Source organism: Aquarana catesbeiana, linkage group LG05 (assembly GCF_042186555.1).
Source record: "Aquarana catesbeiana isolate 2022-GZ linkage group LG05, ASM4218655v1, whole genome shotgun sequence".
NCBI classification, from domain to species: Eukaryota; Metazoa; Chordata; class Amphibia; order Anura; family Ranidae; genus Aquarana; species Aquarana catesbeiana.
This window is the reverse complement of record NC_133328.1, coordinates 580,892,382-580,964,470: the sequence shown is the minus strand read 5'-3', so window position 1 is coordinate 580,964,470 and position 72,089 is coordinate 580,892,382. Positions and strand designations below refer to the sequence as shown.

At 42.4% G+C, this 72,089-nt stretch overlaps 10 pseudogenes; all 10 read right to left on the bottom strand.

Moving 5' to 3' along the window:
- Window positions 1-20,367: 20,367 nt before the first annotated feature.
- Window positions 20,368-20,432, bottom strand: LOC141146490 (U4 spliceosomal RNA; annotated as a pseudogene).
- A 619-nt stretch (window positions 20,433-21,051) lies between these two features.
- Window positions 21,052-21,116, bottom strand: LOC141146506 (U4 spliceosomal RNA; annotated as a pseudogene).
- Window positions 21,117-23,404: 2,288 nt separating this feature from the next.
- Window positions 23,405-23,469, bottom strand: LOC141146494 (U4 spliceosomal RNA; annotated as a pseudogene).
- Window positions 23,470-35,308: 11,839 nt separating this feature from the next.
- LOC141146493 (U4 spliceosomal RNA) lies at window positions 35,309-35,373 on the bottom strand (annotated as a pseudogene).
- Window positions 35,374-35,995: 622 nt separating this feature from the next.
- Window positions 35,996-36,060, bottom strand: LOC141146502 (U4 spliceosomal RNA; annotated as a pseudogene).
- A 621-nt stretch (window positions 36,061-36,681) lies between these two features.
- Window positions 36,682-36,746, bottom strand: LOC141146501 (U4 spliceosomal RNA; annotated as a pseudogene).
- A 405-nt stretch (window positions 36,747-37,151) lies between these two features.
- On the bottom strand, window positions 37,152-37,372 carry LOC141146403 (U2 spliceosomal RNA; annotated as a pseudogene).
- Window positions 37,373-44,140: 6,768 nt separating this feature from the next.
- On the bottom strand, window positions 44,141-44,264 carry LOC141146504 (U4 spliceosomal RNA; annotated as a pseudogene).
- A 560-nt stretch (window positions 44,265-44,824) lies between these two features.
- On the bottom strand, window positions 44,825-44,889 carry LOC141146500 (U4 spliceosomal RNA; annotated as a pseudogene).
- Window positions 44,890-47,567: 2,678 nt separating this feature from the next.
- On the bottom strand, window positions 47,568-47,632 carry LOC141146499 (U4 spliceosomal RNA; annotated as a pseudogene).
- Window positions 47,633-72,089: the final 24,457 nt, after the last annotated feature.

Below are 72,089 nucleotides of genomic sequence, written 5' to 3'. Positions count from 1 at the left end.
TGAAAAAAACTAAGCCACATGTCGTCCTCTTACAGAAGACACACCTAGATGGCAGTAGGGTTCTAACATTACGAAAACCATGCATTCAAAGGGCCTTGCATTCTACCTACTCTTCCTTTGCCAGAGGAGTGCCGATCCTAATTAGTAGAGCCCTCCCTTGCTCAATCCATCAGGTGCTCTCTGACCCGGGGGGACGATATGTGGCAGTGGTGATGGATATATATTCTCCAAAAATTATTGTTAGTTAATGTATATGTACCCCCTCCTTTTCAAATTCAATTATTGTACGACTTAATGGTTAGGATAGCACCTTTTGCTCATCTCCCCATGGTTCCGATGGGGGACTTCAATGCGGTCCTAGATTCGGCGTTGGACTCCTCTAATCCAAATACAGTGGGCTCCTTTGATTTAAATAACTGGTCTGCGGTGGCGGGTCTGAAGGAGCTGTGGTGTTGGAAGCACCCGACAGCTACAAGCTTGTCTCATGTATCGACGGCGCATAGATCATCAGCCAGGATAGATCTTGCATTTGGAAATGAGTCTCTCTTGTCGTTTGTGACAGATAAAGCATATTTACCCGGGGGGTTGTCAGATCACAACCCTCTATTCATTACTCTGACTTTTCCAACGGGGCGAAGAGGGGGGGATGGAGGCTCTCCCCTAGTTGGTTGCAACATGAACAAGTCTCTGCCCAACTAGAGGAATCTACTAAGTTATATTGGTCCACCAATGCTGACTCAGCGGAAACCCGGGTGGTGTGGGATGCTTTTAAAGCAGTTATTAGGGGGGAGGCTGTTTCGACCATTAGGGCTGCTCGCATACACGATAAAGAGGAGTTAGATATTTTGCAGAGGAGGGAGAGGGAATGTGCAGAGGCTCATGCGAGCTCCCCCACAGAGGAGGCCACATATGTGGTTCTTTTAGATACACGTCGCCTATTGTCCCTACATGTTACAGGTCAAACTAGGTTGGAGTTGCAGAAAACAGCTCATACTTTTTTTGTGGAAGGAGATAAAAATGGGAAGCTCCTGGCCATGTTAGTTGCAGACTACCACCCGATTGCCAATATCCCAGTTATCAGAGATGGGGGGGACCCTGGTCACAGATCCCCGGCTCGTTATGCAGGAGTTTGTGGCCTTTTTCTCTCCCCTGTATTCCCCCATTCCAACCTATGATGAGTCAGCATTTTACTCACTACTGGGGGAGCTGTCAATTCCGAAGCCAACAGAAGAGGATAGCTAGTTGCTCAACGCCGAGATCACGGAAAAAGAAATCCAAAAAGCGATCTTTGCCCCCCCCCCCCCCAACAAGGCTCCTGGCCCGGATTGTTTCCCGGCAGACTTTTATAAATCCAGTGTGGAGCTACTGGCCCCTAGATTGAACTTGCTTCTGGAGCACTGCCTGGAGAACGATACTCTGCCGGATTCTATGTTAGAGGCCTATATGGTCCTCTTACTTAAACCGGGTAAGGATCTGGCTGAGTGTGCTTCTTAGCGCCCCATAGCTCTTTTAAATATGGATTTGAAGATTTTGACCAAAATATTGGCATTTAGGTTATCAAATGTGATCCCGTCCATAGTTAACATTGACCAAACAGGTTTTATGCCGGGTAAATCCACAGACACGAACTTGAGGAGACTCTTCACCCATTTACAGATTCGCCCAATGGACTCCAGGACTAGAATAGTAGTCTCAATAGATATTGAGAAAGCGTTCGACTTTGTCGACTGGAAGTATATGTTCAAAGTCCTGGAGTCCATGGGATTTGGGCCGCCGTATAGGAAGTGGATTTCCGTGCTGTACAAACGGCCCAAGGTGGCTATACGAATGGGATCTTCAGTATCTGACTTCTTTGAGGTAGGCAGGGGCACTAGGCAGGGGTGTCCACTGTCCCCATTCCTTTTTGCCCTTGCCATGGAACCGCTTGCGGTTGCTCTTCGGTCATCTGGAGAGATACAGGCTATTAAAGTGGGCACGATAAACGAGTCTTTGGCATTATATGCGGATGACATGTTGTTATTCCTTAATGACCCGGGCAGATCTCTACAGAAGGCATTAGCTATTTTTTATACTTTCGCAAAATTTTCTGGGTTAAGGGTTAACTGGGGCAAGTCCTCCATTCTCCCCCTAGATTAAGAGGCTAAACAAATGGCTGACCACAATCTTCCATTACAATGGGTTATGTCTCTCAAGTATCTGGGCATTAAGCTCACGGCAAATGTACTTGATTATATGTCCCTTAACTTACTCCCGTTATTAATGCTGCTTAAGCAAAAAGTCCAGGCCTGGACAAAATTGCCATTGTCATTGATAGGTAGGATTAGCTTACTTAAAAAGAAGATTGTCCCCGTAATCCTTTACTTCCTACGACATTCACCCATAGGGATACCGAAATATTTTTTTTAAAAAATTGATAGCATTGTCACTTCCTTTTTGTGGGTGCCCAAATCCCCGAGAATAGGGATAAAAGTCCTGCAGGAACCTGAGGATCAGGGAGGGTTAGCGGTGCCAGACTGGCAGAAGTACTACTTAGCGGGTCAGATGGTGTATGCCCGTAGATGGCTTCTGGCGTATGATGGGGGCGCGGCTACTGTGCTAGAGGCAGCCCATTTAGGATCATATGAAAGTTTAAGGGTGGCGCTGTTTCGGGATACTAATTCAGACTTACCATTAACCTTGTCAATGAAGGCTACGATTAGAGCATGGGAAGCATCGGTTAAACTGTCATGCCCTAGTTATATGGGAGTTTCCCCTTCTAGTCCCCTTTGGATAACCCCTAAATTACCCCATTTTTATAATATGCCTGATCCAGTGATTTGGGCAATTAAGGGGATAAAAACATTGAAGGACATCACTTCCTTTGGGGACTTGATGTCCTTCCCCCAAATTCAAACAAAACATGACCTTACAAACTCCCACTTTTTTCGCTATCTTCAGTTCCCACATGCTTTCCAGTCGCAGTTCAGAGAGGTGAGGGTGGAATCACTGCCCTCGGCTCTTGAGACACTGCTATCGGATGAGGATCTAGTAAAGCCCCTATTGGTGACATACAAAGAATTCTTCAAGAAAACACCACAGGCAATATCTAAATGCAGGGAAAAATGGGCGGTAGAAGTTCCTGAAATACAGGGCGAGGACTGGGATGATGTATGGACACAGCCATTTAAACATTTGGTTTCAGCTAGAGATAGACTGACTCAGTTTACATTTTTACATAGAAGTTACTACACTCTGCATAGACTAGCAAATTTTTTTCGCACTTTCTCTGATGAGTGCTGGAGATGCTACCACATGCCTGTTGATGCTGAACACATTTTTTGGAAATGTCCCATGATACAATTCTGGTCGGAGATCACCTCCTGTATAACGGAACTCATGGTGGTACCCATACCGATGACTGAGGGTCTGTTTGCTTGGACTTGTGGATGAGGTGGTGCCGTCCCGGGCCTTTAGAACCCTGCTTAACAACTTAATGTTTTTTACGGGAGGAAGGCCATTCTGTTAAACTGGAAGAAACCCAGGGCTCCGGATGTAAAAGTGCAGAAGGTTCCCCTGAATGGACTTTTAAGGCACTCAAATCATATAATGTAAGAAAAGTATATAAAACAAAGTATAGAAAAATGTATAAAAGTACATAAATTTTATTTATAAACATACATTAAAAACAATTGTAACGAAACATTGGTTTAATCTATACAGTGTATATAAATCACCATGAAATAATCTGTAATTGAATCTCCTCACACCCAACGCGTTTCGGTATATATATCTAGTCCTTCTTCAGGGGTGTAGGAAATTGGGAGTTCATCTAAGATGAAATTGAATATATAGAAAATCAGTTGAAACAAACCTAGGGTATACAGGTTCATAGAAAATGATAATTTTAACACTTTACTTTTATGGCACTTGCATACGGTTGATTGATAGAGTAGTTTGACAATGTTTCGTTGGTTCACATAAAAGCTTGCAACTAGAGTAGCACCAAAAATTGGGTTAATGAAATGGCTGTCTTGGGTTCAGTAACGAGGCCTCAGAATGATGTATGCAAAAAGGAACGAGTATTAGTATCCTTAGGAAAGGGGGAAATTCCTTCTGTACTCCATGGCAGCGTTATGGCCAAAGTAATATACTGAGGCAAAAAAGGAACCCTGGGAGTAAAGGAAAAGTAAACTGAATAATATGTCTCTCCTTAATATAGTGTGATTATTATAGGATAAGGAAATGAGAATAGGATGAAGCATGGAATATACAAGACATATGCAGGGGGTAAAAGTATGTATATGTAGATGTATGTAAGTGTCCACTGATTATATGCATGTTTTAATGGAAATGACAAAATAAAATTAGGAAGATAAGCCTATAAGCAGATGAAAAATATATCCCAACATAGAAATATTCACATATAGATACTGGTGAATTAATCTCAGTATAGTTGAGCAATAAGAGGTTAGCTTAATATAGGTAAAATATATTAATGTAAGTATCAGTAGCTAGAATGAATGAAGTTGGGATATTGCATATATAGCAAATAAGAGTTGAGTCTACATGTATACATAAAGGGGAGATGAAGAGGTATGTAGATCTGTATGGACATAGAGAGAAAAGTATAATGCAGAGGAGATTCAGTGTTTCCTATCAGTGAAGCTGGATGACATATTGCTTAGTCTACATGTGAGCTAATACTGGGTATACAATTCACAATAAGTAAATAAATGATCAGTACCTTTGTTAGAGGAGAGATGAATAGACCAGCCGCACCGCCCAAATCCAGCAAAGTGATGCCTGGTTTGGGAGTGGTGTGGTCAAAGTATTTAAGGAGTAGTGGATCCCGGTCAGCTGGCGCGCAAATTGCACACAGTTGATGTTCAGGATGGTTGTCAGGGAAACCTACGATGCTGCCCCCTGGACTAAGTGTGAGCGGCACGGCCCCCACCGCGCAGGCGCGAGCGCCTGCACGTCGGAGCGGCGTCACGCACACCCAGTCCACTGACACGGAACGCTATCACGGCGGACCGCGCATGTCCACCAGAGTGGCAAGATGGAGGCTGTGGGCGGAGATTTAACACATCCATCAACCTCCAGGAACGCCGCCCAGTAAGGAAAACTGGGCGGCTTTCCGTGCCAGGCAATTCCTCTGGTCAACCGAAGCCAAAGGAGAGCTAGGGAAAGGGGAGGGAAACGTACATGAAATAATGCAGATATTGTCTGAAGAAATAATGCTTGCATATCAAATACATATTACATGTATAAAGAGGAAAAAGAGGCCATCCAAGCACTGTTTAGTGCATTGGAGAATATAAAGCAACCGATTTTAAATGGGCAGCAGTAATGAATAAAGAGAGGATTAAGGGAGAGGACGGGGGGAGGGGTGATGAAGATAATTTTTTTTATTGGGAACATGAAGAGAATTGGGCTAGATCTAGTTGCATGCCCTGTACATAGGAGAATTGTACAATATCAATCTGAGCTTATAAATACTACATGCAAGATATAAATAGTTTAAACAAAGTTTATTTGCATGATATAACAATGCTGGAAAAATGCCCTAATATAGAACAGTCATGAAAGAATTCATAATAATATTACATTATTTTGCTAAATTACAGCAGATAAGAATATTCTATAGTAATGAATGAAAAGACATATTATCTAAACAACAATGTGGCCAACATAAACAATAATGGTATTATATTATAAGTGTTACGTAGTAACAGATTTAGAGGAAAAAAAATACTATGGTAGTGATAAGAGGGGTGTGCTGTCCAAACACATACCCTGTTTCCCCGAAAATAGGACCTAGCGTGATTGTCGGTGATGGCTGCAATATAAGTCCTACCCCCAAATAAGTCCTACCCTGTTTCCCCGAAAATAAGCCCTACCCTGAAAATAAGACCTACAAGGACTTTAACTAGGGCAGTGGTTCTCAACCTTTCTAGTGCCGTGACCCCTTGTTAAAATTACCCAAGTTGTGGGGACCCCTAACAGTAAAATTTTCGTAGCGTGGGTTGTCAGCATTCAAGGCAATACAAGTAATTTGCGCCCCTAACCCACGGACTTTTAGTGCTCCCTGAGTCCCTTCCACTCTAACAGTATTAAAACCCCTTATGGTACATTTTAGGATTTAGCTCACTCTCTATCCAAATTTCTTGTTTTTTTTCCCATGACCCTCTCTCTAGCCGTGTTTCTTGTTCTTTCTCTTATTCTTTCTCTCCCTTTTTCTTTGCTCCTGCCCCTCTTTTCCTCTCCCTTCCATGTATTCTCTATTTTTATTCCTTCTCTTACTCCTTGGTGGGGGGGTGGGGGGAGTTGGGATGAGTGGCAACGCTGGGGGGAGTTCTGATCAGCCAACTTAGATGCTCTTGATCAAGGTCATCTGCTGATCTAAGAATTGTAGTGAGGACTTTTTTTATCACAGGTAATGTTACTCACTGTGACTCAGGCTTCACTGTGTCTTAGTAGTGTCTCCCAGCAGTGACACCTATGCCAAAATCAGGAGATAGTGTCTCCGCCAGTGCTGTGTCTTGGCCTAGGCCGACAAGGCCTAGGGCAGCACTTTGCGGGGGGGCGGTGGCTTTTTGCCCCCCCCCGCACGAACCCCCCCGATCCATCCTCCCCATGTCCCACACAGATACAGCCTAATGCTCCTCCTACCCACCTCCGCACGGCATCATTGTAATGCTCTCCAGCTCGGGGAGTCGGACGGGAACGGGTCTCTCTGTAACCAGAGGAGGAGGAGGAGCAGCGAGAGAAAGGAGGACGACGGCAGAAACACTCAGGTAATTGTTGAGAGCAAGTGAATCCATTTACATATATCCATTATGGATATATGTAAATATATTGAAACAGTGAGCCAGGAGCCAGGACCAATTTAAAAACTTGTATACAGTTACCCAGGCAGCTTTTGTAACACTGCCACTGAGCCCTTCAATCGCAGCCACTGTGCCATCAATTGCCTCCACTGTGCCCATCAATTGCCACCACTGTGCCCCTCGATTTCCGCCACTGTGCCCATCAATCGCCACCACTGTGCCCATCAAATCCTGCAACTGTGCCCATCAATCGCCGCCACTGTGCCCATCAATCGCCGCCACTGTGCCCATCAAATGCAGCCACTGTGCCCATCAATCGCCGCCACTGTGCCCATCAAATGCAGCCACTGTGCCATCAAATGCAGCCACTGTGCCCATCAAATGCAGCCACTGTGCCCATCAATTGCCACCACTGGGCCCATCCAACGCCACCACTGTGCCCATCAATCGCCGCCACTGTGCCCATCAATCGCCGCCACTGTGCCAATCAAATGCAGCCACTGTGCCCATCAATCGCCGCCACTGTGCCAATCAAATGCAGCCACTGTGCCCATCAAACACAGCAACTGTGCCATATCAAATGTAGCCACTGTGCCATATCAAATGCTGCCACTGTGCCCCCCGCCCGCCGTCTGCACTAACCTGTCTTAGTGGGACAGCTCCTCGATGTCTTCTCTTCCCATCCTCTGCTATTATTGGAGGCCTAATAGGGCGTGTCTTAAATAGGAAGGGGTGTGGCTTTGACAGGAAGGGTGGGTCGTATTTAAATTAGGGGGTGCATGAGTTTAGTCAGGCCTAGGGCAGCACAAAACCTAAATACATCACTGGTCTCCGCTAGCCCATCCCACTTCACATTCCTTACCAGTCAGCTGACCTCCAGTCTCTGCCCCCCAGCCTTGCCATGAACTGAATGGGCGGCTGCAAAGAGGCTGAGGGGGTGGCCGCGGGCTCCAGGAACAGCCCAGCTGGGCGGCCACAGGCTCCAGGGACAGCCCTGTTGGGCGGCGGCGAAAAGGCTGGGAGAGTGGTGCGGGCTTCAGGAACAGCTCAGGATTCCGTGACCCCTGGCAAATCATCATTCGACCCCCAGGTTGAGAACCACTGAACTAGGGCTTATTAGGGGGGTAGGGCTTATATTGCAGCCATCACTGACAATCACGCTAGGTCTTATTTTTGGGGAAACAGGGTATGGTAAAGGCTCTTTGCTAGAGAAGACTTATATGGTGGATAAATGAAAGGAAGGAGGGAGATAATAAGGCACATGTGGGGGGATCAGAGATTAATGGAGGGATTTACCTTTCCATTCCCCCAGATGAGAATCCCTCTAAGTATGGTTTGAAAGATATAGTTTCATTCAAGTCAGGGGGCAGAGTGGCTTTCAATGAATAAATCCATCTTACTTCCATTTGTAGGAGGGTCTTGTTCCAGTCCCGTCCCCCCCCCTTGGGTTGGGATGCATCCTGTCAAGAATCAAAAATTTGACCTAGTAGCTATGTGCCGTCCAAGGGGGACATCTGGATTGCAGGTTTGCATGCTGGCGATGTGTCTGTAGGCCCTCCTCCAAAATTCTAGTTTAGTCTTTCCAACGTAGAAGCAATTACAACTACATTGGAGCATATAAATTACTCCGGGAGTCCTACAATTGGCGAAATATTTTGGATAAAATGTCTTGCCATTGGGAAGGGTAGGATTTTTTTGAGTTAACATGTATTTACAGTAATGACAGGTACCACACATAAAGGTGCCTCTAAATTTGCAGTGTGATCTATTAGATGCACTTTTAAATTTGCTGCTAACAACCCTGTCGCCAATAGATGAAGCTTTTCTAAATGTGAAAAGGGGTTTCTCCGGGACAAAGTGTCCTATGGATGGGTCTAAAGTTAACATATGCCAAAATTTCTCAACAATTGTTCTGGCCTGGTGTTGCTGTTGGTTAAATGTGGTGATGATCCTTAATTTGTTAGTGTCAGTGTGTTTAGTAATGTGGAACAAAGAATTTCTTGGTTTCATCAGCACTTTTTTATAGGATCTTTTTAGGGAGGCATGTGAGTAGCCCCTAGCAAGGAGTCTGTTGCGTAACTTGGCTGCGGATGTGGTATTTTGGAAGGGCCTGGTAAATGCCATGATACCCTATTACAAAGCTACCTATGAGGCTAGGGGGTGCAGGAAAAAGTTTGACAAAGTCTGGCAAGCATGGTATAAAACCAGCGACACAGCAGGATAGGTAACTGTAAAAAATAAACATCACGGAATGCTTTAGGGGGGTTAAGATACATTAGGATGAGTTTAAGAAAAATTTTAACTTAAAGATGAGTGACATGTGTATTGAATAATAACTGAAGTTACGTTTTCTCCTTCTATATCCGGAATGGGTTAATTAACTGGTTTCCCAACGAACTACGGGTGTCAAAGTAATAACGGAAGATCTCTAACATATACTGAGCTGTGACCACTAGGGGCTAGGGGAAGGTAGGGGGGGGTTGTTGGGCTATTGGAATAAATAGTTAGACAGCCGGACTATGTTAGTTAGGGTAGTTGTTTCTTGTTATATATTTTTTTGTCTTTTTTTTTTTTTTTTTTTGGGCCATACTTGGCCTTAATGTGGACAATGTTTTATGTCATTTTCTTAAATCTAATAAACAGAATTTTCAAAAAAAAAAAAAAAAAAAAAAAAGAAACAAACTGAACTTATTCTCTCTGGAGAAGAGACGCTTGAGAGGGGATATGATTTCAATATACAAATACCGTACCGGTGACCCTACAATAGAAATAAAACTTTTTCACAGAAGAGAGTTTAACAAGACTCGTGGCCACTCATTAAAATTAGAAGAAAAGAGGTTTAACCTTAAACTACGTAGAGGGTTCTTTACTGTAAGAGCGGCAAGGATGTGGAATTCTCTTCCACAGGCGGTGGTCTCAGCGGGGAGCATCGATGCTTTCATGAAACTATTAGATAAGCACCTAAATGAACGCAACATACAGGGATATACAATGTATAGGTTGGACTTGATGGACTTGTGTCTTTTTTCAACCTCGCCTGCTATGTAACTATGTAACTATGTAAATGAGGTCTTTATAGGCCTCCAAATTCGAGTAACGTGACACATCTCCAAAATGCTACAGTAAAATGGTTTAAAATGAGGTGTGCATAGGGTATGGGACGTCCTGTACTTGAACTGACCATTACTTTTTTCTACTTATTAGAAATGAGTTATTTATACACCGCCAAAGTCGAATAACGTGACATATCTCCAAAATGCTACAGACAAATAGTTTAAAATGAGTTGTGCATAGTGTATGTGACGTCCTGTACTTGAACTGACCATTACTTTTTTCTACTTATTAGAAATGAGGTCGTTATAGGCTTCCAAATTCGAATAATGTGACATATCTCCAAAATGCTACAGTAAAATGGTTTCAAAAAAGGTGTGCATAGGTTATGGGACGTCCTGTACTAGAACTGACCATTACTTTTTTTCTGCTTATTGGAAATTAGTTATTTATACACCTCCAAAGTCGAATAATGTGACATATCTCCAAAATGCTACAGTAAAATGGTTTCAAATGAGGTGTGCATAGGCTATGGGACGTCCTGTACTAGAACTGACCATTCTTTTTTTCTACTTATTAGAAATTAGGTCGTTATAGGCCTCCAAATTCAAGTAACGTGACATATCTCCAAAATGCTACAGTAAAATGGTTTCAAATGAGGTGTGCATAGGGTAGTGGACGTCCTGTACTAGAACTGACCATTGTTTTTTTCTACTTATTGGAAATGAGTTATTTATACACCTCCAAAGTCAAATAATGTGTCACATCTCCAAAACGCTACAGTGAAATGGTTTCAAATGAGTTGTGCATAGTGTATGGGACGTCCTGTACTAGAACTGACCATTGTTTTTTTCTACTTATTGGAAATTAGTTATTTATATACCTCCAAATTCGAATAACGTGACATATCTCCAAAACGCTACAGTGAAATGGTTTCAAATTAGGTGTGTATAGTGTATGGGACGTCCCCTATTGAAACTGACCATCACTTTTTTCTACTTATTTGAAATGAGGTCTTTATAGGCCTCCAAAATTCAATAATGTGACAAAAATACAAAATGCTACAGTAAAATGGTTTAAAATTAGTTGTGCATAGTGTATGGCACGTCCTGTATTAGAACTGACCATTCTTCTTTTCTACTTATTAGAAATTAGGTCGTTATAGGCCTCCGATGTCAAATAACGTGACATATTGCTAAAAAGCTACAGTAAAATGGTTTCAAATGAGGAGTGCTTAGGTAAGGGACGTCCTGTATCAGAACTGACCGTTGTTTTTGTCTACTTATTTGAAATTAGGTCTTTATAGGCCTCCAAAGTCAAATAACGTGACATATCTCCAAAACGCTACAGTAAAATGGTTTCAAATTAGGTGTGCATAGTGTATGGGACGTCCTGTAACTGACCATTCTTTTTTCTACATAATTTAAATGAGATCTTTAAGGGCCTCTGAATTCGAAAATGTCCTATATCACATGGGGTGTGTATAATGTATGGGACACTGAATACAAGATAACAAAAAAACATATGCAGTAAATGTATTTAGAAAGAGACACTATATTTTGTCTGCTTGTGCTGTAAACATTTAGATAAAACAATGTATTGAGATGTGACCTATAAAGAAAAAAATATTAGTCAAAGACAGTGTGAGTTTGAACCACTACAGACCCGTGCTATAGCCAAAAGACAGCTACAGCGCAGGCCTGAATTGTGCCACTTACCAGTGCCCCTCAGTGTCACCTACCAGTGCCAATCAGTGCCGCCTTATCTGTCCCCATCAGTGCCGCCTTATGTGTCCCCATCAGTGCCGCCTTATCTGTGCCCATCAGTGCCGCCTTATCTGTGTCCACCAGTGCCGACTTATCAGCGCATATCAATGAAGGAGTAAAATTACCTGTTTGCAAAATTTTATAACAAACTATGAAACATAATTTCTTTTTTTTTTCAAAATTTTCTATTTTTTTTTCTTTGTTTAGCAAAGAATAAAAACCCCAGCGGTGATTAAATACCACCAAAAGAAAGCTCTATTTGTGGGAAAAAAATTTCATTTGGGTACAGTGTAGAATGACCGCGCAATTGTCATTCAAATTGCGTCAGCGCTGAAAACTGGTCTGGCCAGGAGGGGGGTTTAAGTGCCCAGTAAGGAAGTGGTTAAAAAAGGATAAAGATAGAAAAGAGAAAGAGATAAATAAATAATGAAAGACAGAGTGAGAGAGAAAGAGATAAACAAATAAATGCTTGTGCTGTAAAGCTTTTCATAAAACGATGAAAGAAACAAACAATGAAAGAGAGAGAAAGAGAGAGAGAGAGAGAGAAAGAGAGAGAAAGATAAACGCTTGTGCTGTAAACGTTTTCATAATACAATGAAAGAGAGATAAATAAAGATTGAAGAGAGAGAGTGTGAGAGAGAAAGAAAGACTGAAAGAAAGAGAGAAAAAAGAAAGAATGAGAGAGTGAGAGAAAGATAAATAGTTAAATATATAAAGAATGAAAGAGAGAGACTGAGATAGAGAAAGAAAGAAAAAGAAAGAGAGAGAAAGAGATAAAGAATGAAAGAGAGAGAGAGATAGAAAGAAATAAAAAGAAAGATAAATAAAGAGTAAGAGATTGAGAGAAAGAAAGAAGAAAAAAATAAAGAATGAAAGCGCAAGAGAAATAATAAGAATAATTAAGAATCCAAAAGAAAGAGAGAGCGGGAGAGAAATAAAAGACGGACAGCTCAGGTACCTAGAGCATTTGGCACCCGGGGCGGATCATATATCTGGCACCCCCCACCTTGAAATGTAAAAACATCACATTGTTCCCCCTGCATCCTTCAATATCTTTTTGTCACTACTGTGTACCCCCTCTCCACAACTGCACCTCTGGACACCTTCACATTACACAGCACCCTGCACCTCTGGAACCCTTTACATTACACAGCCCGTGTACCTCTGGACCCCTTTGCATTACACAGCACCCTGCACCACTTGACCCCTTTACATTACACAGCTCTTGTACCTCTGGACCCCTTTACATTACACAGCACCCTGCACCTCTCGATCCCTTTACATTACACTGCACCCTGCACCTCTGGACCCCTTTACATTACACAGCCCTTGTACCTCTGGACCCCTTTACATTATACGGCACCCTGCACCTCTGGGCCCCTTCACATTACACAGCACCCTGCACCTCTGGACTCCTTCACATTTCACAGCACTCTGCACCTCTGGACCCCTTTACATTACACAGTACCCTGCACCTCTGGACCCCTTTACGTTACACAGCCCCCTGCAGCTCAGGACCCCTTTACATTACACAGCCCCCTGCAGATCAGGACCCCTTTACATTACACAGCCCTCCACAGCTCTGAACGCCTGTATGTTACAGACACCCCCCCTAACAGTTCTGGACCCCCTGCATGTTACAGACCCCCTACAGGGAAGACCCTCTCCCTACAGGGAAGACCCCCCTAAAGTGCAGACCTCCCTACAGTACAGACCCCCCCTAAAGTGCACACCCCCCACTACAGTACAGACCCCCGCTACAGTAAAGACCCCCGCTACAGTACAGACCCCCCGCTACAGTGCATAGACCCCCCACTACAGTGCACAGACCCCCACTATAGTGCAGACCCTCCCACTACAGTGCACAGACCCCCCACTACAGAGCACAGACCCCCCACTACAGTGCACAGACCCCCCGCTACAGTGCACAGACCCCTGCTACAGTGCACAGACCCCCCGCTACAGTGCACAGACCCCCGCTACAGTGCAGACCCCCCACTACAGTACACAGACCCCCGCTACAGTGCAGACCCCCCACTACAGTGCACAGACCCCCGCTACAGTACAGAACCCCCACTACAGTGTAGACCCCCCATACAGTACAGACCACCCACTACAGTGCACAGACCCCCATTACAGTGCAGACCCCCCACTACAGTGCACAGAACCCACTTACAGTGCAGACCCCCCACTACAGTGCACAGAACCCTGCTACAGTGCAGACCCCCCACTACAGTGCACAGGCCCCCCTAACACAATACAGCCCCCCCAATACAGACTCCCCTTTCAGAACGCACACAGAGAGCCCGAGGTAGTGGCTTTGCACCCGAGCCAGTCAGCACACCCGGGACCCGGCACAACGATTCCCTTCTCTCTGTGGTCTACGTAGGAGTTTTTCTGGATTAAAGACAATAGCCTCAAACACCGGCATTTTAAAAAAAGTTGCCTTCAGGCTGGCTGGATATTCCTTTGGCTCTACAACTATTGTAGAAAGCGCCTATCAAGGCAAAACACCTCGTCAAAGATCGCCATTTTATCATTGATTGCTTTGATCTTTGATCTTCGTTGTCATTTTTTTTGTCGGCTTTCAAGCAAAGTGTGATGCACAAATAAGAAACATAGAGCAGGAAAAGAACATTGTCGAGCAAAAACTTTACTTCTCTGAACAACTAGTAGAAAGACTGAAAGAAGAAAAAAAAGGACCTGATGGAAGATATTGAGTGCCTCAAGGAAATTGAGAAGGAGAAGCAGGTGATAGGTTTTTTTAACTAAATCTCGGATCATTCCTGTACAATTCACATGCGATTCAGTATGGTGCGATTTGAATCCGATCACTGAGCTCAAATCGCTCCACATCACAGCACAGATCTTGGTGTGATTGAAGTACAGAGGAGGGATTTGAGGTCTTATTAACCCCAGATCTCTCCATAGAGTACCTGTCACATGCCTATTGCTGTAACAAGGATCTTAAGACCCCTTTCACACTGGGTCGTTTAGCAGGCGCCATTTTTAGTGCTGTAGCGCCTGCAAACCAACCTGAAACAGCCGCTGCTGTGTCTCCAATGTGTAAGTCCCGAGGGCCTTCACACTGGAGCGATGCGCTGGCAGGGTGGTAAAAAAAAGTCCTGCTAGCAGCATCTTTGGAGCAGTGAAGGAGCGGTGTGTATACCGCTCCTCCACCGCTCCTGCCCATTAAAATCAATGGGGCACCACGGCTATACAGTGCAGACCCCCCACTACAGTGCACAGACCCCCCCCGCTACAGTGCACAGACCCCCCACTACGGTGCACAGACCCTCCCCACTACGGTGCACAGACCCTCCCCACTACAGTGCTCAGACCCCCCCACTACAGTGCACAGACCCCCCCGCTACAGTGCACAGACCCCCCCGCTACAGTGCACAGACCCCCCCGCTAAAGTGCACAGACCCCCCCGCTACAGTGCACAGACCCCCCGCTACAGTGCACAGACCCCCCCGCTACAGTGCACAGACCCCCGCTGCAGTGCACAGACCCCCGCTGCAGTGCAGACCCCCCACTACAGTGCACAGACCCCCCACTACAGTGCACAGACCCCCGCTACAGTACAGACCCCCCACTACAGTGTAGACCCCCCCATACAGTACAGACCCCCGTTACACTGTAGACCCCCCCTAACACAATACAGCCCCCCAAAACAGACTCCCCTTTCAGAACGCACACGGAGAGCCCGAGGTAGTGGCTTCGCACCCAAGCCAGTCGGCACACCCGGGACCCGGCACAACGATTACCTTCTCTTTGTGGTCTACGTAGGAGGTTTTCTGCATTAAAGACAATAGCCTCATACACCGGCATTTTAAAAAAAGTTGCCTTCAGGCTGGCAATGAAAATATTCCTTTGGTTCTACAACTATTGTAGAAAGCTCCTATCGAGGCAAAACACCTCGTCAAAGATCGCCATTTTATCATTGATTGCTTTGATCTTCGTTGTCATTTTTTTTGTCGGCTTTCAAGCAAACTGTGATGCACAAATAAGAAACATAGAGCAGGAAAAGAACATTGTCGAGCAAAAACTTTACTTCTCTGAACAACTAGTAGAAAGACTGAAAGCAGCGGCGGCCGTCACATAATGTGATCAACGTCACCTCCTGGGCTAACCCCATACACGAGGCTCAGAGAGAGACTGCCAGCCCATTGTCACTGAGTTATTTGGTGGACATAAGGACAGCCGCGGCGCCGGTCGGTGTACATTATTCAATTCATGTTACACTTGGGGGGGCACACAGAAAAATTGGGGGGGGACATAGCCCCCTCAGGCCCCATACTAGTGACGCACATGGTAATTAATGTACTCCGTAAAACACAACAAGCTCTGATTGGCTGCAGACTTCTTTTATGAAGCCCCCATTCCCTATGTAATCATCCGGGAGGTGTGGGGGGCTCGGGAGCACACTTTTGGGAGGACGTCATAACAAGTCCTCCAGAGTTATAGCGTGACCATGCCAGCTACAAGCCTACGTAGGAGTTTTTCTGGATTAAAGACAATAGCCTCAAACACCGGCATTTTAAAAAAAGCTGCCTTCAGGCTGGCAATGAAGATATTCCTTTGGCTCTACAACTATTGTAGAAAGCACCTATCGAGGCAAAACACCTCATCAAAGATCGCCATTTTATCATTGATTGCTTTGATCTTCGTTGTCATTTTTTTTGTCGGCTTTCAAGCGAACTGTGATGCACAAATAAGAAACATAGAGCAGGAAAAGAACATTGTCGAGCAAAAACTTTACTTCTCTGAACAACTAGTAGAAAGACTGAAAGAAGAAAAAAAGGACCTGATGGAAGATATTCAGTGCCTCAAGGAAATTGAGAAGGAGAAGCAGGTGACAGGTTGATTTACTAAATCTCGGATCATTCCTGTACAATTCACATGCGATATAGTATGGTGCGATTTGAATCCGATCACTGAGCTCAAATCGCTTCGCATCACAACACAGATCTTGGTGTGATTGAAGTACAGAGGAGGGATTTGAGGTCTTATTAACCCCCGATCTCTCCATAGAGTACCTGTCACATGGCTATTGCTGTAACAAGGATGTTAAGACCCCTTTCACATTGGGTCATTTTGCAGGCGCCATTTTTAGCGCTGTAGCACCTGCAAACCAACCTGAAACAGCCGCTGCTGTGTCTCCAATGTGAAAGTCCCGAGGGCCTTCACACTGGAGCGATGCGCTTGCAGGGCGGTAAAAAAAAAGTCCTGCTAGCAGCATCTTTGGAGCAGTGAAGGAGCGTGAAGGAACGGTGTGTATACCGCTCCTCCACCGCTCCTGCCCATTAAAATAAATGGGGCACCGCGGCTATACAGTGCAGACCCCCCACTACAGTGCACAGACCCCGCTACGGTGCAGACCCCTGACTACAGTGCACAGACCCCCCACTACAGTGCATAGACCCCCCTAACACAATACAGTCCCCCAAAACAGACTCCCCTTTCAGAACACACACGGAGAGACCGAGGTAGTGGCTTCGCACCCGAGCCAGTCTGCACACCCGGGACCCGGCACAATGATTACCTTCTCTCTGTGGTCTACGTAGGAGGTTTTCTGGATTAAAGACAATAGCCTCATACACCGGCATTTTAAAAAAAGTTGCCTTCAGGCTGGCAATGAAGATATTCCTTTGGCTCTACAACTATTGTAGAAAGCGCCTATCGAGGCAAAACACCTCGTCAAAGATCGCCATTTTATCATTGATTGCTTTGATCTTCGTTGTCATTATTTTTGTCGGCTTTCAAGCGAACTGTGATGCACAAATAAGAAACATAGAGCAGGAAAAGAACATTGTCGAGCAAAAACTTTACTTCTCTGAACAACTAGTAGAAAGACTGAAAGCAGCGGCGGCCGTCACATAATGTGATCAACGTCACCTCCTGGGCTAGCCCCGTACACGAGGCTCAGAGAGAGACTGCCAGCCCATTGTCATTGAGTTATTTGGTGGACACAAGGACAGCCGCGGCGCCGGTCGGCTGACATTATTCAATTCGTGTTACACTTGGGGGGGCACACAGAAAAATTGGGGGGGGACATAGCCCCCTCAGGCCCCATACTAGTGACGCACATGGTAATTAATGTACTCCGTAAAACACAACAAGCTCTGATTGGCTGCAGACTTCTTTTATGAAGCCCCCATTCCCTATGTAATCATCCGGGAGGTGTGGGGGGCTCGGGAGCACACTTTTGGGAGGACGTCATAACAAGTCCTCCAGAGTTATAGCGTGACCATGCCAGCTACAAGCCTACGTAGGAGTTTTTCTGGATTAAAGACAATAGCCTCAAACACCGGCATTTTAAAAAAAGCTGCCTTCAGGCTGGCAATGAAGATATTCCTTTGGCTCTACAACTATTGTAGAAAGCACCTATCGAGGCAAAACACCTCATCAAAGATCGCCATTTTATCATTGATTGCTTTGATCTTCGTTGTCATTTTTTTTGTCGGCTTTCAAGCGAACTGTGATGCACAAATAAGAAACATAGAGCAGGAAAAGAACATTGTCGAGCAAAAACTTTACTTCTCTGAACAACTAGTAGAAAGACTGAAAGAAGAAAAAAAGGACCTGATGGAAGATATTCAGTGCCTCAAGGAAATTGAGAAGGAGAAGCAGGTGACAGGTTGATTTACTAAATCTCGGATCATTCCTGTACAATTCACATGCGATATAGTATGGTGCGATTTGAATCCGATCACTGAGCTCAAATCGCTTCGCATCACAACACAGATCTTGGTGTGATTGAAGTACAGAGGAGGGATTTGAGGTCTTATTAACCCCCGATCTCTCCATAGAGTACCTGTCACGTGGCTATTGCTGTAACAAGGATGTTAAGACCCCTTTCACATTGGGTCGTTTTGCAGGCGCCATTTTTAGTGCTGTAGCGCCTGCAAACCAACCTGAAACAGGCGCTGCTGTGTCTCCAATGTGAAAGTCCCGAGGGCCTTCACACTGGAGCGATGCGCTGGCAGGGCGGTAAAAAAAAGTCCTGCTAGCAGCATCTTTGGAGCAGTGAAGGAGCGTGAAGGAGCGGTGTGTATACCGCTCCTCCACCGCTCCTGCCCATTAAAATAAATGGAGCACCACGGCTATACAGTGCAGAACCCCCACTACAGTGCAGACCCCCGACTACAGTGCACAGACCCCCCACTACAGTGCACAGACCCCCACTACAGTGCACAGACCCCCTCTAACACAATACAGCCCCCCAATACAGACTCCCCTTTCAGAACACACACGGAGAACCCGAGGTAGTGGCTTCGCACCCGAGCCAGTCAGCACACCCATGACCCGGCACAACGATCTCCTTCTCTCTGTGGTCGCGGCTCTGATCAGTCTCGGCAGCGGCTGTCACAGCCGAGCAGAGTGAAGCCGCTTCCCCCTCCTCCTGCATGCACAGCACTGTGTAGACATAAAGGAGGAGGGGGAGGTGGCTTCACTCTGCTCGGCCGTCCTCGCACCTGCCCCCTGCAAAGCCACTACCTCGGGGCGGGCGGGCTCTCCATGTGTGATGTGTGTTCTGTCATTACCGTACTCATTGTAATAGGCGCACACACTTTTTTTGGCGGCTGGCTAGACCATGTATTTTCAAACCACGGCTGGCTTGACTGCAGTAGCCTGAGCACTACAACTCCCACAAGCAGCGGCGGCCGTCACGTAATGTGACCAACGTCACCTTCTGGGCTAGCTCCGTACTCGAGGCTCAGAGAGAGACTGTCAGCCCATTGTAAGTGAGTTATTTGGTGGACACAAGGACAGCCGCGGCGCCGGCCGGCGGACGTTATTTAATTTGTGTTACACTTGGGGGGGCACACAGAAAAATTGGGGGGACATGGCCACCTCAGGCCCCATACTAGTGTAGTGCCCACCAGTTTGGGTGAGGGCTACAATAGAGTTTAGTGTTATATTAGGCTAAATAGGCTGCAATAAACATAGTTCACTTTCATTGACTGTCTGCGTATTCTATTTGGTTGAGAAGTAGAGGTAATGGAACAAGCTCCAGGGTATAACGAACTTTCAGCCGCTGCTACGGGAGTAGGGCGCTACACTAGTGACGCACACGGTAAATAACGTACTCCGTAAAACACAACAAGCTCCGATTGGCTGCAGCCTTCTTTTATGAAACCCCCATTCCCTATGTAATCATCCGGGAGGTGTGGGAGTCTTAGGAGCACACTTCTGGGAGGACGTAATAACACGTCCTCCCACAGTTATAGCGTGACAATGCCAGCTGGAAACTTAAGGAGAAGCTTTTCTGGATTTATAAAAATAGCCTCCAACACCTGCATTGCAGTTTTACAAAAAGTTGCCCTCGGGCTGGCACTGAGGATTATCATTTGGCTCTTCAACTATTATTATTCTTCAGGATTTATATAGCGCCAACAGTTTACGCAGCGCTTTAACTATTGCAGCGAGCGTCTATCGAGGCGAAACACCTCCTCAAAGATCGCCATTTTAGCAGCAATTTCTTTTTTTTTTTTCCAATAAAAGTTTTTATTTAGCAGATAAGATTATTGTAACAAAACAGAAAATGTAAGTGAGATAAGCTTACAAGGCCTCCATATCAAGTCTCATTACAGTCACCTTTACTCCAGCAGGCTTTGCATAGCAACCGCAATCCCGTCTCTATTTCGCCATAGATCAGGGACGGAAGCAAGCGCCACCTCCTGGAAACTGATAAGAACAGATACTACACTTGATCTTAGCCAAAAGGCCGAGAAGCAATTAGCAATAATCACGCCTCAGTTGAACCTCATTGGCTATGATAATGCCACTGCGCAAAGCTTATACCGCTCCTCCACTGCTCTTGCCCATTGAAATCAATGGGGCTCCGCGGCTATATAGTGCAGACCCCCCACTACAGTGCACAGACCCCCGCTACAGTCCCAGAGTTATAGCGTGACGATGCCAGCTGGAAACTTAAGGAGAAGCTTTTCTGGATTTATAAAAATAGCCTCCAACACCTGCATTGCAGTTTTACAAAAAGTTGCCCTCGGGCTGGCACTGAGGATTATCATTTGGCTCTTCAACTATTATTATTATTATTCAGGATTTATATAGCGCCAACGGTTTACGCAGCGCTTTAACTATTGCAGCGAGCGTCTATCGAGGCGAAACACCTCCTCAAAGGTCGTCATTTTAGCAGCAATTTATTTTTTTTTTTTCCAATAAAAGTTTTTATTTAGCAGTTAAGATTATTGTAACAAAACAGAAAATGTAAGTGAGATAAGCTTACAAGGCCTCCATATCAAGTCTCATTACAGTCACCTTTACTCTAGCAGGCTTTGCATAGCAACCTCAATCCCGTCTCTATTTCGCCATAGATCAGGGACGGAAGCAAGCGCCACCTCCTGGAAACTGATAACAACAGATACTACACTTGATCTTAGCCAAAAGGCCGAGAAGCAATTAGCAATAATAACGCCTCAGTTGAACCTCATTGGCTATGATACTGCCACTGCGCAAAGCTTATACCGCTCCTCCACTGCTCTTGCCCATTGAAATCAATGGGGCTCTGCGGCTATATATTGTAGACCCCCCACTACAGTGCACAGACCCCCGCTACAGTCCCAGAGTTATAGCGTGACGATGCCAGCTGGAAACTTAAGGAGAAGCTTTTCTGGATTTATAAAAATAGCCTCCAACACCTGCATTGCAGTTTTACAAAAAGTTGCCCTCGGGCTGGCACTGAGGATTATCATTTGGCTCTTCAACTATTATTATTATTATTCTTCAGGATTTATATAGCGCCAACAGTTTACGCAGCGCTTTAACTATTGCAGCGAGCGTCTATCGAGGCGAAACACCTCCTCAAAGATCGCCATTTTAGCAGCAATTTCTTTTTTTTTTTTCCAATAAAAGTTTTTATTTAGCAGAGTGAGGATTATCATTTGGCTCTTCAACTATTGCAGCGAGCGCCTTTCGAGGCGAAACACCTACTCAAAGATCGCCAATTTAGCAGCAATTTCTTTCATCTTTGTTTTGATCCAGTTTTTCTTCTTTCAAGTGAACTGTGAAGCACAAGTAAAACATTTAGAGGAGGAAAGGAACATTTTACAGAAAAAAACTTGACTTCTCTGAAGAATGAATTAAAAGTCTGAAAGGAAAACGAAAGGACCTGATGTTTGAAATTCAGTACCTGAAGAAAATTGTGAAGGAGAAGCAGGTAAGTGACAGGTTTATTTACTAGATCTCAGATGATTCCTGTACAATTCACATGTGATTCAGTATGGTGCGATTTGAATCCATTCATTGGGCTCAAATCACTCCGCATCACAACACAGATCTTGGTGTGATTGAAGTACAGAGGAGGGATTTGAGGTCTTATTGACCCCAGATCTCTCCATAGAGTACCTGTCACATGCCTATTGCTGTAACAAGGATGTTAAGACCCCTCACACTGGGTCGTTTTGCAGGCGCTACAGAGCTAAAAATGGCGCCTGCAAACCGACCTGAAACAGCCGCTGCCGTGTCTCCAATTTGAAAGTCCCGAGGGCTTTCACACTGGAGCGGTGCGCTAACAGGACAGTACAAAAAAGTCCTGCTAGCAGCATCTTTGGAGCAGTGAAGGAGCGGTGTGTATACCGCTCCTCCACTTTTTACTCTATCGAAAAGCCAGTGGCGTGCAAAACACACCTCAAAAATTTCCACCCGGTGCCAAAAAAAAAGTGCCCACACATAGAGAGTGAAACAAAAAAACGTGCAACGGTGTACAGAGTCATCCACTAGGGAAGGACCTTACCCTGATCCCCTGGGACGTTAGGCTCCAGACAGGGACTGAGGTACTCAGACAAAGGGTCCATCTGGCCGAAACCAGGCGGACCCCCACAACTGGAAGGTCTGCCGAAGCAGACTGACCCAAGTACAGTGGGGCTCCCCCGAAGGGAGACCCCTCAAAGGAGAGGGCGAACCAAGCCAAAAGGCCCATGTCCACCCCCTCCCAAGACTTTCAGAGTAGGCCCGAGGACCCACACCCTACTCGCCACACAGTGACAAAACGTGTATACAAAGACAACCAAAAAAAAGACAAAAAGGTGACAAACAGGGGTAAAAGAAAGAGTGGCGAAGATAGTGAGATGGGAGAGTGAAAGTGGCCATTGTGCTATACAATGGCCGGCCCTCCGGCCAGGCATAAAAATTTCCCCTGGTCCTGGCCAAAAGGCCCGGCCCAAGAGGCAGGTGCGAAAAACGTGTGTTGTGGTGAAGTGATCATGGTGCCATAAAATCAAGTGCTTACACACCGTGACTATACGGCCCCCCTGAACTGCCACTTCAGGGGCACATTCACCACTGGCTTTTCGAAGGAGCTCTGACCCCCCAGCCCAGACCACAGCAGACCCCACCACAGGCAGAAAGGATATGGAGATCAGGAAGCCAGAAAGAGTCCTTTATCAGGCTCTGCCGTCGCTCCCATCACTCCCTCCTAATTACATTCGGGAAGTACTAACCACCCCCCCCTCCTTAAGAGGGAAGTAAGCGTTCTCTCCCGAATAACTGTCAGGAGCTAGATCTGCCCCAATCCAGGCCAGAAGGCCAGGGTCCCGACCCTCCGGTTCGGACCCCGTGGTTCTCCATCCCCATCAGAAGGCTTCCCTTTCGGCTACAAACAGCTCCAGGTCACCTTTACTCCAGCGGGTTTTGCATAGCAACCGCAATCCCATCTCTATTTCGCCATAGATCAGGGACGGAAGCAAGCGCCACCTCCTAGAAACTGATAAGAACAGATACTACACTTGATCTTAGCCAAAAGGCCGAGAAGCAATTAGCAATAATCACGCCTCAGTTGAACCTCATTGGCTATGATACTGCCACTGCGCAAAGCTTATACCGCTCCTCCACTGCTCTTGCCCATTGAAATCAATGGGGCTCCGCGGCTATATAGTGCAGACCCCCCACTACAGTGCACAGATCCCCGCTACAGTCCCAGAGTTATAGCGTGACGATGCCAGCTGGAAACTTAAGGAGAAGCTTTTCTGGATTTATAAAAATAGCCTCCAACACCTGCATTGCAGTTTTACAAAAAGTTGCCCTCAGGCTGGCACTGAGGATTATCATTTGGCTCTTCAACTATTATTATTATTCTTCAGGATTTATATAGCGCCAACAGTTTACGCAGCGCTTTAACTATTGCAGCGAGCGTCTATCGAGGCGAAACACCTCCTCAAAGATCGCCATTTTAGCAGCAATTTCTTTTTTTTTTTTTCCAATAAAAGTTTTTATTTAGCAGATAAGATTATTGTAACAAAACAGAAAATGTAAGTGAGATAAGCTTACAAGGCCTCCATATCAAGTCTCATTATAGTCACCTTTACTCCAGCAGGCTTTGCATAGCAACCGCAATCCCGTCTCTATTTCGCCATAGATCAGGGATGGAAGCAAGCGCCACCTCCTGGAAACTGATAAGAACAGATTTTTTTTTTTCCCACTCAGAAATCTTTAGTCTCAAGTCTTCAATCTCGCCAACTCAAGTCTTAGAATGTACCATCATTGTGGAAAAACTCTCTTCTCTCACTCTTTTTTCCTAATTATTTTAAACTAATCTATTCCACATTTCAAAATTCCAATATTTTTCTGAAATATTCTCTCCAAATTTTTAATATCTCTCAAATAATAAATATGTAAAAAACTCAACCCTAAACGTACACACCCTTCAACTGGTATTTTTTCTTTTTTGAATAAATAGATATTTACTTTCCACAAAGCTAATTTAATAGAATTAATAAGTAGCCAAACCTTTTTAAAATCTTTTTTTTCAATTCCTAAGCCATAAAATATAAGTTTTTTATCAAAGGTGCTACTTTTCTCCAACAGTCCTGTGCAAATTTACAATTCCAGAAAAGATGTAATGTTGTTTCTTCCATAGAACAATCTTCCCTTACACATTTTGCACTTCTAAGCAAACCTCGACCATGCTGAAAACTTCTTGTTGGAACAATCTCTGTTACAATACTCCATGCTAGGTCTTTTTGTTCGTTGGAGAGCAAGGAAAAATGTGTTGCTTCCCAAATCCCTTTTGTAAATTTATAAGAATAATTTTTGATTGGACTGAGTATTATTCTATTTTCCACCACTTTTTTTTAGCTTTTGATAATCTTTTAAAATTCCTTCTTCAAGGTGTATTAAATTATATTCTTTAAAATTTTTTTCTAAAATAATATAGTACTCAGGCGGAGTTCCTCTTAAAGGTTTTAAATGATCATGTTTTATCCATTTATATTTTTTCGAAAAAAAACCTAATTGGTATTTTAAAAAAGCATTAATCCGTGACTCATTATTAACTAATCTGTTGAAAATATAAGAATAATATTTTAAACACAGAATTTTTCTAAAGTCCGGAAAACTTTTTCCTCCTTTTTCTTTTGGTTTGTAGATTTCATCTCTTTTAATTCGTTCCATTTTTGAACCCCCAAAAAAATTGAAGCAAAGTTTAATTAGTCTCTTTAAAATTTGAACTGGTGGGAAAAAAAACATTGAAATGTATAAAATAATTGGCAAAATCACTTGTTTGATAATCAGTATCTTTCCTTCCATACTTAGTAATCTTAACTTCCAAAAATCTAATTTCTTTTTCACTCTTTCCAACAGGGCTTCCCAATTTTTGTAATTACCACAGTTTTGTGAGAACCATACTCCAAGGATTTTTATTTCTTTAACTTTTGGCATTTTTAAATCTGGTTCTGTGTAAAAGTCTCCAATTGTAAAAACTCCTGATTTTTCCAAATTCACTTTAAAACCTGAACCTTCACCAAACCAGCTTACTGTTCTCAGTGTTCTTTTAAAGCTTTTAAAATTTTTAACAATTAAAGTGACGTCGTCCATATATGCTACTGTTTTTATCTGTTTTCCTTCGTTTCCTGGAGTAAAAAAACCTTCAATAACTTTATCCTTTCTCACTGCACACAAAAGTGGTTCTATCGCACATATAAAAAGAATGGTTGACAGAGGACACCCTTGTTTTACTCCGCTCAGTAACTTAATTTTGTCAGATAAAAACCCATTAACTGATACTTTACTAAAAGCCTTCCCGTATAAACTCTCTATCTGTTTTAAAAGTCTTTCCGGACAACCCATTTTTTCCAATGTTTTGAATAAAAATTCATGAGCAACTCTATCGTAAGCTTTTTCGAAGTCGAGGGATATTAATGCAATCTTCTGGTTTCTGTCCTTCACATCCTAAATAACGTCTCTACTTAAAATGAACGAATCCGAGATTACTCTTCCAGGTACTGCACAAGATTGGTCATCTTCTATAATTGACCCCACACATTTCTTCATCCTATTTGCGATAAGCTTGGCGTAAATTTTATAATCGCTGTTCAGTAAGGTAATTGGTCTCCAATTTTTAATCTGTTCTTTATCACCCTTTTTAAAAATGAGCACAATCACTCCTTCATTCCAAGATTCCGGTAAAACAAAATTCTTTGAGACTCTTCCAATAATATCTAAAAAATCTTCTTTTAAAATCGCCCAAAAAAATTTATAAAATTCTACCGGTAACCCATCATTTCCAGGTGTTTTAGAACTATCAAAACTTTTAATAGCTGTTAAGACTTCTTCCAAGTTAAAATCTTGTGCTAAAAAATCTTGTTCAGTTTTATTTAATTGTTTGTCCAGGTTTTGCGTAAAAAAATCAGCCAATGACTCGTCAATCTTCTTTTTGCTAAAAAGGTCATCATAAAAACGTTTTACTTTATCCAGTTTTCCTTTTATTAATGTTTCACCTTCTATCTTTCTCATTTCCTGTTTTTTACTAATAATTTTTTTTAAAAAATATTTTGAACACTTTTCATCCTCTTCCAGGTTTTTAACTCTAGCATTGAATATTATTTGTTTACCTTTTCCTCCAAGATTTGCTTTATTTCTCTTTTCGTTTCTTCTATTTCAGTCTCTACATCAATATCTTCACTAGAAATCCGAAGAAAAACTTGTAGTCTGGCATTTAGTTTTTTATATATTTCTCTTCTTTCTTCTGCCACCTCTTTGCTTTTCTTTATAAAAAAAATTTAAAAAAGTTTTTTACCTTCATCCCACCATACAAAAATATTATCATACTTGTTCTTATCTTCTTTCCATTTTTTATAAATGTTTTTAAAATCATTCTCTATACCTTCTTTTTTTAATAATGAAATATTTAGCTTCCAATACGGGGATTTCTTTCGAATACCTCCATCAATTTCTATAATACCAGATATTAATTTGTGATCAGAGAAAAAGATTTATTTTGCATCAAACTTTTTTGCACGAATAGTATCTGAAATAAAGATAAAATCAATCCTGGATTCGTTTTTTTTTGTTCTTCCATGTTTGTTTTTTGCTCAGATCTGATCCACAAATTTCCCATAAATCCTTTAAATTTATTGATGTAATGGTATCTTTCAGCACACCAACTGAACTGTCTCTTTTCTGATCGTTATCTAAAGAACAGTTAAAATCCCCTCCGACAATAATTCGCTCTGTACCCAACATGAATAATCGTAAAATTTCCTTGTCAAAAGAAGTTTATTGAGTATACCATGTTATAAAGATACATAAAGTAAGTTTACAAGGATCTATAAAGTAAGCTCATTGTTTTACAGTAGGGTTTATATAGGTAAATATCATGAAATTTCAAATATTAAACATTGGGTTCACGTAAACTTAAATTAAAGATATATATCATTGCCTTAGTTACTTTTGTAAGTATTTAAATAATTTATACCTACTATACATATTGTTTACAAGTAGAGTGTATATAGGTCAAATAAATTCTGATAATGAGCTTTAATCGTAAGGTGGAGAAAAGGAAAGAGAAAGAAGAAAAAGGGTTGAAAGGTAGAGTTATGGTCCACAAGGTTGTCCCGCTCGTCAGTTTATTATACTTTTTAGTTCTCTTTGAAGCCTTAGAATGGGTGTCTCTGTAAGTCATTTAATCTGTTACCATGGCAACAGGACAGAGTCATTGAAGTTTGACAGGATCTGTTGTTTTATCCAAGGATGCCAAAGTTTTTCAAATTTTGGTATTTGATTTTGATCGATGGCTACCATCTTAGCATGGGACATTGTATTATTCATTCTGTGAATTGTTTCTGCTAGTACCAATGTAGGAGATTTCCATGCCTTGGCCACTGTTTGTTTTGCAGCCGTTATTAGTTGGATCATAAGTTTGAATTGAGAGAGTGTTAACCATTCCGGTTTTAGATTAAGTAAAGTTAAATATGGATCTGGTTGTATTATTTTTTAAAATATTTTAGATGCAATCACGAAAACTTCCTTCCAGAAGGTTTGGATTACTGGGCACGTCCACCATATGTGTAAATATGTGCCTATTTCTGGGCATCCTCGAAAACAAAGAGTTGAGGTATTAGGTGAATATTTTGCCACTCTAGCGGGTACAAGGTACCAGCGAGTTAGGACTTTATAATTTGTCTCCAGTGCTAAGATGTTGGGTGAAGATGACTTAGATGTGAGCCATATGTTAGACCAGTCCGTGTCTTCTAAAGTTCGTCCCAGGTCCTCCTCCCACCTCTGAACGTAAGAGGGTCTATTAAGATTTGCTACTCCATATAATTGATTATAAAGTGATGAAATTGTACCTTTAGCAAATGGATCTTTTGTACAGATTGATTCAAAAATGGATAATTGGGATAATGGTGTATCCCCCTTTAGGAATGGTGTATAGAAATTTTTGATTTGGAGATATCTAAATATCTCAGAGTTTGGTAGATCATATTTTTCTCTAAGCGATGGGAATGAAAGGAATGATTTAGATGCTATGAAGTCATTTAGTGTCTGAATGCCTGATGTTGTCCAAGCTTTAAAAGAATTTGGGTAGATCCATGGCGGATAAAAGGCCGGATTTCTGATAAAAGAAAGGAGAGGATTGTGTGGAGATTGTAACTGATATTTGGTTTTTAGTTTATCCCAGAGAGATAAGAAGTGTTTAGTTATGGGATTATGAATTTTAAAGCGGTCTTTAGGATCAAGCCATAATAAATTTGATATTAATAGAGGGTCATTTTCTGAAGCCTCTATAAATACCCATAATGGGATTTCCTGTTTTGCATGGTATTTGGACAGACTGGCCAAATGTGCTGCTCTGTAGTAGTTAGTAAAATTAGGGTATCCCAGGCCTCCTTTATTTTTGGGAAGATGTAGTGTGTGTATAGGTATACGTGGTTTAGAAGAGCCCCATATAAACGAAGTTGCTCTTTTTTGTACTATTCTCAAAAAATAGGAAGGAATTGGAATAGGGAGGACTCTGAATAGATAAAGCAATTTGGGTAGAATAGTCATTTTGATTGCATTAATCTTCCCTATCCAGGATAAAGGAAGTTGCGACCATTGTTTTATTAGATTTGTGATCTGTCTTAATACAGGAGGATAATTGGTTGAGAATAAGTCAGAATGAGATGCTGTTAAATGAATTCCAAGATATGGGATTGATTTTTCTGCCCATGTGAATGGGAGTGCAGCCCTAGCCGGGATCAATTCCATGTTTGTGAGTGAAATATTAAGCACTAGGCATTTCTTAGGATTAATCATAAGGCCGGATAGGGCTGCAAATCCATCAAGAGCTGGTATTAAGTTAGGACCAGAGACCTGTGGTGATGATAGAAAAAGTAATATATCGTCTGCAAATATACATAGTTTGTGTGTAATACTTCCTACTTCAATGCCAGTTATAGTTTGGTTTGTTCTGATGTATTGGGCCATGGGTTCGAGTATAAGGGCAAATAATAAGGGAGATAATGGGCAACCCTGTCGGGTACCTCTTTCGATATTAAAGGCTTCAGATTTGTATCCAGCATATTTTATATAGGCTTTGGGTTTATTATATAATGCTTTGATCCATGTTAAAAAGTGGGGTCCAAAACCCCATTTTTGTAATGAACATTGCATATATTGCCAGGATACTGTGTCAAATGCCCTCTTAATATCGAGAGATAGAAAACATAAAGGGATTTTCCGTTTTTTAGCAATATGTGCCAATAACACTGCCCTGCGTATATTATCACCTGCCTGTCTATTTGGCATGAAGCCTACTTGATCTCTATGTATTAATTTTCCTATAATGCTATTGAGGCGTTTTGCTATTATTTTTGCTAATAATTTAATATCGAGGTTTAACAGAGAGATAGGCCGATAATTCACACAGGAAGTATCATCAGAAAGGGGTTTTGGGATCATACAAACAATTGCCATTAGTGTTTCTTGCCGAAAAGAATGTCCATCTAGAAGTTTGTTAAAAGTTTCAGTGAGAATGGGAGAGAGTATTTCTGAGAATGTTTTATAGTATAAAGCCGAGTAGCCGTCTGGGCCTGGTCTTTTGTTAAGTTTTAGGTCTTTTATGGCGTTAGCAACTTCATCTATAGTTATAGGCTCATCCAAACTGCTTTTTTGATTCTGAGATAACTCAGGTAAGGTTATTTTTGAGAAGAAGGATTCAGCTTCTGTAGGATTAAATTCATTGTTTGTCTTGTATAAAGTTGCGAGATGTGAGTGAAATTTATGGACTATTTTAACTGGATTACAAGTATAAACATTTTTTGATAATTTCAAACGTATTGGTTTGAAAGATTTGTTAGTTGAATTTAATGCCCGAGCCAAATATGTACCTGGTTTGTTTGTATTCATGTAGAAATTGTGTTTGGAGCGTTTGAGGGATTTATCAACTGACTCAGTGAGAAATAGATCGTATTCCAATCTAGATTTTTCCAGATGAGATTTTGTACTCTGAGATGGATTATCTTGAAATGATATGTAGGCTGCATTAAAATTGAGTTCTAGTTTTTTTGCTAGATTTTTGCGTTCCCGTTTAAATAGTGCCATTTGTCTTTGTATTGTACCACGCAAGACAGGCTTATGAGCTTCCCACAGTGTTATTGGGGAGATGTCTGTTGTATTATTAATTGATATGTATTCCTTTAAAGCTTGTTCAATGGCCATCTGATGTAGTGGGTGTTTGAGCATTATGTCCGGTAAGTACCACGTTGGGTCATGCGCTTTTGGTATGGCTGAGGCTATAGTAGTGTATACTGCATTATGGTCAGACCACGGAATCGGAATTATATCTGATGCAATAATTTCTGGTATCATTCCTATTGTTAGAAAAATATGATCTATTCTGGTGAAGGTTTGATGAGGGTGCGAGAAATAAGTGAATTTCTTTTTCATTGGGTTACTTTCTCTCCATGAATCTACCAGATTGTATTTGGAAAGAAGTTGAGAAAAAGGTAATCTAGAGGTTATTTTGGATGGTGTAAAAGGTGATTTATCTAGAAATGGGAGGAGGACCTGGTTCGAATCCCCACACATTATCACTGTTCCTATTTTGTGTGTATTAATCACTTATAATATATGTGAGAGGAATGGTGTAGGTTGTTTGTTAGGAGCGTAGTAGGAAATCACCGTGATTGCTGTATCCATTATATAACCCATGAGTATCAGGTATCTACCTTCTGGGTCTTTAATTTCTGATGATAAGGTGAATGGTGTGGATCGGTGAAATGCAATTAGAGTTCCCCTTTGCTTGGTACAGGCAGAAGCCGTGTAAATTTGTTGATAAAAAGGAGAAATATATTTTGGAGTAGAATGTTTGGTGAACTGTGTTTCTTGGAGGCATACTATGTGAGCCTTCTTGTTGTGGAAAGTACGGAAGGCTTTGGTCCTTTTTTGAGGGACATTTATTCCCTGAACATTCAGGGAAAGTATATTCAGTGGTGCCATGGCAATAGATCAAATAGTTTTGACTTACTTTTTGTTTTGCAGAGCTGACTGCGCAGATCAACCTGTGTGGACTGAAGAGATGAATAGATAGAAAAGAAACCAGTGAATTCTGGAGTAAAGAGTAAACAAAAAACATATGAGATTAGATGATACATTGTATAAATTATTTTTTGCAAGTAATCACAATTTACCCGTGAAAGAGAATAAATATCTCTCTCAGGGGAATAAGTGCCTTCGTCACACTCCCACATAATATGGTTGGGAGAATGAGGAGGGCTAATGGGGGTACATGGATCTTCCGCTTACAGGAGAGAAGTGCTATGTCAAAAGACATCAAAATGATGTTTCATTAATTGGAGTGCAGAATATAGTTTTTGTTGAAATTATTTATTCCAGGGTGGTTGTATATGGTTAGTCTTGCCCTAGGCTAAATAATTCAGTTAGAAAGGTACTGTTAATAACTTTGGTTTTGATGAAGATAGTTTGAATTATTTTGGGATTTTAACCCTTTTAGAGTAAACAATTACATATTTTATTCATATGTAACTGTTTAGATATGTTAACTCATAAAATTGAGGTTGTATTGCTTCAGATTAGAATAAACAAAAACATAATTCTAGGAACTAGTTAGGTAATAATATATTTGTTTTAAGAAAAGAAAGAAAAAGCTTCCATTACTTCTGGCTTATTGAACATATTTGTCCTAAAAAGTAATAAATCTATTGTTATTACCTGATAATATATAACTGAACAAGAATTTCCTTATTTCACTTATATATTCTAAGGCTATATGAATCAGAAGTAATAAGAAATATAACTGGAATGTAACATGATCCCACACAGTGTGTGACTATCAGAATGCAGTTACATTCAGTTATAAATACAGGTTTTTATAGAGAACCATCTCTTAGTATAATAAATGAAGAGATATCAGGAATTAGGATGTCAGTCCATTGAATCTTCTTGGTCCATGGATGATGTGGCATAACGGCCTCTTTTGTGAGAATGATGATTCCCATTTTGTTCTGAAATTTTCTGGGTGCTGCCTGAAGGTGAAGATGACGCCATTCTTCTGCGTGTGGGAGTGTTGCTGCTTGTGGGTTCTGTCAGATTTAATTTTAAAAGGGTTTGTTGTAGTTCATCTGCTGATCTGCTTCTGTAAATTGTACCTTGGTAGTTAAATCTGACTGAAAAGGGGAAGCCCCATTGATACATAATGTTGTGGCGTTGCAGTTCCATTAGTTGGGGTTTCATGGATCGTCTTTTAGTAATAGTAAGTTGGGATAGGTCAGCAAAAATTTGATAATTGTGTCCTTGAAAATTAAGTTCCTTTTTTTCTCTTGCAGCAATTAGCATTTGTTCTTTTGTTCTGTAATAATGAAATTTTGTGATTATATCACGTGGGGGTCCATCTTTCTTTTTGGCTGTGAGGGCTTTGTGTACTCTGTCCAGTTCTAAACGTTCAATAGGGATATCTGGCTTTAGTTCTTGTAATAGAGCAGTAATAGTAGATTGCAGGTCTGTCACAGTTTCAGGTATTCCCCTTATGCGCAAGTTTGAACGTCTGGCTCTATTTTCGTAATCTTCGAGCTTAGTTTGAAGTATTAAATTCTCTTTTTTTAATTGTTCCAATTCTGTTATATTTTCTTGGGTTGTAATTTCAATTTCATCCATTGTTATTTCTAAGGCTGCGGTGCGGTTTCCCAGCTCTCTTATTTCTTTGGTTAGGCTTTTTGTTATTTGGTCTGAGGTTTGTTTTAAAGCCTTATGAAGCATCTTTTCAAATTGTAATAATATTACTGGGGATACTGAGGAGGCTTGTGGCGAAGTTTGTGAGAGGATTTGTTCTGTATCTGACTCAAATGGAGAGTCTTGCTGTGACATTTTCTGTCTGTGAGAGCGCCCTGATGCTGTATCTTGTGAGGTGACTGGAGCTGCTTCAGCTGCAGTGAGTGCCTGTGAGCTCTTTGTGAGGTGATTTTTATTTCTGCCACGGTTTCCTCCCAGTACCATATTTCCTGCCCAAACTTTCACAGTTTGTTCCCTGGGGCAAAAAGGTTCAAATGGATACCTTTTGAGCCTGCAGGCTCCGCTTTGTCCTTCTCTTCTCTCCTCAGCGGTGTGGAGCTCTAACAATGCATGTCTGCTCCGCTAGGCTCCGCCTCCTGCCCCCAATAATCGTAAAATTTCAAACAGTTCTCTTCTTTCCTCCTTTTCATTTGATGCATAAACACAAAATACTTTTAATTTTTGCTCACCTTTCTGTAGTTTTGTCATCAGGAGTCTTCCTGGGTACAGTTCTTCTGTTTCTATAATGTCCCATTCTTTTGAGGTTAACACTTCAACTCCAACACATTTATTATCATTTCCTCCGGAAAAGGCAGCATTTCCCTTCCAGAATTCTTTTATACTGTCATAATTTAACCTATTTTCTAGATTACATTCCTGTAACAAAATGATATCTAGGCCCTGAAGCTCCAAAAAGTCATAAAGAGCCACTCTCCTCCTCGGGCTCCTCAGACTCCTTACGTTCAGGGAGGCTACCTTTATCACCTTAGTAGTCTACATGGGGCAGGACTCTCCCCACCGTCCTCTTCTTATTCAGATGGGAACTCAGATATATTCAGTTTTTCCTCATCCTCGCTCGAGGTGAGGTCCCCGAATATCTCTCCCACCCGGGTCGTCTTTTCTCTTGCCTCAACTACTTCTTCATCTACAACATCTTCTCTTTCATCCACTGCTCTTTTTAATGATTTTGTATCCACCTGCATTTCTGCCGATTCTGTTTCTACCACCACTGATTCTGGTACTGTTGTTACATCTTGGGTCTCCATTTCATTTTCTACTCTTCTTTCATTATCCACGGTTTCCTCTGTCACCTTTTTTTCCTCCACCACTACTTCTCCCTGAGCAGCTACCGCTGGTTGTTCTTGAGGGTCTTCCTGAGGCGGTACTGGTACCACCACCATCTCTGCTTTCTTCTTCGCTTCCTCTTCTGCCTTCTTCTTTGGGCAATCTTTCTTTTTATGAGGATCCCCTTCTTTACAATCAAAACATCTGCCGCAAGCGCCAGTCTCATGGCCATAACCACGACAGGTTTTGCAAAAAGATGGCATGCCTGAAAAAAATAAGTATCCTCTGCTCCTATTAATGAAAACAATTGGGGGTGGTCTCTGGACTCCACCGTCCGGATCTCTTTTGAACGAAAAAAGGAATCTCCTCTTGCCGTTCCACACCCCAAAAGAATTTCGACCATTCTCTTTGAAAATAACCTTCTTACAGTACGTATAAAGGAAGGCTTCCACTTCTTGTGAAATAAATGGGTCGTACATATGTACGGTCACCATTTTTGCCTCCAACTGAAAAAGGGGTAAAACTTTAACACCAAAAAAAACTGGATTCTTTTTCCTACTCTTGTACAGTGTATATGCCTTCTCGCAGGCACCACTGCCAGTCAGAGTAACATCCACAGTTCCTCTTGAAAAAAAATCTTGAACACAAAAATAATCCATCATGTCGATTTCCAAAAGCGGGCAAAAAATTTCTTTGTAAAGATAGCGTAGGTCCTTTTCTCCTCGGACTTCTGCTGAAATAATAAACCGAAGGGTATCCTTCATCCCAAAAATCTCCGCATTGTAGTCTCCACGGACTTCCTCCGCACCTCCTCTTCTCCTTGAATCCTCCATCTCAGTCACCGAAATTAGCTATTCGAATAGCTCGATCGTGTCCCGCCTTACTTTCCGGCTCTCCTCCAATAGCAGCAGCAACTCACATATAATATGTAAATTGAAGGCCGAAGGTTCAGCTTTCCAGCTCGGTATCCTTCTGAGTTTTCCAACTCACCCCCAAAAGCAGCAATGAACAAAGTTCAAAGGCCAAGGGCACAGTCTTCCAACTCTTCTGGACAGCCAAATGGTAAAGACAGTTTTCACTTGATCTTCGCTAAAAGGCTGAGAAGCAATTAGCAATAATCACGCCTCAGTTGAACCTCATTGGCTATGATACTGCCACTGCGCAAAGCTTATACCGCTCCTCCACTGCTCTTGCCCATTGAAATCAATGGGGCTCTGCGGCTATATAGTGCAGACCCCCCACTACAGTGCACAGACCCCCGCTACAGTCCCAGAGTTATAGCGTGACGATGCCAGCTGGAAACTTAAGGAGAAGCTTTTCTGGATTTATAAAAATAGCCTCCAACACCTGCATTGCAGTTTTACAAAAATTTGCCCTCGGGCTGGCACTGAGGATTATCATTTGGCTCTTCAACTATTATTATTATTATTATTCAGGATTTATATAGCGCCAACAGTTTACGCAGCGCTTTAACTTTTGCAGCGAGCGTCTATCGAGGCGAAACACCTCCTCAAAGATCGCCATTTTAGCAGCAATTTCTTTTTTTTTTTTCCAATAAAAGTTTTTATTTAGCAGATAAGATTATTGTAACAAAACAGAAAATGTAAGTGAGATAAGCTTACAAGGCCTCCATATCAAGTCTCATTACAGTCACCTTTACTCCAGCAGGCTTTGCATAGCAACCTCAATCCCGTCTCTATTTCGCCATAGATCAGGGACGGAAGCAAGCGCCACCTCCTGGAAACTGATAACAACAGATACTACACTTGATCTTAGCCAAAAGGCCGAGAAGCAATTAGCAATAATCACGCCTCAGTTGAACCTCATTGGCTATGATACTGCCACTGCGCAAAGCTTATACCGCTCCTCCACTGCTCTTGCCCATTGAAATCAATGGGGCTCCGCGGCTATATAGTGCAGACCCCCCACTACAGTGCACAGACCCCCGCTACAGTCCCACAGTTATAGCGTGACGATGCCAGATGGAAACTTAAGGGGAAGCTTTTCTGGATTTATAAAAATAGCCTCCAACACCTGCATTGCAGTTTTACAAAAAGTTGCCCTCGGGCTGGCACTGAGGATTATCATTTGGCTCTTCAACTATTATTATTATTATTATTCAGGATTTATATAGCGCCAACAGTTTGCGCAGCGCTTTAACTATTGCAGCGAGCGTCTATCGAGGCGAAACACCTCCTCAAAGATCGCCATTTTAGCAGCAATTTCTTTTTTTTTTTCCAATAAAAGTTTTTATTTAGCAGATAAGATTATTGTAACAAAACAGAAAATGTAAGTGAGATAAGCTTACAAGGCCTCCATATCAAGTCTCATTACAGTCACCTTTACTCCAGCAGGCTTTGCATAGCAACCGCAATCCCGTCTCTATTTTGCAATAGATCAGGGACGGAAGCAAGTGCCACCTCCTGGAAACTGATAAGAACAGATACTACACTTGATCTTAGCCAAAAGGCCGAGAAGCAATTAGCAATAATCACGCCTCAGTTGAACCTCATTGGCTATGATACTGCCACTGCGCAAAGCTTATACCGCTCCTCCACTGCTCCTGCCCATTGAAATCAATGGGGCTCTGCGGCTATACAGTGCAGACCCCCCACTACAGTGCACAGACCCCCGCTACAGTCCCACAGTTATAGCGTGACGATGCCAGCTGGAAACTTAAGGAGAAGCTTTTCTGGATTTATAAAAATAGCCTCCAACACCTGCATTGCAGTTTTACAAAAAGTTGCCCTCGGGCTGGCACTGAGGATTATCATTTGGCTCTTCAACTACTATTATTATTATTCAGGATTTATATAGCGCCAACAGTTTACGCAGCGCTTTAACTATTGCAGCGAGCGTCTATCGAGGTAAAACACCTCCTCAAAGATCGCCATTTTAGCAGCAATTTCTTTTTTTTTTTTTTCCAATAAAAGTTTTTATTTAGCAGATAAGATTATTGTAACAAAACAGAAAATGTAAGTGAGATAAGCTTACAAGGCCTCCATATCAAGTCTCATTACAGTCACCTTTACTCCAGCAGGCTTTGCATAGCCACCGCAATCCCGTCTCTATTTCGCCATAGATCAGGGGCGGAAGCAAGCGCCACCTCCTGGAAACTGATAAGAACAGATACTACACTTGATCTTAGCCAAAAGGCCGAGAAGCAATTAGCAATAATCACGCCTCAGATGAACTTAATTGGCTCTGATACTGCCACTGCGCAAAGCTTATACCGCTCCTCCACTGCTCTTGCCCATTGAAATCAATGGGGCTCCGCGGCTATATAGTGCAGACCCCCCACTACAGTGCACAGACCCCCGCTACAGTCCCACAGTTATAGCGTGATGATGCCAGCTGGAAACTTAAGGAGAAGCTTTTCTGGATTTATAAAAATAGCCTCCAACACCTGCATTGCAGTTTTACAAAAAGTTGCCCTCGGGCTGGCACTGAGGATTATCATTTGGCTCTTCAACTATTGCAGCGAGCGCCTTTCGAGGCGAAACACCTCCTCAAAGATCGCCAATTTAGCAGCAATTTCTTTCATCTTTGTTTTGATCCAGTTTTTCTTCTTTCAAGTGAACTGTGAAGCACAAGTAAAACATTTAGAGGAGGAAAGGAACATTTTACAGAAAAAAACTTGACTTCTCTGAAGAATTAATTAAAAGTCTGAAAGGAAAACGAAAGGACCTGATGTTTGAAATTCAGTACCTGAAGAAAATTGTGAAGGAGAAGCAGGTAAGTGACAGGTTTATTTACTAAATCTCAGATCATTCCTGTACAATTCACATGTGATTCAGTATGGTGCGATTTGAATCTATTCATTGGGCTCAAATCGCTCTGCATCACAACACAGATCTTGGTGTGATTGAAGTACAGAGGAGGGATTTGAGGTCTTCTTGACCCTAGATCTCTCCATAGAGTACCTGTCACATGCCTATTGCTGTAACAAGGATGTTAAGACCCCTCACACTGGGTCGTTTTGCAGGCGCTACAGAGCTAAAAATGGCGCCTGCAAACCGACCTGAAACAGCCGCTGCCGTGTCTCCAATTTGAAAGTCCCGAGGGCTTTCACACTGGAGCGGTGCGCTAGCAGAACGGTAAAAAAAAAGTCCTGCTAGCAGCATCTTTGGAGCAGTGAAGGAGCGGTGTGTATACCGCTCCTCCACTTTTTACTCTTATCGAAAAGCCAGTGGCGTGCAAAACACACCTCAAAAACTTCCACCCGGTGCCAAAAAAAAAGTGCCCACACATAGAGAGTGAAACACAAAAACGTGCAATGGGTGTACAGAGTCCTCCACTAGGGAAGGACCTTGCCCTGATCCCCCGGGGCGTTAGGCTCCAGACAGGGACTGGGGTACTCAGACAAAGGGTCCATCTGGCCAAAACCAGGCGGACCCCCACAACTGGAAGGTCTGCCGAAGCAGACCTTCCACTCCACACTCCCACACCCATCTCTTGGACACATTTCTTCTACACTCAAATCCCGTGACTTCAAGAAATGTTTTGTCAACAAACACTCATGAAAGGTCTGCCAAGCAATCTCTCTCTGTCGATTAGTTATTCCCACCCAAGTCAGCTTACTCCACACTCCTTGTGCCATCTTCGAAGAAAAATTAAAAATATTACTTACAGTTTCATTCCTTCTTAACCACCTCCTTAATTTAATTTTATCCGTAGTCCCATCTCCCATCTGGTTTAATTCATTCTTCTCAAAAAAACTTCTTAATTTCAAATAAAATACGGTCATCATAAAAGCTCTGGGTTTCGTTAAATCAATCTTACACCAACCCCATTTAGCCATTTCCCAACCAGCCAAATATTGCATCAATTTTGTAGTCCTATTTCCACTCTTGAACACCTTATAACAATTTAACCAATAATGCATGTCCAAAAATAATCTTACATCAGGAACCATTTTTATATTCTTTCTTAATTTCCTCACGCCTTATTCTTTCCATTTTTGATCCCCAAAAGAATCTGCATATATGCATCTCAAATCTCTTACACCATATATTACTAGGTGGAAAAACCACAGAAAAAACACCATAAGAGGCAACAAAACAGCTTTAGAAACCAAAACTTTCCCAGTAAACGTTAATTTTCTTATTTTCCAAAAATCAATCTTTTTCTGAATTTTCACAAGCGCTCTCTCAGCATTAACAGAATTTGTCAGATTCCTCTCAAAGTGCACTCCCAGTACAGTTATAGAATCAGTTTTCGGGATCTTCTCAGAATACACTTTATCCATACCACTTAAATTACATAACTGACTCTTTTCCCAATTAACTTTTAATCCAGGCACCTCAGAAAATAATCTCAGTAACAAATCCACCCTATTCATATCTGTTTGGTTTCCACACAAGAATCCCATGTCATCCATACAGCACAATGACTTTATTTTAGTACCATCTCCTCCCGGTAAGAAAAACCCTTTCATTACTTTATCTTTCTGGACATATTTTAATACAGGTTCAACAACACAAATAAACAAGATTGGGGACAGGAGACATCCCTGTCTTACCCCAGACAAAATATCTACCTTTGGCGACAATCTACCATTGACTAAAATTTGGCTTGTAATCCCAGCGTACAGACTCCTCAGAACTTCCACCATTGGTTTTGGGATCCCCAAGTTTTCCAAACATACAAACAAAAAGGAGTGGGAGACTTTATCATAGGCCTTCTCCAGATCTATTCCAGCCACTGTCAAAGTTTCATTATTTGATTGTAGATACGATATCAGATTTCTCAGCATAATCAATCCATCAGACATCCTACGTCCAGGGACCGCGCACGTTTGCCATTCTCCAACCATCTTCCCAATTACCTGTCTTAATCTATTCGCCAAAATCTTCGCATAGATTTTATAATCATTATTCAATAGAGTAATTGGTCTCCAATTCTTAACTTCTCTTCTATCTCCTTTCTTTTTGTAGATCAGAGTAATTAAGCCTTCTTTCATAGTTTGTGAAGTACAACCATTCTGTCTACAGTACTCCAATACCTCAAAAAAATGCTTTCCCAACACAGGCCAACTAAAATCAAAAAATTCTACTGGTAAACCGTCCCGCCCTGGAGTTTTATTCTTCTTCATACTTTTAACAGCATCCAAAAGTTCGGGTTCAGTAATTTCAGCAGCCAACATATCTTTATCTTCTCGACTTAGGACATCTTCCAATATCTGACAAAAATCTTGTATTTCTTGTACTTTAGCACCTTCTTTACCACTGTATAAATCCACATAAAAACCTTTAACTGCTTCATCAATTCCCACTCCAGTCACCACCTCCTCCTTTACCAACACAGCTGACATAGTACTTTTTGGACTGAGCACCTTTTTAAAGAAATAACATGAACATTTTTCTCCTTCTTCCATATCTTTGATTTTAGCTTTAAACAATATTTCTTTACCCTTTTTCTTCAATTCTTCATTTCTTCTTTCCCGAACTTGCTGTATTTCTTCTTCCACTTCCAACCCCAATCTTTTACATTTATACAAAAAATGTAACTGATTCACAATTCTAGCATTCACTTCCCTCCTCTCACGAGCTCTCCTCACACCTATATTCTTAAAAAAAACCGCCACTTGTTTTTTAACCTCATCCCACCAAAATAACAGATTACAAAAATTATTTTTTTCAAACACTAATTTTTCAAAGAAAGTAACAAAATCATTATATACCTCAGGTTCTTGTAAAAGTGTTGTATTCAATTTCCAAACTCCCCTACCAAAAACCATTTGCTGATCCACCTCCATACTACAGCTTAAAACCACATGATCCGAAAAAGAAACCTTATCACTTTTACATCTCAGAATCTTCACATTTTCTGTTACCAATATTAAATCTATCATTGATTTACATGTTCCTTTATCGGAAAAGTATGAAAAGGCTTCTCCTACACCCCCCACTTCCACAACTACATCTCTCAATTTATAATCAGTTATAATTTCATTTAAATTCTTAGACGTCACTTTTGTTGACCAATCCCATCCCTATCATTCAAAAATCAAATTAAATTAAAATCCCCAGCCACAATTGTAGGAATTCTACCAATTAAATATAATCTTAATTGGTCCAACAACTCCATCCTCTCATTCTTTTCTGCATGAGCATATACATTAAATTATCTGAACGCAGTCCCTTGATATTCCATATGACATAACAACAGTCTCCCAGGTATAATACACTCATATGATGTTATTTTTACATCTCTATTTTTACACAATATCCCTACTCCTTCATTACGAGATACACATAATGGGGACCATACGCAACTTCCAAACCCCCACTCAGACTGCCCAGGGGGATATTCCACACAACACTCCTGCAGACAAAACACATCTGCTTCAAGATTTGTTAACTCCTCAAACACCGCCCTCCTCCTCCATGCTGAGTTTACACTCCTTACATTTATAGTACTTATTGTAAGTACCATTAATAACCAAAAAAATATATCAGCCATAATGCTTAACAAAAAAATACTACTATTTAACATCACACACACTCTGACTCCTTCTTACATTCATAGGAGAACCGGCAGAGTCTGGAGTAAGCTCCAACCCCCCGTAAGTAGGTATCGGAGAACTCACATTCTCCTCCCCCCCCTCTCCAACTCTAAATCTCTTTGAACACAATTCCTCCTCCTCTACAGATGAGCGTACCACCCCTTGTCCACAAACCAAACTACCACTTTCATCTTCCATCTCTTCTTCATCTTCCTCCTCCTCATCATCTTCCTCCTCCTCCCCATCCTCCTCATCTTCCTCTGCTTCACTTGACAAACCACTTAATGGACATGCCAATGGACCTGGAATAACACACTCCTCCTGAGCCTCCACCACACTTTGATCAGCAGCTACACCGATGTCCATTCCATCCTCATCCTCCCCCATTTTACCTTGCTCCGTGTCCACGACAGGCGGGGCAGTACCACCGTCAACCACTCCTCCTTCTAAAGTGGTCTTTTCGGCTTCCTGACCCACCCTCGTTTCATCCACATCTTTGCTGTGATCAGAAACTACATCCCTTGGTACTTCGGGTGTGCCGTCAGGACCCACATTCATACTAGGCCCAGAATCAGCCTCCCCGTTTCCCTGAGAAGACGCATTCTGACTCTCTTGTCCCTGTGCAGTGTATCTTGCATTCATCATATCAGAAAATCCATACGCTCTTTTGATATTCTTATAGGTTTCACATTGACGAGCAAGATGACCAGACTTCTTACATATGTCACATACACGACTTTCCCGACATTGTGAAGCTTGATATAAATAAATATATGTGTATTTGCTAAAGGCTATAAATACGTGAACAAAGAATATAATAAATCTATACAATATTAAAAATTATTATGAATTATAAACAGTGTCACACAAATGTGAAGAAAGTGACTATAATCCACAATTGAATATATGAAAAATGGTAACATGCACCATGCAAAAAAATGTGAGGAAAAAAAAAAAATCCTTTAAATGATTAAAAAAAAAAAAAATATATAAGTGCTACTTGATAAATAAAGTGTCCGAAACCAATTCATACAAATGCATATATCTCAGTTCAAGCCATTCATAAGAGTATATAAATCAAAGTGCACAATAGTGTTCAAACAAATAGCAGGCAATCCTCATGCTGGTTTTTTGAAAAAGTGCTAAATATTCCTCATGCTCTTCTTATGAGATGTGCACATTAAGGCATGCTGCAGTGCTCTCCAGTGACCCCCAATGGATAATGCGCTCACCTTAGAGCGTGTGACACAGTAGCTAAACAGTGTCAAAACACGAATTAGAGCCACTCCAGGGCTCACACAGGGTATGCTGGTGATGATCTGTATCTCGCTCAAATGGTGACATATATGAAAGAAAGGAGACTCATAGCATAATACCGCCAGGAATTTATTTGAAAAGCCCTAAAAACAATCCCTCCAGGAGGGTACTCACAATGCTTGGGTGCATCAGTGCACCATCCTATCCAAAACATGCAATACAGATGAATCCTGTGGCGTGCGGTGCGGTGTTCAATCCTCTGCCTGTCTGTGTGTAGAAAGCTCCGTCCTGCCCCTCCCCTACGCGTCTTCGGCACAGGGTATACGTGCCTTCATCTGGGGGATCTGAAGCTTGATGTTCCCCACCACAGAACCTGCATCTCAGTCCAACCCCACATTCAGCCTTAGTATGACCATACTTCAGACAATTTCTACAGTACGCAGGCTGACCTGGGTAAAACAAGAACCCTCTTTCCCCTCCCACTGAAAAAACTGCCGGAGGCCTTTTCACACTGCCAATACAATCAGGATCATTTTTGAAGCGTCCAACAAATCGATACTTGCCCGACCAAATCCCGAATGTATTTTTCACCCTTTCACCTCCTCTGAGCTCTTCACAATATGTTTACAAGAAGGATCTTATCAATGAAATGTCCGCAAAAGGATTGTAAAGATGTACAGTTATTACCTTCTCTTCTTTCTGGAACAATGGCTGAATCAAGAACTTTTTCACTAACGGGACTTCACTTCTGGATCTTGCCCTTTCGTACACATTCCAGCAGACCTCAGAGGAAACGAAGGATACATCATAAATTCCCTGAGATGGGAAATCCTGCAGACATAATATCTCGCTCACCTTTACATTCAGAATCCCCTTCAAAAGATCCACGACCACATCTTGCAAAGTCACTTTAGCTCCTACGGCCACTCGAAAATGAATTGAGTCTTGTAGCCCATAGCTGGCCATTCTGCCCACAGCAGGAAGATGAATCCGTCGATTCCGGAGCCCGGAGGAGCCGGACTCAGAATAAGCGAAAGAAAACCACGCCCTTAAATCTAGATTCAGATACGCATCCAAAATCCAGACGATCTCCACTCGTACACACTAGACAGCGACAAGCCCAATAGCAGCAAAAAATGCAACCCTAGGGAAGCATCTTAAGGCCGAGCAAGTCTGGTGCCAGATGTTACCTAGTGACAAAGACACATGATCTTTGCCAAAAGGCCGAGAAGCAATTAGCAATAATCACGCCTCAGTTGAACCTCATTGGCTATGATACTGCCACTGTGCAAAGCTTATACCGCTCCTTCACTGCTCCTGCCCATTGAAATCAATGGGGCACCGCAGCTATACAGTGCAAACCCCCCACTACAGTGCACAGACCCCCGCTACAGTCCCACAGTTATAGCGTGACGATGCCAGCTGGAAACTTAAGGAGAAGCTTTTCTGGATTTATAAAAATAGCCTCCAACACCTGCATTGCAGTTTTACAAAAAGTTGCCCTCGGGCTGGCACTGAGGATTATCATTTGGCTCTTCAACTATTGCAGCGAGCGTCTATCGAGGCGAAACACCTCCTCAAAGATCGCCATTTTAGCAGCAATTTCTTTTTTTTTTCCAATAAAAGTTTTTATTTAGCAGATAAGATTATTGTAACAAAACAGAAAATGTAAGTGAGATAAGCTTACAAGGCCTCCATATCAAGTCTCATAACAGTCACCTTTACTCCAGCAGGCTTTGCATAGCAACCGCAATCCCCTCTCTATTTCGCCATAGATCAGGGACGGAAGCAAGCGCCACCTCCTGGAAACTGATAAGAACAGATACTACACTTGATCTTAGCCAAAAGGCCGAGAAGCAATTAGCAATAATCACGCCTCAGTTGAACCTCATTGGCTATGATACTGCCACTGCGCAAAGCTTATACCGCTCCTCCACTGCTCCTGCCCATTGAAATCAATGGGGCTCCGCGGCTATACAGTGCAGACCCCCCACTACAGTGCACAGACCCTCGCTACAGTCCCACAGTTATAGCGTGACGATGCCAGCTGGAAACTTAAGGAGAAACTTTTCTGGATTTATAAAAATAGCCTCCAACACCTGCATTGCAGTTTTACAAAAAGTTGCCCTCGGGCTGGCACTGAGGATTATCATTTGGCTTTTCAACTATTGCAGCGAGCGCCTTTCGAGGCGAAACACCTCCTCAAAGATCGCCAATTTAGCAGCAATTTCTTTCATCTTTGTTTTGATCCAGTTTTTCTTCTTTCAAGTTACATAGTTACATAGTAGGTGAGGTTGAAAAAAGACACACGTCCATCAGGTCCAACCTATGTGTGTGATTATGTGTCAGTATTACCTTACATATCCCTGTATGTTGCGGTCATTCAGGTGATTATCTAATAGTTTCTCGAAGCTATCAATGCTCCCCGCTGAGACCAGCGTCTGTGAAGGAGAATTCCACATCCTTACCGCTCTTACAGTAAAAAACCCTCTACGTAGTTTAAGGTTAAACCTCTTTTCTTCTAATTGTAATGAGTGGCCCCGAGTCTTATTAAACTCTCTTCTGCAAAAAAGTTTTATCCCTATTGTGGGGTCACCAGTACAGTATTTGTAAATTGAAATCATATCCCCTCTCAAGCGTCTCTTCTCCAGAGAGAATAAGTTCAACGCTCGCAACCTTTCCTTATAACTAAGATCCTCCAGACCCTTTATTAGCTTTGTTGCCCTTCTTTGTACTCGCTCCATTTCCAGTACATCCTTCCTGAGGACTGGTGCCCAGAACTGGACAGCATACTCCAGGTGCGGCCGGACCAGAGTCTTGTAGAGCGGGAGAATTATCGTTTTTTTCTCTGGAGTTGATCCCCCTTTTAATACATGCCAATATTCTGTTTGCCTTATTAGCAGCAGCTTGGCATTGCATGCCATTGCTGAGCCTATCATCTACTAGGACCCCCAGGTCCTTTTCCATCATAGATTCCCCCAGAGGTTCTCCCCCCAGTGTATAGATTGCATTCATATTTTTGCCACCCAAATTCATTATTTTACATTTTTCTACATTGAACCTCATTTGCCATGTAGTCGCCCACCCCATTAATTTGTTCAGGTCTTTTTGCAAGGTTTCCACATCCTGCGGAGAAGTTATTGCCCTGCTTAGCTTAGTATCATCTGCAAATACAGAGATTGAACTGTTTATCCCATCCTCCAGATCGTTTATAAACAAATTAAATAGGATTGGTCCCAGCACAGAACCCTGGGGAACCCCACTACCCACACCTGACCATTCTGAGTACTCCCCATTTATCACCACCCTCTGAACACGCCCTTGTAGCCAGTTTTCAATCCAGGTACTCACCCTATGGTCCATGCCAACGGACCCTATTTTGTACAGTAAACGTTTATGGGGAACTGTGTCAAATGCTTTTGCAAAATCCAGATACACCACGTCTACGGGCCTTCCTTTATCTAGATGGCAACTCACCTCCTCATAGAAGGTTAATAGATTGGTTTGGCAAGAACGATTCTTCATGAATCCATGCTGATTACTGCTAATGATATCGTTCTTATTACTAAAATCTTGTATATAGTCCCTTATCATCCCCTCCAAGATTTTACATACTATTGATGTTAGGCTAACTGGTCTGTAATTCCCAGGGATGTTTTTTGAGCCCTTTTTAAATATTGGTGCTACATTGGCTTTTCTCCAATCAGCTGGTACCATTCCAGTCAATAGACTGTCTGTAAAAATTAGGAACAACGGTCTGGCAATCACCTGACTGAGTTCCCTAAGTACCCTCGGATGCAAGCCATCTGGTCCCGGTGATTTATTAATGTTAAGTTTCTCAAGTCTAATTTTAATTCCGTCCTCTGTTAACCATGGAGGTGCTTCCTGTGTTGTGTCATGAGGATAAACACTGCAGTTTTGGTTACTGAAGCCCCCTGATTCACTCGTGAAGACTGAGGAGAAGAATAAATTCAATACCTTTGCCATCTCCCCATCCTTTGTAACCAGATGTCCGTCCTCATTCTTTATGGGGCCAATTTGGTCTGTCCTCCCTTTTTTACTGTTTACATACTTAAAGAATTTCTTGGGATTTTTTTGCTCTCCTCCGCTATGTGTCTTTCATGTTCTATCTTAGCCGTCCTAATTGCACCCTTACATTTCTTATTGCATTCTTTATAAAGTCTGAATGCTGAGGATGATCCCTCAACCTTGTATTTTTTGAAGGCCTTCTCCTTTGCTTTTATATGCATTTTTACATTGGAGTTAAGCCATCCAGGATTTTTGTTCGCTCTTTTAAATTTATTACCCAATGGGATACATTGGCTAATCGCCATTTTAGCAGCAATTTATTTTTTTATTTTCCAATAAGTTTTTTTTTAGCAGATGAGATTATTGTAACAAAACAGAAAATGTAAGTGAGATAAGCTTACAAGGCCTCCATATCAAGTCTCATTACAGTCACCTTTACTCCAGCAGGCTTTGCATAGCAACCGCAATCCCGTCTCTATTTCGCCATAGATCAGGGACGGAAGCAAGCGCCACCTCCTGCAAACTGATAAGAACAGATACTACACTTGATCTTAGCCAAAAGGCCGAGAAGCAATTAGCAATAATCACGCCTCAGTTGAACCTCATTGGCTATGATACTGCCACTGCGCAAAGCTTGTACCGCTCCTCCACTGCTCCTGCCCATTGAAATCAATGGGGCTCCGTGGCTATACAGTGCAGACCCCCTACTACAGTGCACAGACCCCCGCTACAGTCCCACAGTTATAGCGTGACGATGCCAGCTGGAAACTTAAGGAGAAGCTTTTCTGGATTTATAAAAATAGCCTCAAACACCTGCATTGCAGTTTTACAAAAAGTTGCCCTCGGGCTGGCACTGAGGATTATCATTTGGCTCTTCAACTATTGCAGCAGGCGCCTTTCGAGGCGAAACACCTCCTCAAAGATCGCCAATTTAGCAGCAATTTCTTTCATCTTTGTTTTGATCCAGTTTTTCTTCTTTCAAGTAAACTGTGAAGCACAAGTAAAACATTTAGAGGAGGAAAGGAACATTTTACAGAAAAAAACTTGACTTCTCTGAAGAATGAATTAAAAGTCTGAAAGGAAAACGAAAGGACCTGATGTTTGAAATTCAGTACCTGAAAAAAATTCACATGCCTATTGCTGTAACAAGGATGTTAAGACCCCTCACACTGGGTCATTTTGCAGGCGCTACAGAGCTAAAAATGGCGCCTGCAAACCGACCCGAAACAGCCGCTGCCATGTCTCCAATTTGAAAGTCCCGAGGGCTTTCACACTGGAGCGGTGCGCTAGCAGGACGGTAAAAAAAAGTCCTGCTAGCAGCATCTTTGGAGCAGTGAAGGAGCGGTGTGTATACCGCTCCTCCACTGCTCCTGCCCATTGAAATCAATGGGGCACCGCGGCTATACAGTGCAGACCCCCCACTACAGTGCACAGACCCACACTAAAGCTGGTTCTAATCCCAACCACGACACTACCTGCCTGGAGTTTGCATGTTCTCCCTGTGCCTGCGTGGGTTTCCTCCGGGTACTCCGGTTTCCTCCCACACTCCAAAGACATGCTGGTAGGTTAATTGGATCCTGTCTAAATTGTCCCTAGTATGTATGAATGTGAGATAGGGACCTTAGATTGTAAGCTCCTTGAGGGTAGGGACTGATGTGAATGTACAATGTATATGTAAAGCGCTGCGTAAATTGACGGCGCTATATAAGTACCTGAAATAAATAAATAAATAAAATAAAGTGCACAGACCCCCCACTACAGTGCACAGACCCCCCACTACAGTGCACAGACTCCCCACTACAGTGCAGACCCCCCACTACAGTGCACAGACCCCCGCTACAGTGCAGACCCCCACTACAGTGCACAGACCCCCTCTAACACAATACAGCCCCCCAATACAGACTCCCCTTTCAGAACACACACGGAGAACCCGAGGTAGTGGCTTCGCACCCGAGCCAGTCGGCACACCCGGGACCCGGCACAACGATCCCCTTCTCTCTGTGGTCGTGGCTCTGATAAGTCTCGGCAGCGGCTGTCACAGCCGAGAAGTGTGAAGCTGCTTCCCCCTCCTCCTGCATGCACAGCACTGTGTAGACATAAAGGAGGAGGGGGAGGTGGCTTCACTCTGCAAAGCCACTACCTCGGGGCGGGCGGGCTCTCCATGTGTGATGTGTGTTCTGTCATTAGCGTACTCATTGTAATAGGCGCACACACTTTTTTTTTTGGCGGCTGGCTAGACCGTGTATTTTCAAACCACGACTGGCTTGACCGCAGTAGCCTGAGCACTACAACTCCCACAAGCAGCAACGGCCGTCACGTAATGTGACCAACGTCACCTTCTGGGCTAGCCCCGTACTCGAGGCTCAGAGAGAGACTGTCAGCCCATTGTAAGTGAGTTATTTGGTGGACACAAGGACAGCCGCGGCGCCGGACGTTATTTAATTTGTGTTACACTTGGGTGGTACACAGAAAAATTGGGGGGGGGCATGGCTACCTCAGGCCCCATACTAGTGTAGTGCCCACCAGTTTGGGTGAGGGCTACAATAGAGTTTAGTGTTATATTAGGCTAAAGAGAATCTCACTCTGCAGTGTAATCTGGTGGGGTTAGATTTCTGGGGAGGTTTATTAGTGTAGAGGAGGGTGTGACCCCCTGCACTCTGCTTGAACAGTTTCCTTTGTTTTCTGGAGTATTTACTAACTCCTCCCTTAACCCTACCCCCTTAAACCCTTCCCTCCTTTCCTATCCCACCGGTCACAAAGTTAAGACCTACGCCACTCATCTCCTCACCATAGATCTTACAGTCTCAGTTCCTGGGCGTACTCAATGTCTTTTTGAAAGCTGTCCATCCCTCCCATTTTGCCATGGTTCTGTTAGTCTCCTCGTCAACAGTGCTACCCCAACATTCCATTATATATGTTTCCTCAACCGTATCTATCCATTCCCAGATTAATGGAGTTTTCTTCTTTTGCCAATTCTTGGGTATGAGTCTCTTAGCGGCGTTTAAGAGATGAGGGGTCAGGGACCTCTTATACTGCTTTATATCACCCACCCCACCATGGAACAGCACCACCCAAGGATCTTCCACTACTTCTTTTTTTGTAATCTCCTTAATGAGTTGCAGGATCTTTTTCCAGTATTCCCTTATTTTAGGGCAGTCCCACCACAGATGTGTCATGGAGTCAACCTCTTTACAGCCTCTCCAACACTCTGCTGATGTATTGCCCTTGAATTTGCTTATTATTTCTGGGGTTGAGTACCATCTTACTAGACACTTATAGTTCGTCTCTGCTGTTCTGCTATCCACTGCCGAGGTGTGGGCAAGGTTCAGGATTTTTCCTATAAACTGGGGTTCATGATCCAGACCTTAGAGACTATGGGCTTAGGCCCAAGAATGATTGGCTGGGTCAAGTCATTGTACCACCATCCAACTGCATCCATAAAAGTAAACGGTCTAGTGTCTCTCCCTTTCGAGATGAAAAATGGGACGAGGCAGGGATGTCCCCTGTCTCCAATGCTATTCGTCCTCTCCTTGGAACCACTCCTGGCCACGATATGTAATGACTCCAGCATATCTGGTTTCAAGCTTGGAAAGGAAGAACACAAAACTCCTGGCTTTTGCAGACGACATACTGTTTTATGTCACGAACCCCCGGAAGACAATGCGCAACTTAACAAATACCTTAAAACAATATGGGGAAATCTCCAACTTTAAAATAAATCTTGCAAAATCTGAGATATTAAATATTACCTTAAGCCATACAGAAGAAAGAATATTAAAAAATGAGTTTAAATTCACCTGGACTAAAGAATTAAAATATCTGGGGATTATATTAGCAAACACACGGGAGAAGATGTACAAAATAAACTACATTCCCCTACTAGACGAAGTCAGGTCAGATTGTAAAAAATTTCTTTGAACATCGCTATCCTGGCTGGGACGTATCAATATTATAAAAATGGCGATCCTCCCTAAGGTCATGTATAGATTTCAGATGGTGCCATTAGCCCTCCCCCAACAATACTTGAGAAAATTAAAGATGTTGCTAATGAATTTAATTTGGAAACATAAAAAACCAAGAGTCTCCTTTCAAATGTTGAAACAGGGGAAAAGGAAGGGAGGATAAGCGGTCCCTGACACCTCAACCTATTACAAAGCTGTTGTGCTGTCCAGAGTGGTAGAATGGGGCAAGGAAGAAAAAAAAAAAAAAAAATGGGTTAGTAAGTAAAGCACAATTGGGTAGTATTATTTGGAATCCCCCACAACATAGAAGACTACACGAAAACACTGACGCATTGACACATAATGTTTTCAAAATTTGGGATGGGATATATAAACGGCTTAATGGCAAATATAATTCACCTTTAATTACACTGTTAGATAATGAATATTTTCCACCAGGAATAATAATATAGGAGGAGTTTGGTTAAAAAAAGGTGTCACACAATTAAGGGATATAATAAAAAAAGGAAAAATGATTCCTACACAGGATTTGATGCACAATAATCTTGCACGGGGGATGGTTGAATGGCGGTCTCTCCAGTTGAACCACTTTATCAAAAACTTACCTCAACCTATTAGATCCGGAGAAGACCTCTCCATTTTTGAATGATTGTTCGTGGAAAAGGACCCGAGAAATACTATATCAAAAATGTATAAAGTTTTATTGAAGGCAGAAGAAGTGGAGATACCGCCATTCATTAGAAAATGGGAGAGGGAATTAGGGACAACACGTGATAAAAAGGCCGTTTTTACAACTTTTTTTTGCGCTGATACATGTCCCCTGGGGCAGGACCCAGGTCCCCAAACACTTTTTATGACAATAACTTGCACATTAACCCTTAAAATTAGCACTTTTGATTTCTCCCATAGACAATTCACTATAGCCACTTTTACTTCATGACCTTTTTATCCCTTTAGAAATGTCATTTTGCTATCAGACTATTCTAAACACGGGAAAAAAGCACCAATTTACAGGCATACTATAGACACTCCCCAGGTACGAAATTTAAAGGAATATTTGACTTTTATTGTTTCACTTTAAGCTTTATTAAAATCGCTGCTCCCAAAAAAACGGCCGTTTTTAAAACTTTTTTTTGCATTGATACATGTGCCCTGGGGCAGGACCCAGGTCCCCAAACCATTTTTATGACAATAACTTGCATATAAGCCTTTAAAATTAGCACTTTTGATTTCTCCCATAGACTTTTAAAGGGTGTTCCGTGGCTTTCGAATTTGCCGTGAACACCCAAAATTGTTTGCTATTCGGCGAACGGGCGAACAGCCAATGTTCGAGTCAAACTCATGTTCGACCCGAACATAAAGCCCATCCCTAGTCACAAGCATCCCAACCCCACATTGACCTAATATAGCCACATGGCTATATTGGGGAATATATATCCCATCTGCACTTCGATGGTCCAGCAATGACAGCTAACGTCTGGATTTGAACCAAGCTCATCCGTATTTTTGTTGAATTTTTACCACTAAATATATGCTTAGACATGTGCAGATTATTTTACAATTTTCATCTTAGCTGGCAGATAGATGAATCTAGCTAAGCACAAGCCAATGCCATGCTGCATTATATGGTTGCTGATTCACTCAATTAATTTTAGATTGGGTGAGTTATAAATTCTACATGCACCCATGAACAAGGTGGCACATTTATCCCAAGGGGAGGTCTCAGATGGATTAACTGGCACAATTTATGCTCTGCTGAAAACTCTGCAGATTACACATTACAATTTATTTATCTCTATACACAGTTGTTTTAAATGTCCACTGTAGAGCATCGAGCACTTTGCAGCAATATACCATATATCAACTATTATAAATGCGGGACAGTGTTTTTCCACTTACACCACCCTTATTCCCTTGTTACATATTGTCAGGACTCTGAGGAGTTCACAAATAATATCTAAACAAATACATGTTGTCTCAGATGAAATAATTCCTAGAAAGTGTCACTTATAGGCCTGTAATGAATGTCCTGAGTGTCCTCATCCAGTAATGAAATAGGATAGTCCTCTCATGGGATCACTGGAATACATGAAGACTACATTTACACTACTTATACTGCCTTGAGTGTAAATTAGGTCTGAATAAACAAATTCGTTAGGCCCTTTTGGACCTTTTTTGTTTTTAAAGCATGAAGTGCTTTACCAATGGAAATATCATCAAAGGGAGAATATGTATTTATTATGCTGAGCGTTAAAAAAGAGGAATTTTGCCTTACCTTTAAATTCTATATCCTGGAGTATGGGTGCTCAACCTTTGGCCCTCCAGCTGTTGCGGAACTACAAGTACCATTAGGCATTGCAAGCCACTGCCAGTTACAACCATGACTCCCAAAGGCAGAGGCATGATGGGACTTATAGTTCAGCAACAGCTTGAGCACCCATGTGCCTGGAGTAAAGCGCAGGACTCAATCTAGATATTCATAGACCCTGGGTTATTGGGTAGTACCCGATAGGTGATTGGACACTGGCAAATCTTTGCTGGACACTTTCCATGTAAATCTTTGTAATGTCAAGGTATTTGTTTAAGGGATTTAGGTCCAGGATAGGACAAATACCCCCGTTGGGTTTTGGCACCATGAACAAGTTTGAATAGAATCCTTTGAACCTCTCCTCCAGAGGAACCAAAACAATGACTTCCTCGGACGAGAGATGATGAAGGTTGGCCTGCAGATCTGACTGTCCTTGATGAGATTTTGGTTGGTTAGAGAGAAGAGTACGACGAGGGGTAGGATTTTACCACAAAGCCTGAAAAGTTTAACACTATACAGGTGAATAAATTTCCAGTTTTTACTTACAGTTATAACATAGAACAAATACTATTTTGTAAACCTGTAAATAGTGAGGCTACAGTATCGGTCAAGTACAAAGTCCTGTCCATGTTGATGATCCCTAATCAGGGTCCAGACTCCATCTATCATGGTGGGCCATATTCCAGGAGGGGTCTCCAAAGGTCTGGTTTCTTTGGGGATTGGCCACGACCCCGGACCTGTAAAGCACCCTGTTGCTAACTACATGCATTGCACTAAATGCTGAAGCGAATGTCCAAGCAGAACCCAGTGCCCAAAGCAACATTACAGGCCATCTACACGCTGTGGTTCAATAACCATATTTATAGATTTGATGTCTTGAGTTTTACTGCCTTATACGGACCTGTGGAATATGCATCAGCAACTCTCTACTACCCCCTGATATTAATTGCAGTGTAATTCTTTTGGTTTTTTTCAGCTATTGAATAGCGTGTCTCTGGTGTTGTCTATTAATTGATCTTGTCCTATCATTTTCTCATACTCACCACTAATGAAATGTGCCCCATCTCTGTCTGCTGCAGTATTCATTAAATCTTTTACTTCTCAGATGGTAGGTAAAGCTGTCCATTTCTCTTGGCAAAAAGCCACACGTTCCTGTAAATTCTTGGGCGGTCTTGCATGAACTGCACGTTTGAGATCTCCCCAGAGTGACTCAATGATATTGAGGTCAAGAGACTGAGTCGTCTACCCCAGAACCTTTACTTCATTCTGCTGTAGCCAATGACAGGTCGACTTGGCCTTGTGTTTTGGATCATTGTCATGTTGGAATGTCCAAGTACGCCCCAAGTGCAGCTTCCTGGCTGATGAATGCAAATGTTCCTTCAGTATTTTTTGACAACATACTGCGTTCATCTTGCCAACCATTTTGACCAAATTTCCTGTGCCTTTGTAGCTCACACTTCCTCAAAACATCAGCGATCCACCTCCGTACCTTTGATCATAGGCCTTGTTGACTCCTCTCCAAATGTAGTGTTTATTGTTGTGGCCAAAAAGCTTTCCTGGCAGTTGTGACTGAAATTTCAGTTAGTCTACCTGACCGTGGTTTGGTTTCAACAGAACCCCTCATTTTCCACCTCTTGATTAGAGTTTGATCACTGTTGATTGGCATTCTCAATTCCTTGGATATATTTTTATATCCCTTTCCTGTTTTATACAGTTCAACTACCTTTTCCCGTAGATCCTTTGACAATTCTTTTGCTTTCCCAATGACTCAGAATCCAGAAACGTCAGTGCAGCACTGGATGAAAGATGCAAGGGTCTGTCAGGAGTCCAGAAATGAACTGACCTTTTATACACACACACTAATTAATTTACAAGCAAATAGATCACAGGTGAGGATGGTTACCTTTAATAGCCATTCAAACCCCTTTGTGTCAACTTGTGTGCATGTTAACAGGCCAAAAACTTTTGATTAGGGTCATTTGGGTAGTTTCTGTTGCCATTATGATTTAAAAAGAGTAAACACAGTTGATTGATAATAAATGCCTTCAGCCAAACACTAACCATGAGTGAAAGAAATGTTTTTCTGTTATCATTCATATTCTCTGAAAAATGGCCAATAAATCATACATTCTGCCAGGGTATATAAACTTATGAGCACAACTGTAAATAATGATACCAATGTATTATATATTGATTCCCTAAAGGGGAAAAAAACTACAAATCTGCACATTACATTTAAATTTTTTGTACAAATATTGCACACAAGCATATAAAAAAGTTTTATTTACTGTAAAGTTTACTTTAACCAGTTGAAGACCAGGCATTTTCTAGCACTTTTTGTTTACATGTGAAAATCAGTTTTTTTTTTTGCTAGAAAACTAGTTAGAACCCTCAAACATTATATATTTTTAAAGCCCTAGAGAATTGGTGTGTTTGGCAATTTTTTTTATGTCACACGGTATTTGCGCAGCATTTTTTCAAATGCAGTTTTGGGGAAAAAGAATTTAAAAAATATTTTTTTTTAAGTTTTAAAGCAAAAAAAAAAAAAAAATAACCCATTTATTTGTAAAATATAAAAGATGATGTCACGCCGAGTAAATAGATACCAAACATGTCATGCTTTAAAATTGTGCATGCCCGCACAACGGTTACAAATGACGTAAATTTTACTATTCATAGGCGACACTTTAAAAGCCTTTATAGGTTAACACTTGTAGATGTACAGAGGTGATCTAGTGGTAGAATTACTGCCCATGATGTGTCGTTTGTGGTAAAACCTCACGTGTGGGCGATCACGGTTTGCATGCGTTCAGTACAACGCACGCATTCATCTTTGTTCGCTAGAATAGGGGGACAGGGGCACCATGCTGTCCTCTTTTTTATATTAATTTATATAATTGTATTTATTTTTTACACTGTTGCTTTAAAAAAAAAAAATTTTTGATCACTTTTATTGCTGTCACAAGGAATGTAAACATCCCTTGTGCCAGCAATAGGCATGTGACAGGCATTCTTATAGAGGGATCTTGGGTCTATAAGAGTTGAGTGGGTTATGGAGATGGACCACATTGAGGTGATAGAGACACTCTTGTCACGCGAATTGGATACATATGAACAACGTTGTCAAATTTGGCTCCCTTGGACGTTGCTCAGGGAATCCCCTGAAATACAATATATATATATACATAGTTACATAATAGGTGAGGTTGAAAAAAAGACACAAGTCCATCAAGTCCAACCTATGTATGTGATTATATGTCAGTATTACATTGAATATCACTGTATGTTGTGGTCGTTCAGGTGCTTATCTAATAGTTTTTTGAAACTATCGATGCTCCCTGCTGAGACCACCGAATTCCACATCTTTGCCGCTCTTACAGTAAAGAATCCTCTACGTAGTTTAAGGTTAAACCTCTTTTCCTCTAATTTTAATGAGTGGCCACGTGTCTTTTTAAACTCCCTTCTGCGAAAAAGTTTTATCCCTATTGTGGGGTCAGCAGTATGGTATTTGTAAATTTAAATCATATCCCCTCTCAAGCGTCTCTTCTCCAGAGAGAATAAGTTCAATGCTCGCAACCTTTCCTCATAACGAATATCCTCCAGACCCTTTATTAGCTTAGTTGCCCTTTGTACTCGCTCCATTTCCAGTACATACTTCCTGAGGACTGGTGCCCAGAACTGGACAGCATACTCCAGGTGCGGCTGGACCAGAGTCTTGTAGAGCGGGAAAATTATTGTTTTATCTCTGGAGTTGATCCCCTTTTTAATGCGCGCCAATATTCTGTTTACTTTGTTAGCAGCAGCTTGGCATTGCATGCCATTGCTGAGCCTATTATCTACTAGGACCCCCAGGTCCTTTTCCATCCTAGATTCCCCCAGAGGTTCTCCCCTTAGTGAGTAGATTGCATTCATATTTTTGCCACCCAAATGCATTATTTTATATTTTTCTACATTAAACCTCATTTGCCATGTAGTTGCCCACCCCATTCATTTGTTCAGATCTTTTTGCGAGGTTTCCACATCCTGCAGAGAAGTTATTGCCCTGCTTAGCTTAGTATTGTCCACAAATACAGAGATTGAGCTGTTTACCACATCCTCCAGGACGTTTATGAGCAAATTATATGGGTTGTTGTAAGATTTGAACCTGGTTTAGAGTTGGAACGAGCAGGGCAATGTCAGTCTGAGTGCCCATTCCTGGCTACATTACTTATACTTTCACTCTTTCCTCTTTTTTTCCTTTTTTTTGTCTTGTTGTATTTTGTGTCTTGTGCAATGTGTCCCACACCCTTGCAGGAGTTGAAGATGGGGTGTAGTAAACCAGAGACTACAACCCTATTGGGTTGAGGAAGATACAATATTGTTATTCTTTTCAGGGGTTCATCAACCTGAGTAGTTTGGTGTACCACTGTATTTCTCTTTGCAATATATGTTCTTATATTTGTAGACCTTCCCCAATAGTATCCTAATTAGTTTATGCTATTTTTGGGGGTAATAATGCAATATGTTTTTTTTTTAAATTGTCTGTGGTGTGTGGATAACGTGTTTTTTTGTTGTTTTTTTTTTTTAAATTTGTATGGAAATAATTTCAATAAAATTAGTTTGAACACAAGACCCCAAATCCCTCCTTTGCACTTGAAAGCATTCAAAACGCCAAGATCAGTGCTTTTGAATACTTTTGAGTTTTTAAAACTGGTGTCTTTAAGACTCCAGTAGACCGGAAGTGATTTCATGACATCGCTTCCGGGTTACTACATCCGAGACCCGATCAAAGCCGATCCCGGCTTTCTTTGCATCTCCGGCCAGCTGGCGGACGTGTCAGCTGGTCGCTCGGGTCCCCCCCCCTCCCGCTGCTTGCAATAACAAAAGAGTGGCTGCTAAACAATGGTACCGGGGGGGTGATGTCTTCAGCTGCAACCACTTGAAGTCAGAAGACGTACAGGTACATGATTTGGCAGCAATCGCTAAATGAATGCTTTGTAAGGACACGGTGGTATTCTATAAAAGTACATGAGGAAATGAAATTGTGTGAGTTCAGCTGAACTCGCACAATTTCATTCCTGCAGTCAGTGTGAACCTGGGCTCTCTCAGGCAATTTAATCTCATGAATATATGTAAAAGCAGAGGTTTCCCTCACTGAAAACAACATTCCAAAATGATCCGTAAATCTGGCGATACAGGCAGCTGAAGTTATTTGTACATCTGAACTATTCCTGTAAAAGTTGACCTTAGCCCCAGCCACTCCTAATTTTCAAGCCTGCCTATCGGTCAGATAAAATGATAAGCAGTATAAATGACCAAAAGAAAGGCGTTAGTTAACAGGGCCGATTTAAACCCTTTTAGGCAGGCCATACATGGTGCAAATTTCTTTCCTGCAACCACGATTCCCCTATCAACACAGACAGTGCTGACAGGGGAATCCCTCCTGCTGAGCAATTGTCTGCTCCCAGCGAGGGGGGGGGGGTGCCGTTCCTGCTAGGAGAAGACAGTGATTATCGCCAGCGGCTGGAGCAGCCACTAGCGATAATCACAAGAGAATCCAGCCGGCTGGTTGTACCCAAGCTGATCGATCGATCATCTTGGTACATTCAGCCTGCCCATTAATGGTTTGAATCGCTTTGAATGATTTATCAGGATTTATATAGAACTTCAGCTGTTTTTTTTTTTATTGGGTATTTAAATTGTGTTTTTTACTGAAGGTAAAGGTTTCAATTTTGAAATGCCCGTGTTATGACATTTTCACTTTGAATAGCTTAACAGACAGCCAAACATAACAAGTGATTTTAACAGGTTGAATAGGTCTCTGCAAAGTTGAGTTTATTTCATATAATATGGAAGGTAGTAGATACCCCTAAAATATCTGTTTCTGACAAACACATTTGCATTTGCGTAATCATAACTGATCAGAAAGGTCCAGGGGGTCTGCAGAAGTAGCTCACCTTAATGACTCAAAAGGTTTATGTTCTTTTTTTAGCCTTGGCTGACGTTGAGACCTGCGTGAATATTGGCTGGTAGGTGTAAAACATCATATTCTTATAATAACCATCCAGGTCTTCTGACAATACCACATAGCAGCTCTGATGTTTGACTGCTCCTGATGGAATATACTGTATGCACTTGTACATTTTGCATGCCAGATTCATGTTTGCTATGTATGTGCTTCTGTCACGGATTTCTCAAAAAAAAAAAAAAGGGAGTTTCTTAAATTCTTACTTTAACCAGTTAACACCCTGCTGTTATGATTTAAACAGCTGATTGTACACTTCCTAGGGGGAGTACACTTTTTTGTTTCCCTGTATGTGCATGCCAGGCACACAAACAAAGGCACTGACATTAAAGAGCGGAGAGCATCGGCTAAAGGCACAGAGCCAATTGGAGCAGCTCTGTATCATGTGATCACTGTGATGGCCAATCACATATGTTTACATTGAAGAGACCGTCTGTTCTTCTCACAACAGAGGAGAAAGAGGATTATATGAATACATTGATTGTATTAAATAATAATGCATTATTTATTAAAGGAGCCTTTTTTTACTGGAATGTAGTCAGATTGGACCAGTCTGGAGCAGTACTATGTGTATCTTGATTATACTGGCCTTACACTAGTTGTTTTCCATACAATTTTGCGATATCACTTGGGGGTTAGATTATAAAGTGTTTGGTTGCCAGTTAACTCTGTAAACTCTAGTAAGAGAGATGAGGCTATAGACAGAAGCTGTACTCGTTTTAGCATCCTAGCACCTCATTGCATGTGACATCTAACTCTTACGTATATAGCCTGACTCCATAGAGGTCCCATGGTAACATGCAGACACACCAGGTGGTGCATCGAGGTTCAGAAGTCAGAGCTTAACTGCTTGCAAAGCAGGAACATGGATCAATGTCTTTCCCTAGTAAAAGCACCTCCCACACAGTGCACAAACACTGGCTAGGTACACAGTTTTCCCTCTGATTGCCCCTGATGTTAACCCCTTCACAGCCAGTGTCTTTAGTACAGTGACAGTGCGTATTTTTTAGCACTGATCGCTGTATTAGTGCACTGGTCCCCAAAAAGTGTCCGATTTGTCCACCGCAATATCTCAGTCCCGCTATAAGTCGCCGATCACAGCCATTACTAGTAAGAAAAAGAAATAAAAAAAAATTCCATAAATATATCCCATAGCTTGTAGACGCTATAACTTTTGCACAAACCAATCAATATACGCTTATTGGGATTTTTTTTACCAAAAAACATCTAGCAGAATACATATTGGCCTAAATTGATGAAGAAATTCCATTTTGTTATTGAATATGTTTTATAGCAGATAGTAAAAAAGTTTTTTTTTTTTTTTTAATTGTTGGTATTTTTATGTTTATAGCACAAAAAAAATAAAAAAACACAGTGGTGATCAAATAGCACCAAAAGAAAGCTCTATTTGTGAGGAAAATACGGACATACATTTCATTGGGTACAGCGTTGCACGACCGTGCAATTTTCAGTTAAAGTAACACAGTGCCATATCGCAAAAAATAGCATGGTCATGAAGGGGGGTAAATCGTCGGGAGGTCAAGTCGTTAAAGGACATCTATAATGAAAAAATAGGTCCCTGTAACAGCAGCAGTTAGATAAGGAGAGGGAAGTTTAGCTATGTGACCCAGACAGAAACCTCTGCATTAATTATAGAGCAGAGTGAGCAGACTGATGACCTTATCATTGTGGTAATGTTCCTTCATTGTCCATTGTCATTGTTAGTATGTTGGGGGGGGGGGGCTGGAGACCAGGCAGCATTATTCAACTTCAGTAGAGAAAAGAGTTCACTGACCAGGCTTTACTGTCTGGCAGGGGTGACTGGATCACAAGGCAGGCTGCACGTTATTACAAGTACTTTGTGGGTTATAAATGTGACAATAGTGAGGTCTGACAAACCCCAAATATTGGAGAGCGAATGTGAAAGTCAAACTGAACACCGTTCCACCCCCATTTTCCCTAAAATTCATAAGATGTTAATAAAAACAGTTACCGTAAATCCCATGTCTGTCCTTGGCACCCACATAAGGTGACACATTTGACAAAATAAAAAAAGTCCTGTTTAACCACTTGCTTACTGGGCACTTAAACCCCCTTCCTGCCCAGACCAATTTTAAGCTTTCAGCGCTGTCACTCTTTGAATGACAATTGTGCGGTCACCCTACAGTTTACCCAAATGAAATTTTTATTATTTTTTTCACACAGATAAAGCTTTCTTTTGGTGGTATTTAATTGCTGCTCGGTTTTTTATTTTTTGCTAAATAAAACAAAAAAGGACAGAAAATTAAAAAAAACAAAAACAAAAGTGTTTCATAGTTTGTTATGAAATTTTGAAAACAGGTAATTTTTCTCCTTCACGTTTGTGCACTGATGAGGCTGCACTGATGGGCACTGATAAGCACCGATGACGCGACACTGATAGGTGGCACTGAGAGGTGGAACTGATGGGTGGCACTGAAGGGCACTGATAGGTGGCACTGATAAGCTGCACTGATAGGTGGCACTGGTAGGTGACACTGATGGGCAGCACTGATCTGTGGCACTGATTATGAGACACTGATGGGAATTGATTGGCAGAACTGATGGGCATTGATGGGTGAAACTGTGGGCACTGGTAGGTGGCACTCTGGACATTGGTAGGTGGCACTGGTGGGCACTGATAGGTAGCACTGGTAGGTGGCACAGTGGGCACTGAAAATGCAGCCGCGGCTCTCTGTGTGAGGGACCGATGTCCCTCTGACAGAAGCCGGTGATCGGCTTTTTTTCCCCCTCACGCTGACAGCGTGAGGAAATAAAAAATACCAATTACCGAGCTTCTGTCATTGGCTGACAGCTGATCACGTGGTAAGGGGCCGGGATCAACCCCTTACTCGGATCTGTGAGCAGCCGCGTCTCATAGACTCGGTAATCACAGATCGCGCAAACAGCGCTTGCTCGGGAGGACGTCCATGGATGTCCTCCCGGCAATTAAAGCCCACGCTGTAGCCGGCTTTCAGCTATAGCGCAGGCGGCAAGTAGTTAAGACATTTGACACAAAGGAGGAGTTAGATGGAATGTTATCATAAACCTCCACTAGCAGGGTCTGCATAAGACTTTTAATGGGGCTAATCACAAATGACCCTGTCGTAAATAGTGTGGCACAACAACTAAGGCTCCCACATCTTACTGAGGAAGCTGACGGGCTCAGAGAGGCCGGCTGACAGAGGTCCGTTGTGGAGAGCTGCAAGAACTGGAAGGAGAGAGCCTGAGGAGTGGATTGGTACAGTGAGGAGGCTAAGTTATGGTGGGAGAACAATGCCTAGGAGATGTCCCAATGCTTTCCCGCCACTCTGCTGACCATCCAGGTTTTTCCTGTGTTAGTGCCTGTGCACTGCAAACCCCCGGAAGCTGTGCACCTGTTCTTCACTCCAGGTCAAGATCTGCAGAAACCCTTGCTCTACCGATGTTAGGCTCTCTCCTTCCAGTCACAGTGCTGGCAGCTCTGCCAGTTATCTCCCTGAGCTTACCTGTCACTGTCAGTCACTCATTGGTATGGTCTGCGACTGTCAGCTCCCTCACTGCTTTTACCAGCCTGCCCTACACCAATATTGTAACCAGCAGATCAATAGATGACATTTCTTCACTACTGCTTCTAATAATCATAAGTGTGTGAACACTATTTTATGAGCAGTTGTACCTATTATTCCTAGCACAAGGTGTTTGTTTTCTATATGTTTATGTACTTATGGACCTTCCCAGCCCAGTATTGTTCACCTAAGGCTGCTAGTTTGATCAAAATATTTTTTACTATACACTATACTTTGGTTTGGCCCTCCACAACAGTCCCAGTTTCTCATGCGACCCCTTGGGAAAATCAATTGCCCAACCCTGTTGTAGAAATTACTGTATTGTAAAACTCTGTTACACTATTCTGGACATGGCAGGAAGGGATACAGACATTTTTTAAAAATTGCAAAAGTGGATGCTGTGGTCAGTGTGTGTGTGTTTCATTTAAACACATTGTTGCAGCTACCATGCGTGTGTAAAGTCTGGCTGCTTCGATAACCTTCCCCAATAATGATCACTCTGTCTGCTTAGATCAATGATCTGGAAAGGTGAGCCAGAGTGTGTAATAACTGCAATGGCAGTTTACTTGTATGTCTTTTAACTGTATACTTAGCTTTCTGCGTAAACCCAGGACCCCGCATTCACTATATCTGGTCTCCCACAGTACACAGAACATGGAAAAGCAATTATTTTAGTAAATATGAACGGCTAAATACCTTTTCTCATCAGCAGTATATAGCAGGCTTGTGACTTCTATTAGTGTCTGGTTAAAGCGTGTAGGAGGAGTTTTCATTCTCCTCTGACTGTCCTATAAGGGCGGCAGGACCCTTGGCCCTCTGAACAGTGCTGCTTGGCCCTGTGCTAATCACATGCACCCTCCCAAGAAAAAAAAAACTTTCTAGCAACACACATCAACGTGAGCATGTGCAGAGTGCCTCCAAGGTGCTGTTCTATCAGAAGATGGATTGGGGACAGTAAAAGAAGGGGACGATCAGAGAAGACAGGATCAAACAGCCTTTTTACACAATGCTGAGGATTAACCCCTTAGGTTCCACAGTGAGTATAACAAGCATGCTTTACTTCCCATACAGACTGATTTTACTGTTGTGGGTTTAGTAACACTTTAAGTACAGCTGTAATGATAATGAAGGGTCCTATGACCACTACAAAATACATTAAAATCTTTATGATTAAAAAAAAAATGGTGCTTACCCTCCCATTGTCCTCCTTTGCAGCATGTTCTTTTCTGCAAAACGCCAAGAGTACTTTAAGCTAAAAATACAACTAAACTTGATTTTTAATGCAAGTTGCTGGGAAATTCTCTTCCTTGTATACTGTCTGCTGTGCGCTCAAGCAAAAAATATTCATGATTTTTTTCCCTGTCACAACACCAACCTCCTTTCTTACTTCTCCTCGGGTGAAATTCACCAGGGACAATGACTCAGAGTACCAGGACGCTGCCATCCATCGACTGATATCTTCATGTACATTTGCTAATCCTGCAAACCTGCTCCATTTAGCGAAGAATCATGTGGTTTATAAATGTCATTTTGTAGCAAGACAAGAAAAAAGACAGTCCACCATATTGTAGAACAGTGTCATCCTTCCACTTGTTTACTAAGAAATCCTACATTGTTACAGAGTTTTTCGTACATGATCCTACTTTTTTTTCATATTATTATTTTTTATATTATTATTTTAATTACTTTAGACTATTATTTAATTCCTTTTTTTGGAAATTTTGTATATATTTTGCTATGTTTATTTTTCTTTTAGTTTTGGATGGAGTTGAGAAGTATTAGGTTGCTTTCACACTGGGACGCCCGGCCGTTACAGCTAAAGCTCCGTTCGTTTTGGTGGCGCTTTAACGGTGTTTTAGCAGTGCTTTTCGGCCACTAGGGGGGCTCTTCTTACAAAAAAAATGTAAAAAGTCACGTTTTGCAGCGCTTTCAAAGCACTTTTAAGGCTCTGCCCATTCATTGCAATGGGCAGGGCATTTTTGGGAGCGCTAAATACAGTGCTCCCAACCTACCCCAAAGATGCTGCTTGCAGGATTTTTTGTAACGTCATGCAAGCAGACCACCCCAGTGTGAAAAAACACACTGTAATGAATGTGAGGCACTCTTCAGAGGCTATTTCTAGTGCTAAAGGGCCTGAAAACCGCCTCAGTGTGAAAGTAGCCTATTGTCGCGTACACACGAGCGGACCTTCCGGCAGAGTTGGTCCGGCGGACCGGACTCCGTCAGACAATTCGATTGTGTGTGGGCTCCAGCTGACTTTTTTTCCCCAAAAGTCCGATGGACCTAGAGATAAAACATGTTTCAAATCTTTCCGACGGACTCGAATCCAGTTGAAAAATCCGCTTGTCTGTATGCTAGTCCGACGGACTAAAACCGATGCTAGGTCAGCTATTGGCTACTGGCTATAAACTTCCTTATTTTAGTCTGGTCGAACTTTGGTTGATTGTGTGTAGGCAAGTCCGTTCGTTCGAAAGTCCGTCGGAAAGTCCATCGGACCAGTCCAGTCGAAAAATCCGCCCGTGTGTACGCGGCATTAGAGCTTCTGTCAGTTTTTCATTGTTGTCTAAAGCTGGCCATAGATGGATTGAAGTTTAGCTGGTTTAGCAGGGACTGGCCTAAATTTGATCCATTTGTGGCTAGCCTAAGTCCCTGTTGGGGAGAGTTGCCCTTTCTATTTGTCCTGGTAACCGTTGTAACTAGGGCTCCAAATGTTTACAGTTGTCACTTGAACAGAATGTAGGAGACCTTCTAATGGACATGCCATTTACAGTGACAAAGAAATAATAAGGGAATTCCCTTCACTTTGGAGAGGTTTCCTCTCACTTCCTGTTGTGTCCCTGGCTAAGGAATTGAAGAGTCTCAATGAGATACAGATAGCAGAAAAAACATCAGCTTTAACCATTCCCTACTCTATCTAAAGCTATAAAAAAAAAAAGTTTTGGCTTTCGACGTATAGCACTTTAGGTCAGTAAATGTCAAGAACTAAGAACAAGATGAGTTTTCACAAAGCTTGCGTCTATTGGGACAAGCGGCTTATTGTTGCTCTGCACCCCATTTTTCCTCCTGGGTCTGAAGCAAATTACTTACCACTTCAAGGTTTGTGGAGGAAGTGACTCATTCCTCTTGTTCTCTGTGTTGGTTCTAGTCTAGATGATTGGAGCATTGGTGGAAATAGTTTTCTGCCCTATGTAAGCTCTTATATAAGTCGGTTTTTGTCAATCATGGGACCAAGTGAAAGCTATGTGCTGCTGAGCAGAAGGTTTGTTAATTGATCCTATTGTTTCACCCTGCAAGGTTAAAGCGCAGAGGCCCTTCAACTTCATCTTACTGCACACCAGCCATTAATCCACTGGCCTTATTTGCTAATTCATACAGTGAACATTTTAAAGTGAAACTTTACTCTCTCAATCAACATTGACTATTTTTAATTCTTATGCTGCTAGCATTAGTAAATAGATAGGAAAATATTACATGTTTACTTGTTTTAAACTTTTTTTTTACATTTCTTCAGTTACTTCCAGATTTCCAGGCCTAGGCAAATTACATCATACATCACAGATGACCTTCACACATCACCTTCAGGAGGGAAGGAGGGGTTTTCTCAGCTAAGCACACCCTCCTGCCTACATGCATGAGCTAAGGGCAGATGGATTCCAGGAAGTAAATACTGCTGGGAGGTGTTTTTCAAAGTGATTTCTCAGCAAAATAAAGCATGGAGCCATGAATGGATGAATCAATTAGTTTTGAATGTTAAAGATTGATTAAATTGTGTTTTTGGTTTGTGGTGCTCAGGTGCAGTGTAGTTCCACTTTACGTACAGTCAGGATTCTATGGCAGTTGTTGATATTCAATCAAATAAATGGATTTTTAAAACAGCTTACCTGAAAAATCCTTTTCTTGGAGTACATCACGGGACACAGAGCACCATAATAATGACTATGTGGGTTATACGCTTACCTTTAGGTGATTGGACACTGGCAACCAATAATAAGACGGTTCCTCCCATATAACCCCTCCTATACAGGAAGTACCTCAGTTTTGTAGCAAGCAATGCGATCCCAGAAAGAGGGGAGGGACCTCTGTGTCCCGTGATGTATTCCACGAAAAGGATTTTACAGGTAAGCTGTTTTAAAAATCTGTTTTTCTTTATCGTACATCACGGGACACAGAGCACCATAATAATGACTATGTGGGATGTCCTAAAGCAATGCATCTGACGGGGGGGGGCACATTATCCCTAAGCCTAATGGGCCTGAGACTATAAAGCTGCCTGCAACACGCTGTGGCCAAAAACAGTCTCTTTTTGAGATCTCACATCCACTTGGTAAAACCTGGTGAACGTATGAACTGAAGACCAAGCGGCCGCTTTACAAACCTGAGCCATAGACACCTGTTGACGTACTGCCCATGATGCACTAACCTCTCTAGTGGAGTGTGCTCTTAAATCCCGGGGTGGAACCCTGCGCTTTAATCCATACGCCTGGATAATAGTCTGATGAATCCACCTGGATATAGTTGAACTTGTTGACAGCTGTCCTTTTTTAGGACCCTCAGGCAAGACAAAAAAACAGTCAGTCTTCCGAAAGGGAGCTGACATTTCCAAGTAAACTTTTATCGCCCTCACTACATCCAATGAATGAAGCAACCTTTCCTCCCTAGTCTTAGGGTTTGTAAAAAAGGAAGGTAAAATGATATCCAGATTCAAATGAAATTTGGAAACCACCTTCGGTAGAAAATCTGGACGAGGGCGCACGACCACTCTGTCCTGATGAAGAATCATAAAAGGTTCTTTGCAAGAAAGGGCGGCCAATTTTGACACCCTTCTAGCCGATGTTATAGCCACCAAGAAAACTAATTTCCTGGTCAATAGAACAAAAGGGATATAACTAATAGGTTCAAAGGGTTGACTCTGTAAGGCTGACAGTACCAAATTTAGGTCCCAAGGACATAAAGGGTGGCTTAAGCGGTGGCCTCAGGTGTGCCACTCCCTTGACAAAGGTTTGCACCAAGGAATGGGATGCAATTGGTCTTTGGAAAAAAAACGATAAGGCCAAAATCTGTCCCTTAATTGTCCCCAAAGCGAGTTGCAAGTCTACTCCTGTTTTAAGAAAGGCGAGAACTCTTCCAATCGTATACTTACGAGGGTTCCAATTCATTTTCTCACACCAAGAAATGTATGACTTCCAGACTCTATAATAGATAGCTCTAGAAACTGACTTTATAGCGTTTAGTGGACAAGACTGAAACCATAACACCACGGTCCTCTAGGACTGCTCCCCAGCCGAGAAGACTGGCGTCCGTGGTTACGACTTTCCAGGCTACCAGTGGAAAAGATTTTCCTCTTTTTAAGTTGCTGGTCTTTAACCACCAAGAGAGGTTCCATAGAACCTGTGGAGATAGAACCATAGGTTGATCCAGGGTTCGAGCTGACTTGTCCCAGGCTTTTAGAATACTGTTCTGGAACACTCTGGAGTGGAACTGTGCATATGGCACTGCGCTGAAAGATGACACCATCTTGCCCAGTAATCTCATGCACAGCCGAATAGAAGGGGCAATTATTTTTTCCACCTTCTGTACAAGTTCCACTATGGAGGCGACCTTTAAGGGCGGAAGAAACACCTTTTCTTGGGCGGTGTCCAAGACCAGACCCAGATACACCAAGGCTTGGGTCGGACAAAGAGCTGACTTTTCCATATGTAGCATCCAACCTAGGCGTTGTAAAAACTGTACTGTTCTTGAAACGTATTGAACTAGTATGGGGCGAGAGCATTCCCTTAGAAGAAGATCGTCCAGATATCCTACTACGGAGACTGAGACCTTAGGGAGGCCAACACTGGGGCCAAAATTTTCGTGAAGACCCTGTGGGGCCTTGACCAAACCGAAAGGTAGTGCCACAAATTGGAAATGACTGCCCTCTACAGTGAAACGTAAGATGTGGACCGAATATCGGCACATGAAGGTACGCATCCTTGATATCTATGGACGCTAAATAGTCTCCCTTTCTCAGAGACTTTATTATTGAACGAACCGACTCCATGCAGAAGGATCGGACATCTACAAAGAAGTTGAGAGCCTTGAGGTCCAAAATGGGCCTTACTTCCCCATTTGGTTTTGGCACAGTGAATAGGTTTGAGTAAAACCCCTTGAATCTTTCCTCGTGCGGAACCTTTACAATTACCCCCTGTGTCAGCAGATGGTGTAAAGCTAGGAATAGGCATCTTCTTTTCTCTGGATCCGACGGGACCCTTGAGTACAGAAACCGGTTCGGGGGGGGGGATCTCCCAGAACTCTATTCTGTAACCGTATTTTACAGTGGAAATGACCCATCTGTCTTGAACCAGTTCTTCCCAGGCCTCCCCAAACAGCCGAAGCTTGCCCCCCACCCGTGAGAGCGGGGGCGCCCCTTCACAAGGTAGACTTGGAGTTGGGCTTGGGTGTTTTTGGGGCCCAGGGTTTCTTCTGACCCTGGGGTCTTTTAAACCCAGACGGCTGAGGCCGTCAATACCGCTTAGGGGAAGAGGCACCAGATCCTGGAGCATTAGGAATTTTATAAGAGGGTTGCTTCCCTTTCTTTTTAATAGGAAGCAGGTCGCTCTTTCCTCCAGAGATCTTTTGGATGTATTTATCCAGATCCTCGCCAAACAGGCGCTCTCCATGAAATGGAAAAGCTGCGAGTAGCCTTTTACATGGCGTCTCAGCAGACCAGTTCTTTAGCCACAATACTCTGCGCATATGAACTGACAGTAACGCAAAACGAGACATCTGTTGGATTGAGTCTTTCAATGCGTCTACCCCAAAACATAAAGCATGAGGGATCTCTGATAACTCCTCAGCAGATTCCTCCTGGCAAGGTATGTTCTTTACCAATTTCTTAAAGCGATCCTTTAGGGATTGGCAAATCCCAATAGCTGCGACTGCTGGCTTAACTGCTGCACCAGCCACGGCAAAGGAAGCCTTTAATAAGGACTCTAGCTTTTTATCAGCCGGATCCTTGAATACCAGGGCATTATCCACTGGACAGGTTAAACTTTTGCTCCATTTTTTCCTGAACTTCTCCTCCATAGGATATAAGACAGAAAACCTTTTTGGAGGTACGGTAAGTATATCCTGTCAGGGTGCTCCCAGTCCGCGTAAACCACCTGCTCCAGTAACGGATGCAAAGGGAGCGCTTGGGAAATTTGCTGAGGCCGCAAAGATCCCAAAGTAGAACAGGAGACAGCAGACTCCTGAACCGGGGGTAACTTAAACCCAATTCGTACCATCTCCATTAGAGATTGGATAAACAATTTTTGGGAATGGGAGGCTGAAATTGGCTCTTCCGAGCCTGAGTCTTCATCTGAGGATTCTTCAGCCTCTCCTTCCTCTTGGTCCTTCATGACCACTTCGTCCAAATCCTCTGCCCATTCTGGTTCCAGATCACCTGGACCCATCTGGCTATAAGAGTCCTGGTGCTCTAGTGACTCTCCACTTGGCCCAGGCTCAGGGGAGGCAGATCTATTACGCTTCCTTCCCCCTGTGTTACGGAGGCAATCATGCCAGCTATTTTGCCCTCAAGGCCCGCTAAGGCAGATGCCAAATCTATCTTTGTAACATAAGCCGAGGCAGGTACATTGGTAGTGGCCACTATGCCTGACAAGTGCAATGGCTCAGCCAGGCCAGATGCCGCAGGTCTTTCAGGAGAAACTGAGGCTGCATCAGCATGGGGTTGGTCTCCTACTTTTTGCGGAGGAACTCTTACCCCTGTGCTTGCCTTGTTCCCTATACCTCCTTTTTTCTGGAAGACATTGCTTACACACGAGGAATAAAAAAGGAGTACTCCCCACAAACTATAACCAGCCTTTAACCTGTCACCACTGTGTCCAAGACCACAGACTCACGTACCCAACAACTGCTCTGTGTTCGTCCACCCGCACGCCAGGAGCTCCATGCCTATAAGCACTAGCTTGAGAGTGAGCGTGCGCATCAGCGATCGGCGGCACGCTGACCGCACGGCACATGCGCTGTCCTGGCGCACGCGGCGCACCTGTGACGCGCACAGCAGCGGCGCACGCGCACACCAGGGGCGGACACGCGCCGCACTCGTGCATGCGCACATGCCAAAATTCAAAAAAAGGGTGCCAAAACCGTCCCTCTGTAATCTTAGACACAGGTTCAAGGTTTATACCAGCAGTTACAAAGGGAAATACATATATATATATATATATATATATATATATATATATATATATAAATAAAATCCCAAAGGGAATACTCACCATCCTAAGCAGCAGGGCCTGTCTTACCAGGCCCAATCTTCCCCCATCACGGCGGGTAGCGCCTCTAAGGACCTTCAGGGACCGGGTCCCCCATATATTGGGGTCCACACCCCTGGACCTGTAAAGCACCCTTTCTGGTTTACCTTGGGCAAGATTGACCAGGAATACCAACTTAACAAGGGTCCAGCGCCTATATAGGACACATTAGAAGCAACACCTCATTCTTGAATCAAGGTTCGGGTACCATCCACTTTAGCTTTGATATGCCATCCGAATGGATCCGATTATAACGTCCTCAGTGGGACATTCTTTGAAGAAATTTGAAGAGCTTCAACAGCCATGACCATCACCTTCAAGACACTGGCGAAAAAAATGAGGTACTTCCTGTATAGGAGGGGTTATATGGGAGGAACCGTCTTACTATTGTTTGCCAGTGTCCAATCACCTAAAGGTAAGCGTATAACCCACATAGTCATTATTATGGTGCTCTGTGTCCTGTGATGTACGATAAAGAAAGACATTTTCAGATTTTTATATCAAGAACATAGGCTCAAGTCAAGCTAATACACCATAAGGATGCTAATTTTTAAAAAAGCTCAATGGGATTTGAAAATTACAATCACATGGCTAAATTAACACAGCTGATCACAGATTAGGGTAAAGAGACAATCACAGCGGCTCTTTACCATGTGTTCAGCTGTTTGCAATGACAGCTTATCACAATGTAAACACACTTGCCAGTTTTCAGAATTCCTATCCTCACGCTATCACACGTGAGGTGAGGAGAGAGCCGGTAACCGGCTAGTGTGAAAGGGGACATCTGCACTGATAATCAGGGTATTGATCGTTAGTGTCCTGATTTTCAATGCAGCCCCAACAGTGCCCATCAGTGCCCATCAGTGCTGCCAATCTGTGTCCATTAGTGCTGCCAACATAAGTGTGCCCACAGGATGTGCATGCGCATTAGCATCATCGCTCTGTGTGCTGGCAGGAAGAT